The sequence below is a fragment of the Aethalodelphis obliquidens genome, unplaced genomic scaffold (genome assembly GCF_003676395.1).
Source record: "Aethalodelphis obliquidens isolate GAN/ISIS:26980383/991018 unplaced genomic scaffold, ASM367639v1 scaffold13, whole genome shotgun sequence".
NCBI classification, from domain to species: domain Eukaryota; kingdom Metazoa; phylum Chordata; class Mammalia; order Artiodactyla; family Delphinidae; genus Aethalodelphis; species Aethalodelphis obliquidens.
This window is the reverse complement of record NW_020837957.1, coordinates 37,680,728-37,752,816: the sequence shown is the minus strand read 5'-3', so window position 1 is coordinate 37,752,816 and position 72,089 is coordinate 37,680,728. Positions and strand designations below refer to the sequence as shown.

The 72,089-nt window shown below is 35.8% G+C and overlaps 1 long non-coding RNA gene and 1 pseudogene across 1 annotated transcript; both read right to left on the bottom strand.

Moving 5' to 3' along the window:
* Window positions 1–18,350: 18,350 nt before the first annotated feature.
* LOC113624564 (uncharacterized) lies at window positions 18,351–48,155 on the bottom strand. The gene is made up of 4 exons (XR_003434387.1): window positions 48,146–48,155; window positions 35,997–36,010; window positions 20,456–20,462; window positions 18,351–18,492 (listed from the first exon to the last, which is right to left on the bottom strand). It is a non-coding gene; the product is annotated as an uncharacterized LOC113624564 (long non-coding RNA).
* Window positions 48,156–65,454: 17,299 nt separating this feature from the next.
* LOC113624563 (hsc70-interacting protein pseudogene) lies at window positions 65,455–66,580 on the bottom strand (annotated as a pseudogene).
* Between the last annotated feature and the right edge of the window lie 5,509 nt (window positions 66,581–72,089).

Below are 72,089 nucleotides of genomic sequence, written 5' to 3'. Positions count from 1 at the left end.
ACTCTCACCCACCTTTTCAAGGCTGATAAATATTTTCTTATCTTTGAGACTCAGCTAAATGACATACATACCTTTGGAAAATGCATGTGCTAAACGATATCTCTACCAAAACATTTATGTCATTTTGGCATAATTACTGTCTATTGCCCTAATTAGAACATAGGTTCCTCAAAAATTAATTCCAATAAAAGGTTGCTGAATAAGAACATTTGGTCTGTAAATCTAAAACCTGATGTTTTGAATATGTATTGATATATTAAATAGACAAGACTTCTATTTGATCAAGTGTTTAAAAGTACATTTCAACTTTAATATCTCATGTATATATGATGGATCATTGGTCAATACATGTCAACCATTAATCTGAAATAGCAGAAGTCATGCCACCAGTTAATCTCTGCTAAACGTTTACATTATATTTGAAAAAGGAAAAGAAATTATTTTTCTTTTCCTTGAAGTTGATAATACTTGTAGAGCATTGTTTCTTGTTTTATTCTGCTGAGCTTTCCTTTTTGGATTTGTTACTTTTTTACCCAAATTTCTTTTATTCTTGTTTTTCTTTGGTAAAAATACATAATGCACATAGACCACTTTGCTTTTATTTATTTATTTTTTTTAATTTTATTTTTTAACATCTTTTTTGGAGTATAATTGCTTTACAATGGTGTGTTAGTTTCTGCTGTATAACAAAGTGAATCAGCTCTATGTATACATATATCCCCATATCCCCTACCTCTTGCATCTCCCTCCCACCCTCCCTATCCCACCCCTCTAGGTGGTCACAAAGAATGGAGCTGATCTCCCTGTGCTATGAGGCTACTTCCCACTAGCTATCGATTCTACACCTGGTAGGTTATATATGTCAATGCCACTCTCTCACGTCGTCCCAGCTTACCCTTCCCTATCCCCGTGTCCTCAAGTCCATTCCCTATGTCTGCGTCCTTATTCCTGTCCTGCCCCAAGGTTCGTTAGAACGATTTTTCATTTTTTTTAGATTCCATATATATGTGTAAGCATACCTTATTTGTTTTACTCTTTCTGATTTATTTCACTCTGTATGACAGACTCTAGGTCTATCCACCTCACTGCAAATAACTCAATTTCGTTTCTCTTTATGGCTGAGTAATATCCCATTGTATATATGTGCCACATCTTCTTTATCCATTCACCTGTCAACGGACACGTAGGTTGCTTCCATGTCCTGGCTATTGTAAATAGAGCTGCACTGAACATTTTGGTACATGACTCTTTTTGAATTATGGTTTTCTCAGGGTATATGCTCAGTAGTGGGATTTCTGGGTCACATGATAGTTCTATTTTTAAGGAAACCCATACTGTTCTCTATAATGGCTGTATCAATTTACATTCCCACAAACAGTACAAGAGAGTTTCCTTTTCTCCACACCCTCTCCAGCATTATTGTTTGTAGATTTTCTGAAGCTGGCCATTCTGACTGGTGTGAGGTGATACCTCATTGTAGTTTTCATTTGTATTTCTCTAATGATTAGTGATGTTGAACATCCTTTCATGTGTTTGTTGGCAATCTGTATATCTTATTTGCAGAAATATCTATTTAGGTCTTCTGCCCATTTTTGGATTGGGTTGTTTGTTTTTTTCATATTGAGCTGCATGAGCTACTTGTATATTTTGGAGATTAATCCTTTGTCAGTTGCTTTGTTTATAAATATTTTCTCCCATCCTGAGGGTTGTCATGTCGTCTTGTTTATGGTTTCCTTTGCTGTGCAAAAGCTTTTAAATTTCATTAGGTCCCATTTGTTTTTTTTTTATTATTATTTTGTTTCCATTTCTCTAGGAGGTGGGTCAAAAAGGATCTTGTGTGATTTATGTCATAGAGTGTTCTGCCTGTGTTTTCCTCTAAGAGTTTTATAGTGTCTGGCCTTACATTTAGGTCTTTAGTCTATTTTGAATTTATTTTTGTATATGGTGTTAGGGAGTTTTCTAATTTCATTCTTTTACATGTAGCTGTCCAGTTTTCCCATCACCACTTATGAACAGGCTGTCTTTTCTCCATTATATATTCTTGCCTCCTTTATCAAAGATAAAGTGACCATATATGTGTAGGTTTATCTCTGGGCTTTCTATCCTGTTCCATTGATCTATATGTCTGTTTTTGTGCCAGTACCATATGTCTTGATGACCGTAGCTTTGGAGTATAATCTGAAGTCAGGGAGTCTGATTTCTCCAGCTCTGTTTTTCTTTCTCAAGATTGCTCTGGTTATTTGGGGTCTTTTGTGTTTCCATACAAATTGTGAAATTATTTTGTTCTAGTTTTGTGAAAAATGCCATTGGTAGTTTGACAGGGATTTCACTGAATCTGTAGATTGCTTTGGGTAGTAGAGTCATTTTCACAATGTTGATTCATCCAATCCAAAAACATGGTATATCTCCCCATCTGTTTGTTTCATCTTTCTTTCATCAGTGTCTTATAGTTTTCTGCATACTGGTCTTTTGTCTCCTTAGGTAGGTTTATTCCTAGGTATTTTATTCTTTTCGTTGCAATGGTAAATTGAATTATTTCTTTAATTTCTCTTTCAGATTGTTCGTCGTTAGTGTATAGGAATGCGAGGGATTTCTGTGCAATAATTTTTTATCCTGCTACTTAACCAAATTCATTGATTAGCTCTAGTAGTCTTCTGGTAGCATCTTTAGGATTCTATATGTAGAGTATCATGTCGTCTGCAAACAGTGACAGTTTTACTTCTTCTGTTCCAATTTGGATTCCTTTTATTTCTTTTTCTTCTCTGATTGCTGTGGCTAAAACTTCCAAAACTGTGTTAAATAATAGTGGTGAGAGTGGGCAAACTTGTCTTGTCCCTGATCTTAGTGGAAATGGTTTCAGTTTTTCACCATTGAGAACGATGTTGGCTGTGGGTTTGTAATATATGGTCTTTATTATGTTGTGTAAGGTATGTTGTGTATTATGTTGTGTAATATATGTTGAGGTAAGTTCCCTCTATGCCTACTTTCTGGTAGGGTTTTATCATAAATGGGTGTTGAATTTTATCGAAAGCTTTTTCTTCATCTATTGAGATCATCATATGTTTTTTTCTCCTTCAATTTGTTAATATGGTTTATCACGTTGATTTGTATATATTGAAAGAATCTTTGCATTCCTTGAATAAACCCCACTTGATCATGGTATATGATCCTTTTAATGTGCTTTTGGATTCTGTTTGCTTGTATTTTGTTGAGGATTTTTGTATCTACGTTCATCAGTGATATTGGCCTGTAATTTTCTTTCTTTGTGACATCTTTGTCTGGTTTTGGTATCAGGGTGATGGTGACCTCGTAGAATGAGTTTGGGGGTGTTCCTCCATCTGCTATATTTTGGAAGAGTTTGAGAAGGATAGGTGTTAGCTCTTCTCTAAATGTTTGATAGAATTCGCCTGTGAAGCCATGTGGCCCTGGGCTTTTTTTGTTGGAAGATTTTTAATCACAGTCTCAATTTCAGTGCTTGTGATTGGTCTGTTTTTATTTTCTATTCCTTCCTGGTTCAGTCTCTGAAGGTTGTTCATTTCTAAGAATTTGTCCATTTCTCCCAGGTTGTCCATTTTATTGGCATATAGTTGCTTGTAGTAATTTCTCAAGATCTTTTGTATTTCTACAGCGTCAGTTGTTACTTGTCCTTTTTCATTTCTAATTCTGTTGATTTGAATCTTCTCCCTTTTTTTTCTTGATGAGTCTGGCTAATGTTTTATCAATTTTGTTCATCTTCTCAAAGAACTAAATTTTAGTTTTATTGATCTTTGCTATCATTTCCTTCATTACTTTTTCATTTATTTCTGATCTGATCTTTATGATTTCTTTCCTTCTGCTAACTTTGGAGTTTTTTTGTTGTTCTTCTTCTTCTTTCTCTAAATGCTTTAGGTGTAAGGTTAGGTTGTTTATTTGAGATTTTTCCTGTTTCTTGAGATCGGATTCTAATGCTATAAACTTCCCTCTTAGGACTGCTTTTGCTGCATCCAATAGTTTTTGGGTCATCGTGTTTTCAGTGTCATTTGTTTCTAGGTATTTTTTTATTTCCTCTTTTATTTTTTCAGTGACCTCTTGGTTATTTAGTAGTGTATTGTTTAGTCTCCATGTGTTTTTATTTTTTACTGTAATTGATATCTAGTTTTTTTTCCTGTAATTGATATCTAGTCTCATAGCACTGTGGTCAGAAAAGATACTTGATATGATTTCAGTTTTCTTAAATTTACCAAGCCTTGATTTGTGACCCAAGATATGATCTATCCTGGAGAATGTTCCATGAGCGCTTGAGAAGAAAGTGTATTCCATTGTTTTTCGAAGGAATGTCCTATAAATTAAAATTAAGTCCATCTTATTTAATGTATCATTTAAAGCTTGTGTTTCTTATTTATTTTCATTTTGGATGATCTGTCCATTGGTGAAAGTGTGGTGTTAAAGTCCCCTACTATGATTGTGTTACTGTCAATTTCCCCTTTTATGGCTGTTAACATTTGCCTTATGTATTGAGGTGCTCCTAAGTTGGGTGCATAAATATTTTCAATTGTTATATTGTCTTCTTGGATTGATCCCTTTATCATTATGTAGTGTCCTTCTTTGTCTCATGTAATAGTCTTTATTTTAAAGTCTATTTTCTCTCAAATGAGAATTGCTACTCCAGCTTTCTTCTGATTTCCATTTTCATGGAATGTCTTTTTCCATCCCCTCACTTTCAGTCTGTATGTGTCTCTAGGTCTGAAGTGGGTCTCTTGTAGACAGCATATATGCAGGTCTTGTTTTTGTATCCATTCAGCCAGTCTGTGTCTTTTGGTTGGAACATTTAATCCATTTACATTTAAGGTAATTATCGATACGTATGTTCTTATTATCATGTTTTTAATTGTTTTGGGTTTGTTATTTTAGGTATTTTCCTTCTCTTATGTTTCCTGACTAGAGAAGTTCCTATAGCGTTTGTTGTAAAGTTGGTTTGGTGGTGCTGAATTCTCTTAACTTTTGCTTGTCTGTAAAGGTTTTAATTTCTCCATTGAATCTGAATGAGACCCCTGCTGGGTAGAGGAATCTTAGTGTTAGGTTTTTCCTTTTCATCACTTTACATATGTCCTGCCTTACCCTTCTGGCTTGAAGAGTTTCTGCTGAAAGATCAGCAGTTAACCTTATGGGGATTCCCTTTTATGTTACTCGTTGTTTTTCCCTTGTTGCTTTTCATATTTTTTCTTTGTATTTAATTTTTGACAGTTTGATTAATATGTGTATTGGCATGTTTCTCCTTGGATTTATCCTGTAGGGGACTCTCTGCACTCCCTGGACTTGATTGAGTATTTCCTTTCCCATATTAGGGAATTTTTCAACTATAATCTCCTCAAATATTTTCTCAGTCTCTTTCGTTTTCTCTTCTTCTTCTGGGACCCCTATAATTCAAATGTTGGTGCATTTAATGTTGTCTCACAGGTCTCTGAGACTGTCCTCAATTCTTTTCCTTCTTTTTTCTTTATTCTGCTCTGTGGTAGTTATTTCCACTATTTTATATTCTAGGTTACTTATCCCTTCTTCTGCCTCAGTTATTCTGCTATTGATTCCTTCTAGAGAATTTTTAATTTCATTTATTGTGTTGTTCATCATTATTTGTTTGCTTTTTAGTTCTTTTAGGTCCTTGTTAAATGTTTCTTGTATTCTCTCCATTCTGTTTCCAAGATTTTGGATCATCCTTACTATCATTACTCTGAATTCTTTTTCAGGTAGACTGCCTATTTCTTCTTCATTTATTTGGTCTTGTGGGATTTTACCTTGCTCCTTCATCTGCTGTGTATTTCTCTTTCTTCTCATTTTGCTTAACTTACTGTGTTTGGGGTCTCCTTTTTGCAGGCTGCATGTTCGTACTTACCATTGTTTTTGGTGTCTTCCCCCAGTGGGTAAAGTTGGTTCTGTTCATTGTATAGCCCTCTTGGTGGAGGGGACTGGTGCCTGTTTTCCAGTGGATGAGGCTGGATCTTCCATGTGGGCAGGACTGTGTCCAGTGGTCTGTTTTGGGGTGTCTGTGAACTTATTATGATTTTAGGCAGCCTTTCTGCTAATGGGTGGGGTTTTGTTCCTGTCTTGCTAGTTGTTTGGCATGGGGTGTCCAGCACTGGAACTTGCTGGCCGTTGAGTGGAGCTGGGTCTTAACGTTGAGATGGAAATCTCTGGGAGAGCTCTCACAGATTGATGTTACCTGGGACCACAAGGTCTCTGGTGGTCCAATGTCCTGAACTCGGCTCTCCCACCTCAGAGACTGAGGCCTGACACCCAGCCAGAACACCAACACCCTGTCAGCCACACAGCTCCATTCTGCTTTTGCCCCTTAAATTCCCCCCCAAATTTCTTAATTTGTATCCAAACGTGATCAGATATTTCCATTTACCATCATTTGTTAGCACACATGCCCTACTCATCTTTAAATAGATATCTAATTACATTATTTAATATTTGGAAAATGTGAATGTTGTTATTGTTCTCAGAGTTCTACTTTCCTTCCTTGAATCCTAACAAATCTTTTACAATTTCTCAAAGACCGTTCTGTAGCCATAAGAGCTTATCTTTAAGGGTTTCTCTTTGACCTGTTGCTTTACTCTAAATATTTCTGAAAACTCATCTTCCTGACTTGACCTGAAGTTCTACAAGTCTAAACAATAAGGAAAGCAAATTCAGCGAAAAGCAACTCTGTTTGCACAAGAACATTGAGCTATTTAACATGCTAACCTATTGGGGCTGTGTACATGACACAGCAGTTGGCAATGCTTAATTAAAGCATTAATAGTAAATGGAAGCATTAAGATTTATTTATCATTTGAGGAAATTAGTAATTCAGTAATCCTTGAATAAAATTCATGAAGAACAGCTTAATTATATTTTCTTCAGCAACAAAACAGAATAGCTTATTTAAATTTTAAAATCCCCCTGAGATTTCATCAGGGAGTCTATGAAGCTGATGAATTTGTATTACCCTTCATACAAGAGGAGTTCATTCAAAGCAATTTTGCCAAGACATGTTGATAACAAAGCTAATGGATAAAACTCATTTGAAAGATAAAATTTAGAATATAAGTAACATTGAATAAATTATCTATTGTAAAAAAAATCACATCCTCCTTTTCTTTAAAGAACAAAAAAAGAGAGACAACTTTGAAAATATTAAATATACTTTATTTTTCTGGGCTTTTATCTGCAATATTGTTATGTATTCATCATACTAAGGAAAAAGTTTTAATTATTTTTTAATTAAATTATACTTGTCCATGGGACTTTAAACAATACAACCTTGTCCTGCTTCCTAGAATGTTTTTTTTTTCTTGTGTATGCCTTAAACACTTATTCTTTAAGAGTTATCTTGAAAATACTGCCTCTGAAAATGCGTTTTTTACTTCTTCAAAATAATTAAATATGCTCTTAATTTTTAAATTTAATTAAACCCAAAATATCATAAGCTTGGGATTGATTTATATTAAGTCTCATCTGAAAGGTAGAACAAAGGTAGAAGTGAAATAAGAACATTCATTATTATTTTTTAATAAGCTAGAATCTTTTAACACTTATTTGCTGTATAATTATGGCCAAGTTAACAAATACCTCTGAAATTCTCTTTCTTAATCTTGATTTAGAAAAAGATAATTGTAATTAGTCCCTAGAGTTCTTATGATGATTAAATGAGTTAATCCCATCTCTTGACCAGGAAAAAGTGATAAGTTTAACTCACTTAATCATCTGATCTGATCTGAGGCTGGTGAAATTTATGGTCTGTACTAGTGAGTGGAGTCCCATAAATCCCTCCCTCTTACCAATTAACTAGGCCTTACTATGGGGATACTCTGAACTCAGCTGCATTCTCAATTTAGTATTCAGAAGTTTCTATTACAAAGTCATCTCATCCCTCCCTATAGAGGGTCCATGATGGGCCAAATTCTTGTCAACTCAGATATCTCTGTGTTTTACAGTGTGGTTTATGGGGAATTCTGGATTGCTCCTATGTCATACACAATCAGTGAGGAACTAGGTTTTGGAAAGTTTCTTTTCTCACACCTACAAAAATTTCTAATTTTCCATTTGAAACACAATTTTTTAAATAGTTAAAATTGACTGGATATGTAGAAAAAATAGATTAAGATAAAAATTACGGGACTTAGCTTATTGAATCTACATTTAGCGTAGCATCCCTTTTGGGATTTGTTACTTCAGTAGTTATTATAGTCTCCAAAATATTATTAAAACACTAATAATTTTGAGAAATGTAACAATAAAATATTATTCTTGTCACTTTTCTCCATAACTATGAGATACTAAGAGCCTTTGTGACAATAAACATCTGTTAAATAGTAATACTTTTAATAAAAGTATTAATCTTATCAATATTTCTTGTTAATTGAACAATAAGATGAATTGTTCGATACTTTGGTTCAATACTTATTATTCAATGAAAATTAGATATCGCTGAGTCTTGTCCAACACTTATACAGTTTTATGAACTGAATGTTTTTGTCCCTCCAAAATTCATATTTTGAAATCCTAACCTGCAGTGTGACAATATTTGGATATAGGGCCTTTATGGAAGTAACTAAGGTTAAATGAGGTCATAAGGATGGGGCCCTGATCCAGCAGGAGTACTGCCTTTTAAGAAAATAATTACTGTCCTTTTAAGTGTACAGCAAATACCAAGAGGAAGTTCTCTCTCTCTCTCTCTCTCTCTCTCTCTCTCATACACACACACACACACACACACACACACACACACACACACACTTGCACAGAAAAGGGCATGTGAGGAAGCAGCAAGAAGGCTCTGTCTGCAAGCCAGAAAACGAGTTCTCATCAGGAACTGGATTGCTCAGGACCATGATCTGGGATTTCTAGCCTCCAGAACAGTGAGAATTAAATTTCTGTTTGCACCCAGTCTGTAGTATGTTATTATGGCAGCCCAGGTAGACTAAGACACATACTAATGACAATTATTTTTATTAAATTTGTAGCATTACTGATTATGTTATTATGTACCCTATTACTTACAATATTTTATTAGTCATATTGTAGAAAACTAAAAACAAACAAAAGAGTTTTCAAAATAATAAGCACATATTCTGGATTCCTATATGCCTATATACTATAATGTAAACAATATTTGGCTCACAGTAGTTTTTCCCTTAAAGAAAGTTGCAGCTGTGTTAGGTACAAAAGACATACAGAAGACAAAATTACAGACCAGTGTAAAAAACTAAAATTAACACTAGGAAAATTTTGATGTACGTGGTCTGCCATAGGTATATGTAAATCCATTTCTGTATTTTTATCCACTAGTTCAAAGTTTTTCCTCTCTATTCTTTATAGCTAAATATTCCCAGGCTAACAAATACCTTAAAATTGTGTGGTTCTTTAATTGCTCTTACTGTTATTGAAGAAAGTAATCTGATTAAACAGTGGCAGAAGGTTGTGAAAGATTTAACCTTTTGGATATTTGCATTTTAATTGAACTGACTGGAGGAAATGTTTATTCCAATGGAGAACATTTATATTGGCAAAATTTCATCACTGTGGCCAATCATTTGTGGCCGATAAGTAGCTCTTGCCTACCCCTTATATGTGTAAGTGCTAACCTGATGGGATATTTACAAATGGACAAATTCATCACCTTAATCACAAACCTTGACATGTTTAAGAAACAAAAATCCGAGTGGTCCAGGAGAGCTTCATGTAAGATATAAAATTTTCCCTAGTTTTTGAAGGTGCGGTAAAATATAGCTAATCAAAGAAAAAGTAAAGAAAGACAAAGGCACCGAAGGATGAATGATAAGACAAGCCTGAGGATAGTCTTCAAGGATAATTTTAATAAGAAGTATTCATTTTAACAATACCTTTTATTTGCCCTAGCTGCTTCCCCCGCGTCTCCACCCCCTGCCTCCAGTGGGCATTAGTTTTCAGATACAAAGGAGAATGTTGCTGGTAACTTTGTTAAGATGTACTCAACGCTCAAAGTAAGTCTGAATAGTTAAGCTTGAAAACTGTCGCTTTTGTTTCCAAATACAATTATTTGATTCATTGCAATAAAATTAAGAACTTGACTTGTCTTTTAAATATGGAAAACTCATTCCTAATCATGGTCCTAACTGAGTGAGTGTGTTATTGATGTGTGCCTGAAAACCTATAAGCTCAACAGGAAGAAAAAAACAATGCCAGATGCTCTGATCATCTTCCTTTAAAACGCATTCCCTATGTTTTTGGCTCAAATCAGTCCATTTTGCTTAGCTTCTGGGAATCCTTCACTAGTTCTTCTTCATTATAAACAATATTTATAATTTCATAACTAGAGTTATAGGCATAAAAGGTAAAAGCAGTATTTTAACATTTTCACTTCTAAGATTTCCATCTTGGTCCTATTTTTTTAATAGTTGCCTATTAGTATTCTATGGCTATCTTAGCATCTCAATTTAAATTAAAATTTTTAAGAATTCATTTTCCCCTCTATTCTTTATACAACCCCTTTATCCATCAGGGTTTAGGTGTTCATTCATCCTGGCCTTTTTAGTTCATGATTTTGATTTTGTAAATGGTCTCTTGATCCTTAGCTGATTATTCAAATTTATATATAAGGAATGATGTTGATCAGAATAGGAAGTTTTTGTGAGTTTCCAGTACAGCTGTGCATGTCTCTCACTATTTGCACACTGGCCTTCTTGCTGATCCTTGTACACATCGATTCCACTCTTGCTTCAGAGCTTTTGCACTAATAGTTTTCCTTTGACTAGAATGTTCTTCCTCTGCATGGCTCTCCCCTTCTATTCTTTTAGGTTTCTGTTCAAAATTACCTCCTCAGGAGACACTTCTTGGCCACACTCCCTATCAACACAGCACCATTTCATTGTTAGGCTCCCTCTTCTGCTTTAATCTTCTTTCTCTTGCTTAGTAGTATGTAATTAGAGTATATCAATTGAATTTATTTGTTTCATGCATGTTTCCCTGCTAAGAATGTAAAACTTAAGTTTCACGGGGGCAAGAACTTTGCATTATTCACTGTCATATTCCCATGTCTAGAACACTCTCTGACACATACTAAGCATTTAGTAAATATTTATTTATTGAATAAGTTACGAATACATGCCCTTCCCCCCCCCCCGCCCCCACCGCCAACACACACACTGAATGAGAAATCTGAACTCTGGGTTCTGTAAGTACATGGGTCTTGTCAAGAGGCAAGCTTTTCTTTCCAGGCCTTCGTTGGGGACAGGACAGACTGGCCCAGACTCTCATTTATTGTGAAAGTCAGGAGGGCATGGTTAGAGCTCTCCTATCCATTTCTTCCTTTCTGCTCCTTTTGTGGTAGTTCATAAATACCTCAAATCCCTATTCTCCTTAAATCTGCCCCTCTCCCACAAGTCAGGAAAATCTCTCCCTTTGTTTAGAAACCAATTCTCAAGGCTATGCTGGGAGCAGATGCTGCAAGAGCTTCCTAATACACATGAATAGGGAAAGAGGTTGTCCCATTTGTTTTATGAACAGTCCTTCATTTAATTACTGTAAATATGTGATCCAACCTTCCTTTCTTTTATCCATACCATCTAGCTCTGTGCAAGGCTCTCTGAGTCTCCACCAAGGAGATGCTCCCAGGTAGCCTTCTGGCAATGCTTTGAGAAATAATAAATAAAATGAACAATCCCATGATAATCGTTGTTTCAATGTAGATTTCTTAGCATTTTAAAGAGCTTTGGTGGGGAGAGGGAAATAGATATGCCCAGTCTACCATCTGGGTCTTGAAATAATATTATAATCAGGAGAGTTTTAAGAGCTTATGCTTTTACATAATTTCTCCCATGGCTACTCGGAAACTATCTCAGAGTACTAAATTAATAGAATTATTGAGGTTTCTCTACTTCCTGTATTAGCTTTCCAAATTCTTCTTGTATTTGATTAACAAGACACAGACTGCAAGAAAAATTCAGGTTAACCTCTAAAAAGAAATTGCAACTTCTATAAACAAACAAAAAAGGAAAAATTAAGACAGAAGAAAAATGAAAGAAAACAGTACTCAAACTCTTAAACATCCTCATAGTTCCGCCTTTCCCTCAAAATCCAAAAACCCAACACATACATTTCAGAGGCACAAAGACCTCCTAAAGCTCTTTATAGGCTCTATCCACAAAGCCTAGGAAACTTCTCTGTAGGCATAAATACAATCAAATTTATGAGCCATCCTAGCTAGCAAGGGGAGGGAAAAATACATTTTGTTTCATCCGCCCCAGGTTGAAATATGTTGTTTTTCTTTCTTTAATAATCGAATTAATCCTGTAAATTTAACAGTTCAACAATAAGTTCAGTGTGCTTAAATATTCAGTTTGCCTTTCTTCTTCTTCTTCTTCTTTTTTGGTAAAGCTTTCCTAGCTCTATTGTACTGCTGTAGTCATTGAAGAAGTCAGGGTAGCTAGTGTGGTAGATATGGTGCCACCAACACTCTTTAAATTCCAGTAATTGCCCTGGACAAAGAAATACCCACATGCTAGGGACAGTTGAAATTGTGCCACTTTTGAGGTCCACTCCCACACTGATCCACTCTCCTAGAGCTGGGCTATAAAGGGCCTGACCCTTGTAGGTGGGAGATGAGGAATGTGGCATTTACCTAATTTGGGGGCTTCTGCTCAAATGTAGGTATTGTTTAGTTGGTATGTTCTAAGATAGCCTCTCTTTTAAAAGTCTCTTTTCTGCCTCATACTTTTTCCCCCTGGGGAGAAAATAAAGCTGAAAAAACATGAAAATTTAAGAGGTCAGGAGCTAACAGCTGTGAAGACAGCCACACAATTCTTACAGAAATGAGCAATAAAATGTTTGCTTTCCGGTTTATTTTATTAGTTCAATACTATTTTCATAATTAAAAAGAAAAAAAGATTTAAAACGCCATAGAGAATTAAAGGTCCTAAAAATTAACATCTTTATCTTTATCGTATTTCTAGAACTTAAGAGCCCTCATGCCAAAATCAAGTCAGTCATAGGCTAGACCTGATAGATTACTAATAAACATTGGGTAATATAATATGATTAATCAATGTAGTAAAATATAAGGTAAATAGGATAGTTGGCTCCGATAACAAGATTTTTTTAACCTTAGAACCAAATGACCAAATCATTCAGACGTATCCCAAATTGTAGCTTTTGGAGTTCAAAAGAGCTGGTGTGATTCCCAAGTTGATCACTTGCTGAGTTGTGTCATCTCTGGGTATTAATTTTCTCATTAAAAAATGTAATTATAAAACTTACATCAGAGAGTATTATCAGAATTAAATGAGATAATATATGTACATCACACAACAGTAGCTAACGTGCCTATTTTACAGTGACAAAGGTCACAGATTAGTTTCAGAAGACCTGGGTTTGAGTATCAACTGAGCCACTTACTAACTTTGAATCTTTTAAAGTTTATTGACCCTGACCTATACCTTCATAAGGATTAAATTAATGAAGTTAATTCATTTATTTTAACAATTTTTATTTGGGATAAAACAGTGGACCCAAAACACACCTGTCCACATTAAACTGAGTCTAGTAATTTTACCAAAATTTTACATACAGCAGTAATTTAACATAAATGAAGATCAGTTCTATCTAAAGATAGAATTATAGCTCTTCTACTCTCTGAGTGTTATTAAAGAGCAGGGAAGGAATCACCAGAAGGATCCCCTTTCTAGTTACAAGTCTTGTCTTTAGCTAAAAAACAGGTTGACACACTTTAAGGAAGATTTTTTTAAAGAGGTGGTGGAAAGAGACAAAATAAATTATATAATTAAGAAAAAAGACATAGAGGAAATTTAACTCATTGGCACTATTTTGGTAGCTGTAGTGTGCCCAATGCTTTCAAAAGACATTACTTCTGGAAAATATGACTCCAAGTCCCAAAAGGATTAATTATTTTTATTTATTTTAGTGTTTTGCAGCAGGTTGGGGAAGTTTGTTTAAGATAGTGTTTCCTTATTTTACTCTTTTCTCAAAGTCTGGTTGCAGAGTCTGAGATTACTATAGAAAAAAGTATATAATTAGTCATATTTTAACACTTCTTTTTGTTCACTGATACAATAATAAAACGTTTTCAGTTGTTATCTTCTTACAATCAGATGAACATATCTTGACAATAGATATAATTATTCAAGTATGCATACTAATTAACAAACCAAATAAAAACTCCAAGGATTACAGTTGATTGAAGTTTGTTTTTCATATTTACAATCACAGTTTTAGAAATAACTGGCTTGCCAAGTTACTTTTATTTCTCACCTCATATTAAAATTCCATATGCACATTTTTTTGCATTAAGAAGAAATCCAAATTATTTTGAATTGGCTGTTGTGTTGTAGGTTGGTGAATGCACTATTTATTAGCAAAACCACAATATAAATAAGCCTAAAGGAAAGTATGAAAAATTCTATGGGACTTCAGCCAAAGAAATTTTATCAGGAGAAGAGGAATGAAGTGAGGTTAAGGATTCATGTTTTGCTTTAAGATTACATGTAGTTAAAATGAGTAGCAAGAAATTTGGGAAAAGGGATCTTAAAACTTATAGAAATTATTTTACCATCTTCACACTTTCCCTAAATAAATCATTGATCTGGAAATAAGGTGTATTACCTGTTAATGGATGGCTGAGCTTTTTTAGGAGAGGGATTTATTTTCATTTTTGTTCCCTAAATTAGTCATGTACTTACCTCCTATGTTTTCAGGGCTGCTGTGATAGATACAACTAGTATTTCATACATATTAATTCTGACAGCAAGATTGTTTTTCTCTCTTTCAATGTATAAAAACTGCCACTCTGAATTTAGCCTCATGTTATATATTTGGTAAAAAGAATTTACTTTCCCTAAGCTTAATTTCAATCATTGGGTTTCAACATTTCAGGCAAATAGTGTCTAATTTAGGTAGTCCTTCTCATTTCTATATTTTAAATTCTACCTTTATGCTTAGGTTCATTTCCTAGGCATTCAAACAGCTGAAGGAGATGTATTCTAAAAAATATCAGACACACATGCACACAGACACATACACACTTTGATGCCTTATAGTTCTCTTCTTCACAGCCGAACTTTTTAAGTGTAATTTACACTCTTTCCACTTCCTTACTTTTCACTCTTTCCCTGACCCAGGACAATCGGCTTCCCTTTCTATCCTATGAGTAAAATTGATCTTGTTATGGGAATGACTTTGTTACTAAAACCAGTGGATCCTTTACTTCCTTATTCTTATTCACTTTATAGCAGTATTTAATCTTTCTTGAAATATTTTTTTCTGCTTCAGTAAGCTTGTCTAATGTATTTCCTACCTCTATGGTTGCTCAGTTTCCTTTACATTTCCTTTGAGCTTGTTTTGGGGATCTCAGATTGTATGTTCAGCCCCCTTCTCCATCTCCTCTACGTCAGGGTCCTCAACCCATGGGCCACAGACCGGTCAGTACTGGTCCATGGCCTGTTAGGAACCAGGCCACAAAGCAGGAGGTGAGCAGCGGGCAAGCGAGTGAAGCTTCATCTGTATTTACAGCTGCTTCCCATTGCTCACATTACCACCTGAGCTCCGCCTCCTGTCAGATCAGAGGAGGCATTAGATTCTCTAGGAAAGATTCTCATAAGGGCACGAACCCTACTGTGAACTGTGCATGCGAGGGATCTAGGTTGCGTGCTCCTTATGAGAATCTAATGCCTGATGATCTCAGGGAGATCTGAGGTGGTGATCTCAGGGAGATCTGGTGATCTCAGGTCATGATCTGAAGGAGAGCTGCTCCTCTGCTGGGGAGCAGCTGCAAAGACAGATTATCATTAGCAGAGAGGTTTGACTGCACAGAGACCATAATAAATCAACTGCTTGCAGACTTATATCAAAACCCTATCAGTGAGTAGTAAATGACAATTAAGCTGAATCTGGTGGCAGGTTTTATAGTAGCAAGTGAGTTGATGTTATTCAATTGTACAGCTGCATCTGGTGGCAGGCTTTAAGTCAGAATCCGACACTTATTTTAGTCCGCACGTGGCCCACCCATTATTTTATTTACCACTTCCGTCCGCACCTCTTTCCTACACTGTGTACTTGCTCAGTCACAGTTTTGGTAATCCCACAGGCTAACCCTAGCCAAAATGAGTAAAACCAAATATAGCTGGAGAGCTTCTTTGAAAAGGGGAAAGACCCAATGATGAGAAAGCAGAAGACTCTAAGACTGCCAGCAAAAAGAAAGCTGCATTTAAAGGAAAATACCAAGAATTCTACTTAAAAAATGGGTTCATTGCAACATGTGATTCATATTCTCCAAGCTCGCTTTGTATAACAAGTGGTGACCAGCTAACCAGTGAAGCCATGAAACCTTCAAAACTGCTTCTCCACATGGAGACCAAGCACCCTGCATTAAAAGACAAGGCTTTGGAGTTTTTCAAAAGAAAAAACTGTGAACATGAAGAACAGGAGCAATTTTTGAAGGCCACCACTTCATCAAATGTGTCTGCACTGAGAGCATGATTCTTAGTGGCTAACCGCCTTGCTAAAGCTAAGAAGCCCTATTGGTGAAGAACTGATCCTGCCTGCTGCTAAGGACATTTGTCTTGAACTTTTAGGAGAAGCTGCAGTTCAAAAGGTGGCACATGTTCCTCTTTCAGCTAGCACCATAACTAGACAAAGAGTATTAATGAATCACCATGGTACGCAATCCAGGTTGGCGAGTCTACCGATGTTGACAAGGCAACAATGCTTGTTTTTGTGCGATATATTTTTCAGCAGGATATGCATGAAGATATGTTTTGTGCACTTTTTTTGCCAACCAACACCACAGCTGCAGAACTATTCAAATCTTTGAATGATTACATATCAGGAAAACTGAACTGGTCATTTTGTGTTGGTATATGCACAGACGGAGCAGCTGCCATGACTGGACAGCTTTCTGGTTTCACTACTCAGGTCAAAGAGGTGGCTTCTGAATGTGAGTCTATGCACTGTGTCATCCATAGAGAACGCTGGTTAGCTGAAAACTGTCACCTGAATTTAACAGCGTTTTGCAGTATGTGATTAAAATTATCAACCACATTAAAGTACATGCCCTTAACTCACGTCTGATCGTGCAGCTCTGTGAGGAGATGGATGCAGAGCACACACGTCTTCTCTTATACACAGAAGTGAGATTGCGGCGAGCCGCCTCCGACCAGCAGAATAACGAGTCGCCACACGCAAGATTCTTCTCGTATCACACTTTATTGGAGCACAGCTTGGTTGAAGAAAGATGGAAGGAAGACCCCGCAATTCTATAGCAGTCTGCTTATATAGGGATTAAGAACATGTGTCGCTCTGTGATTGGCTTTCGCCGATGGTGCGATTTGTGAGCCAGCATCGGATAGGTCGCTACTTTAAAACCTCATTAGTATACTTAGCGCAAGCGCAGTGGCCACAGGAAGGATGACTCAGCTTATTTCAGCTTCCTGCCGCGTAGCAGTTAGCTGACCGCGCCCTACATCTCCCCCTTTTTTATTTATTAGAACACCAAGCAGAACATAGCCCGTACGAGGGCAGTTTTCTGTTGGCATGTCTGAGGCACCCTCCTGCGTGCAATGCCAACAAGGGCCGCAGGGTGCAAGGGCTGCCTCAGAATAATGGCTGATTCCCTATAGAGGTGCGATGGCGACAAGGCCTCTCTGTGCAAGGGCAATCAGGACAATGGATGACTCCCTATAGAGGTGCAATGGCAACAAGGCCTCTCTGTGCAAGGGCAATCAGGACAATGGATGACTCCCTATAGAGGTGCAATGGCAACAAGGCCTCTCTGTGCAAGGGCAATCATTTCGAATTATTCAGGGCGGAGAGCCAGGCTGCGGGAGAATCTCCTTCATTAATAGCCAGAAGTGCCTGAGTGAGCAGGACCCTATCTCGATGTGCCCTGATGCGCACACGACAGACCAACCAGAGACACAGCATAATCCCAAATACACAGCAGACTCCAAAGATTCCTACCCCCACCCACTCCCCAAAGAAGGAAAAGGCAGAAGAGAGCCAAGAGGCAAAATCTCCAAAGGCAACGGGCTCCAGCCCGGCAGCACTCAGTTGCACAATCTGAATAATCCTTTGTGGAATTCCAACCAATACAAAGACCTCGATTAAGAATCATCAGGAACATCCAGCCCAGCATCCTCTCTGAAGTTCTCTTCAACAACTCCCGCCAGTCCTGATGGCACCCAGATCGGATCTCGATCCTGTGGGGAGACACAAAGAGATCCCCTGGATCGAGTAATAACACGATCCGGGCCCTTCCATTGATTGGACAACACATCTTTCCACATCACTTTGCCATAATTTTTATGGTTTGTTGCCACATGGCGTTCAGCAGAGGTTTCTTTATCATCACCACAGAACCATCCTGCCCCGCCACCTTCAAATTAATATGATCGTTGTTCTCAGTCTTGACTCCTTCCTTGGGCTTTTCGTCGGCCATGGCCTTGTGGATTATAGGGCAAGCCTGTAATATGACACATCTCCCTTCTGTATTCCCTCGGGAGCAAGAAACAATCCCCCATTCCCTAAATATTTAATCAAAACGCCTAAGGCCTGTTCAAGCAACTCCATACAAGGGGCTTTATCTCGACTATTCAAAGGAATAGAAAAGAAACAATCTTTGGCTAGCGAGTGGCGGCATGTACCAATGCCCATACCGCTCTTGTTCATATGCCGCGGCCGCTCCTTCTAAATCTTCCTCCTCTCTAGGATTTAATTCATCTTGAAACAAATATAATTCCTTAAACTCATCTAGGATTGGATATAATCCTGGCACCGTTTCTTGCTTTTCCTTTTGTTTTCTTTTTTCTCTTTTCATAATTTCAGGCCTATCTACCGTAGTCCCTGTTTGTTCATTCTCTGATGCGCTATCTTGAAAACATACCTGACTGGACTACTCACCGACGGTTCACTCCGTGTGTCGAGTTCTGAATCGGTCCTCCATGCAGGGCGCGAAGTTCCCGGGTTTCGGCACCAAATGCGGCGAGCCGCCTCCGACCAGCAGAATGACGAGTCGCCACACGCAAGATTCTTCTCGTATCACACTTTATTGGAGCACAGCTTGGTTAAAGAAAAGATGGAAGGAAAACACCGCAATCCTATAGCAGTCTGCTTATATAGGGATTAAGAACATGTGTCGCTCTGTGATTGGCTTTCGCCGATGGTGCGATTTGTGAGCCAGCATCGGATAGGTCGCTACTTTAAAACCTCATTAGTATACTTAGCGCAAGCGCAGTGGCCACAGGAAGGATGACTCAGCTTATTTCAGCTTCCTGCCGCGTAGCAGTTAGCTGACCGCGCCCTACATGAGATGGCTTTCTAAAGGCAGATCACTGGCCAGAGTTTTTGAGCTATGAGAGCCGCTCCAGAGATTTCTTTTAGAAAAGAAGTCACCACTGGCAGCACATTTCAGTGACACACAGTGGGTTGCAAAACTTGCTTACTTGTGTGACATATTCAACCTGCTCAATGAACTCAATCCGTCACTTCATGAGAGAATGACAATTGTGTTCAAGTCGGGGGATAAAGTGGCTGCATTCAAAGCCAAACTAGAATTATGGGGGTGATGAGTGAACATTGGGATTTTTGACATGCTTCAAACGTTAGCAGAGATTTTGCAAGAGACTGAGCCAGGGCCTTCTTTCTCCCAATTGGTTCATGATCACCTATCTCAGCTTTCAAAAGAGTTTGAGCATTAGTTCCCAACCACAAAAAAACCCCAAACTGGGAAGGAATGGATCCGCGACCCATTTGTGAATAAGCCAGGTGAATCAACTTTTTCCGTGCTAGAAGAGGATCAACTGCTTGAGATCGCAAATGACAGTGACATTAAAAGTATGTTTGAGACAACTTCAAATCTCCATACGTTCTGGATTAAAGTCAAGGCGGTATTCTGAGATTGCCACAAAAACACTGAAAAGCCTGCTTCCATTTCCAACATCCCATCTTTGTGAAGCAGGGTTTTCTGTAGTGACAGCAACCAAAACGAGATTATGGAGTAGACTGAACATGAGCAACACGCTTCGGGTGCCGCTGTCTCCCATCACCCCCAGATGGGACCATCTAGTTGCAGCAAGCTCAGGACTCCCACTGATTCTGCATTATGGTGAGTTGTATAATTATTTCATTATATATTGCAATGTAATAATAATAGAAATAATGTGCACAATAAATGTAATGCACTTGAATCATCCCCAAACCATTTCCCACCCCCATCCATGGAAAAATTGTCTTCCACGAAAGTGGTCCCTGGTGCCAAAAAGGTTGGGGACCACTGCTCTACATAATTCCCTGGAGGACTGAATCCATTTACACAGTTTAAAAAACCATCTGATCTCATGGTGCCTCCATATCCATGCTCTAACCCAGATGCATATATCAGAATACCTTCTTGACATTTCTGCTTGAATGTCTTACAAGGCACCTCAGCTTAACATGTTCCAAACTGAACTTTTCACCTTCTCTTCACTCTTCCACCTACCAAATGACTCTTCTATTTACTTTATCTCTGCAAATAACATTAACATCTGGCATTTACAAAGCCAGAAATAAAGATATAATTTTGATTGCTCATTTTCTTTCATTCTCAAATCCAAATAATTAACAAGTCTTGCCATTCTCGTTCTTCATTTTCATTGCTACTAGTTAGTCTCAACCACCATCACCTCTCCCCTGGACATTCGAACAATTTCCTAACTAGTCTCATTAACTCCTGTCTTGTTTTCACCAGCTAATTTTTGCAGCACAGTTGCACCACTCCTTAAAAACAAAAATCTGATTATGTCATTTTTCTAAAAATATTAAAACCTGTTCATCAACTCTTATTGTACTTATAGCCAAATCCAAACATAAGAGCATGATTTGCAAGGTCCTTCATTATCTAGGCCCTGATTACATTACTGGCCTCACGTCTTGCCCCTTCCTATTCACACATATATGGTCAGGCCCTCATATACATAAACAGACATATACATTCGGTACTAGCCATATTAAATTGATTTTAGGTTCCTAAAGCACCTTACTGATACCTTCATTTCCATTTTCACCTATTACCTGCTATTTGTTAGACTTTCAATTAAGTGGCTTTTACTTCCTAGAAATATTCCCTAATTCCTTCTGTTTGAGTAGAGTTTTGTTTTATGTTTCTGGACATCCTACTTTATGTCACCTTTCAGACTAAATTATAGTTGCTTGCTTTAATTGCCCATATTTTCCCACTCGAATGTAAGCTCTATAACTGTGACTGTCTTATTCACTACTCCATCCATGAACCAAGCATAAAACCCGGAATTCAGCATTTCTCAATAAATATTGATTGAGTGGATACGTAATATATACTTAATCAATCAAATGGACTTTGATTACTACTGCACACAAATGAACTGTAAATGATCTTTTTAAAATATTTTATTTTATTTCAAAGGCATTAAGTGTTCATTGTGGAAAATGTGATAAATCTAAATATAATGCTTATATTTATCCCTAATTACATCACATAGTAGCCATAGTGGTTTTTGAAATTCCGTCATCTACTTTATTTTTACACAATTCGGAAAATTATATATTGTCTTCTGAACTGTTTTTTTAATATTTATATTATTGAGTTCAAAGTTACTTACAATATGCATAAATATGATTTAGTTTATTTTAGTAACAACAATACTCATGTTTACTTTTTCTGATATAGGCTTACAAGTAATAAACAAATTCAGTGAGGCACTGTTTTAAAATGTGTATAATATGTTCAAAATATATTTTAGATATTCTTAAAAAGAGAAAGAAGTTGGCTTTTCTAAAAATAGTTTCTACAAAAATAGATATTAATAAATGCTAAGAGATGTCCAGTTGGTAGCAACAGGGTATCATTGTTGTATACTTAAAACACATTGGACAGGACAGTTAGGAGTGATTTCTGCGGTAACATGAAAATACAGTGTTCAAGTAACATTATAAGAATCTCTCTAGTCTCATTGATTTTCTCTTTCAAATAGCCTGCCCTAGCACAGAAAATATGTTCAAATAAGCATGTGGGGCAGATAAAGCAGGAGTCTCTAAGGTCAATAAGTCCCAAATTTAGAGTCTATAAGAATCAGCTGGATCAACTATTAAAAATACAGATCTCTGCACCCCATTCTCAGAGATTCTAAACTGATAGGTTTGTGGTCAGGCCAGTAATGTTCATTACAGCAAGGACTTTGGTCTTGTGATTCTGGTGTAAGAGGCATCTGGGCCACACTTTAAGAAACACTACCTTGGAATTTAGGCCTAAGCCACCTAGACTTTTCATGAGCTTTTTACAATTTTTAACCTTGGAACAATAATATATCATCCACTTTTTAAAAAATAACATAACTATGAGATTTAAAAATGCAAATGAACATTTAATTTGTATTGAAAATGCATTTTTAAAATTGAAAATGAATTTTACCTTTAGAAATATTCTTATATGATAAAAATTTTATTTTTTTTTCAATTTATTTATTTTTGGCTGCATTGGGTCTTTGTTGCTGCGCGCAGGCTTTCTCTAGTTGTGGCGAGCAGGGGCTACTCTTTGCTGTGGTGATCTGGTTTCTCATTGCGGTGGCTTCTCTTATTGTGGAGCATGGGCTCTAGGTGCACGGGCTTCAGTAGTTGTGGTTCGCGGGCTCTAGCATGCAGGCTCAGTAGTTGTGGCCCACAGACTTAGCTGCTCCACGGCATGTGGGATCTTCTGGGACCAAGGCTCGAACCCGTGTCCCCCTGAATTGGCAGACGGATTTTTTTTTTTTTTTTTTTTTGCGGTACGCAGGTCTCTCACTGTTGTGGCCTCTCCCGCTGCGGAGCGCAGGCTCTGGACGCACAGGCCCAGCGGCCACGGCTCACGGGCCAGCCGCTCCGCGGCATGTGGGATCTTCCCGGACCGGGGCATGAACCCATGTGCCCTGCATTGGCAGGCGGACTCTCAACCACAGCGCCACCAGGGAAGCCCGGCAGACGGATTCTTAACCACTGCACCACCAGGGAAACCCTTTAATGTTTCTTTTACTTGAAAAAAGCTTAGTTTTTGAACCCACACTGCTTTTGTACCCTGAGGCCTTCCTATAATGAATCCTTTTTTTTTTTTTTTTGTCTGTTGTAGAACTTCTGTTGGGATTAGAGAGCCATGTAAAGTGGAGTGAGATTTTGGCATATTAAAAAATTGTAGCTAGTATCTGTATCTGTCATTTTATTTCCATGTGTTATTTTACTACGTATAGGGAGTTTCAACTGAACTATGTCATTAGGTAAATTCAGATATCTTATTCATAAAGACATTTATTTAGAACAACTCTGATTTTCTAGTACTATAATATAAAAATTGCTTAAACTTTGCCCTAATATTGCACTTTAATCCATTATGGATTGTAATTATAGATTATTATTAGTCTTCAAAATTAGGGAAAAGTGGTAAAGTGGGAAGCACACGTTTGAAAACATAAGCTTAATTTCTGGCTTCACCCCTCATGTGACTTTAAGTTCTCCTTCTCCCAGACTCCTTTACTTCTCATCAGTATACCAAAAATTTATTGAGCACTTTCTTACTGCCAAGAACAGTGGATTTAAAGATGAAAACACAGACTCCTTACTTTGCCTTGCCTTCCTCTCAGTGTTTACATGAAGATCAAATGAAGGAGCTGTATAAACTCTAGTCCCACATCAATATGAAATTTTATTTTTATTTGCATTGATTAAGTGCACAAAATGGTTTTCTTAAAGTTGGTTTTATAAACTTCCTAAAGAAGATCACATAATGAACAAATGTGCTGTAGATAATTATTTTCTAAGCTTCTTAAATTTCCCTGTAATAAAAACCCTCTCTGTCACTGGTCTACCTACTGTTGTTCATTTTGTTAAAAGTGGTGCTCAAAACTAAACTTTCCTCAAGTTCAAACTAGAATCTTTTATCTTGCCAATGTATCTAACTCTCTTCTGAGAATATGTCATTGTTAATAATGGCTTTATTCTCATTAAAATATCCTGTAATTTCCATTTCATAATGCACAGATCATTTTCCTTCAGTACTCACTCCTTATTGGTTTCTTATCATTATATCACATCTCCTGAAAGTGGTGAATAAATTTTAAAGCCTATTCACACTATTCAGGCATCTGTGCGTGTGTGTATGTGTATTTGAGCAGATTTATGCATTTAAGCAGTAGCTAATGTATAGAAATCTCATTTTCAAATGTATAAATGTAATTAAGTGTTCCTCTACTTACATAACACTAGGTATCTGCTATCTCTTGCCTCTTGTACCTGAAATTGCCCTTACCATATGCCTCTGCTGATGGAATGTCTACAGATTGTTCTGTTGGCATATGTGGCCACACTCTGAACCATGCTATGATAAGCCTGGTCTTAGCTGTTTAGAACAGGAAAGCCACATGACATAATAGAATCTAATTTGCATTAGTACATCGGGATACATGATCCTAAGTCAGCAGTCAAGCAAAAACTATGGTGATCACTCAATTTAGGGAATTCAAAATGGAGACCCAGGGTTGGGTGGGGGAAGACTCATCAAACTGATCATGAGAGCAGAATGAAAACATACATTTTAAAAAGTCAGAAAGAGGGAGGGAGAGTTGGTTCAGCAAAATGGAGGAATATCACAACAGTTATAAAACCAACTCCTATTTTGAAGGTTTCAAGAGGTTGTGCTCACTAAGGCTGAAATGAATCTTGAACATGAACCACTTCCTATTTTCCTTTTTGGTGGGCCTGACTACCTAGTTACTATATATGGTTGCTATACTATACTTTACTCAAGAGGCATAATTGTTGAGCTTTTCCTGGGTTCTGCGAAGCCTCAACCCATAGCTGAAATACTTGTTTTCTTATTTCAATGTATACCTTTACAATAAAACTCCCATTAATTGGGTTACCCAAGGTGCTCCAATTTTCCGTGGAACCAGAAGAACCTCGCTGACACAGATTCCTAGCTCTAATGAGAAAAGAAGTGGGGTCAAATCTTTTCTCTGTTGAAAACTATTTCTCTTGCTTTTCAGATTCAGGAAAAAAAGAATCTCAAAACAAAAATGTCATGTAAAATAAAAGATTTATTATTGTGTGAATTCTACTTACTCCTACTCAGCAGTGATGTCCCATCAGCATTACTCATGGCTCTGGAAATTTGGTTTTGAATAATAATACATGGTTCTCTAAATACAAACTGGCTTGGATGACCTGCCTATATTAAGAAGGATATTTTAGTAGATGGATTATAACCCACTTTTACACACATGCACATACTCACTCATTATTATATTTGTGGCCAAATAGTAGCTTTTTTTTCAGCACAATCTAACTTTATTGGCTAAAGACCAAAATAAACCTTGGTTTATGATTTATCATTCTGCAGCTGATTATTGGATACTATGGATGCTATGATACTTTTCCTAGACTCCTTCCTCAAGACCATCCCCCAGCTACAGGTAATAGCTCTTGACCACATACAGCTCAGTGCCTCAATAAGAATTGTCCTCAGCTATAAGGAACTGCCTTGCCAAATGGGACTAGGATCAGCCCATGACCAATATCTGGCTGATGAAAGGATAAAAAGGCACAGCTACCTTGCCTCAAGTTGGGACAACTTTAAAGGCCCATCTCAACTTTAGAGCTCCCCATTGGATTGGCTGAAGCCTGAGATGCAACTGGACTGCATTTCAGCTTCTCCTTCTGCCCAGTCCTCAGTCATCACTAATTGATATGTGTATATCCTAATAGAGCACCAGGTAGCTTTCTACATGAAATGCTCTTTTACATTATAGGGAACTCAAGTAATACAGAGAAAATTCAAGTCCTGCAGTTTGCAACAATATAAACTAAAGAGATTTTTCTCCTTGTTTTTCTTTTTTTTTTAATTTTTAAGCAATTTATTGGGTTGGCCTAAAAGTTCATTTGTGTTTTTCCTTAACATCCTACGGAAAGACCCGAATGAACTTTTTGGCCAACCCAATATTTCATTGACGTATAGGTGACTTACAATGTGTTGATTTCTGCTGTACAGCCAAGTGATTCAGATATATATATCTATATATGTATATACATTTTTTCATATTCTTTTCGAATATGGTTTATCACAGGATATTGAATATAGTTCCCTGTGCTATACAGTAGGACCTTGTTGTTTATCCATTCTATATATAATAGTTTGCAGCTGCTAATCCCAAACACCCAATCTATCCTCCCCAACCCCCCTTGGCAACTACAAGTCTGTTCTCTATGTCTGTGGGTCTGTTTTGTAGATAAGTTCATTTGTGTCATATTTTAGATTCCACAAATAAATGATATCATATGGTATTTGTCTTTCTCTTTCTGACTTACTTGACTAAGAATGATAATTTCTAGGTCCGTCCATGTTGCTGCAAATGGCATTATTTCACTCTGTTTTATGGCTGAGTAATATTCCATTGTGTATATATACCATGTCTTTATCCATTCATCTTTTGATGGACACTTGTTTCCATGTCTTGGCTATTGTGAATAGTGCTGCTATGAACACAGGGTGCATGTATCTTTTTGAATTACAGTTTTGTCTTGGTATATGCCTGGGAGAGGGCTTGCTGTGTCATATGGCAATTCTATTTTTAGTTTTTAGAGGAACTTTCATACTGTTTTCCATAGTGGCTGCACCAATTTACATTCCCACCAACAGTGTAGGAGAATTCCTTTTTCTCCACACCCTCTCCAGCATTTGTTATTTATAGACTTTTTAATGATGGCCATTCTGACCAGTGTGAGGTGGTACCTTATTGTAGTTTTGATTTGCATTTCTCTAATAATTAGCAATGTTGAGAATTTTTTCATGTGCCTGTTGGCCATCTGTATGTCTTTTCTGGAGAAATGTCTATTAGGTCTTCTGCCCATTTTTCAAGTGGGTTTTTTTTTTTTTTAATTGAGTTGTATGAGCTGTTTGTATATTTTGGAAATTAAGCCATTGTCAGTCGTATCATTTGCAAATATTTTCTCCCACTCTGTAGGTTGTCTTTTTGTTTTGTTTATGGTTGCCTTTGCTGTACAAAAGCTTGTAAGTTTCATTAGGTCCCAATTATTTATTTTTGCTTTTATTTCTATTGCCTTGGGAGACTGACCTAAGAAAACATCGGTACGCTTTATGTCAGCAAGCGTTTTCCTATGTTCTCTTCTCCACAGCCAATATAATACTCAAAGGTGAAAAGCTGAAAGTGTTCCCACTAAAATCTGGAACAAGACAAGGATACCCACTCTCACCACTTCTATTCAACATGGTATTGGAAGTCCTAGCCACAGCAATCAGACCAAAAATAAATAAATAAAAGGTATACAAATTGGAACGGAAGAGGTAAAATTGTCATTCTATGCAGATGACATGATACTATATATAGAAAACCCTAAAGACTCCACACAAAAACTACTAGAACTGATAAACAAATTCAGCAAGGTAGCAACATACAAGATTAACACACAGAAACAGGCTGCGTTTCTTTACACTAACAATGAAATATCAGAAAGGGAATGTAAAAAAACCCAATCCCTTTTAAAATCACATAAAAGAAAATACTTAGGAATAATCCTGAGCAAGGAGGTGAATGACTTATATGCTGAGAACTATAAAACATTAATAAAGGAAGTTGAAGATGATTAAAGAAATTGAAAGGTATTCCATGTTCTTGGATTGGAAAAATTATTATTGTAAAAATGGCCCTACTACCTAACTCAATCTACAGATTTAATGTGATCCCTATCAAATTACCCATGACACTGTTTACCAAGCTAGAACAAATAATCCTAAAATTTATATGGAACCATAAAAGACCCAGAATTGCCAAAGAAATCCTGAGGAAAAAGAACAAAGCAGGAGGCATAATCCCAGACTTCAGACAATACTACAAAGCTACATTAATCAAAACAGTGTGGTATTGGCACAAAAACAGACATATGGATCAATGCAACAGAATAGAGACCACAGAAATAAACCCACACACCTAGAGTCAATTAATCTTTGACTAAGGAGGCAAGAATATACAATGGAGAAAAGACAGTCTCTTCAGCAAGTGGTGTTTGGAAAGTTGGACAACCACATGTAAATCAGAGAAGTTAGAACACACCCTCACACCATATGCAAAAATAAAGTCAAAATGGCTTAAAGACTTACATATAAGACATGACACCATAAAACTCCTTGAGTTTTGGAAGAGATGGTCTGAAAGAGCTCAAGAGCACAACCAAGTATAATTTCATCAAGTTTATGAAAACTCATCATTCCAATAAAGTAAGAATTACAAGATGGAAGTGGCATTATCCTCACAATATCCAAGATAGAGATTTACTTTGGACTTTTCCAGATGGAGTTGGCTGGAATTGCAAGTAATTGATAAATACCAAATCTGGGAAGAAGTTTAATCTTTAAGCCTTTTAAAGTCAGAACTGTATATAATTCTTACATAAAACAGGAGGTATATATTTTGTATTTTTTGTATTGTAGAAGTAGAAACACACATCATGGAGAGATGTCCATGATGTATTGGTAAGTAAGAACAAGTGGCATATATATGTATAATTTGATTATTTTATAAGCTGTTTATATATTTTATTTTATTATTTTTTAAATTAATTTTTATCGGAGTATAGTTGCTTTACAATATTGTGTTAGTTTCTGTTGTACAGCAAAATGAATCAGCTATACATATACATATATCCCCTCTTTTTTAGATTTCCTTCCCATTTACATCACCACAGTGCAAGTAGAGTTCCTGTGCAATATGGTACATTCTCTTTGTTATTGTATAATATAATTTTTATAAATGGAAATGGTATCAAAATCCTTTACGTGTGTATGTATTTGTTTGTATATATTTGAGGGTGAAGAAGGATATACAACAGGTATTAACATTAATTATTATAGGGTGAGACTAGTAGAAAGGAAAATTTAGCAGGAGTGTAAATATAGTGGGTTTAAAAGAACCATTATTCTTCTTTATTATTCTAGTGGGTTTTGTTTGTTTGTTTGTTTGTTTTTCCAGGTTGAGGTTAAGAGATATAAAGTTTGTAATTTTGGAGGGAGCACTTAAGATTTAAAGTGAAATACAAAAATGTCTTTAACCTAAAAATCAGGCTACAGAAAACTATTCTAAATAAAAATTTTGTTTGTTGTAATGTGATACCAGTTAATGTTTATATTACTGAAAGGATGACTCCAAGCTTGCAATGGAATCTACTGTAAACCAATACAATGGTTTCAAAGAACTACAGTGAGAATAAACAAGACCAAATTACAATTGGTGAAAGAATTTTTTGAATTTTCTTTTCTCAAAAATGCCTATATTACCAATGACTAGAAAGCTGTTTTTCTTATTTCTCTACTCAAAACTGTTTTAAAGAAGTAGCATAAATAGAGTATATGTCATGTTTAAAAACCCTCAAAATTCCCCATAAACTTTCAAGAGAAAATTCAAGCTTGTTTAAATGGAGTGTAGGTCTCATATACCCTTTCTAATTCCCTCTTTAACTTCATCTTCCCCGTCTCTCCCCTTATGTGCTTTACTTCAGTCTTCATATTGTGGCAGACCTTCAAAGTCATCTGCCTCTGTGTCTTTGTACAGTTTGCTTCCTTATGCTAGTAATTTCTCCCCACCAAGTTCCACTTTCCCAGATAAGTTTTATTTCTCCTTCACTGTTAAATCAAGACGTCTTCTCTAGGTAGTATTTTTGTGCCCCCAAGCATCAACCTGGATTAGACATTTTCCCAGCACATCCCCAAATATCTCAGGGTTTTCTTTCTCATGGCATTCATTCCTGTTTGAATTCATTTTTTAACTTTATTGAAGTTTAATTGATATACAATAAATGTGTATATCATTTTATATCAATCATTTTCTATCAATATATGTGTATTTCATTTTAAAGTGTATAATTTAATGAACTTTGACATATGTATACAGCCATGAAACCATCACTTCAAATCAAGATAATGAACTTTTTCCATCACCCACAAAAATGTCTTCATGTTTCTTTGTATTTCCTCCTCTCCCTTTCTACCCTCCCTGATACCTAGGCTACCACTGATGTGTTTTCTATCATGATAGATTAGTTTGGATTGTCTAGAATTTTATATAAATGGAAACTTACAAAATGTAGTCTTTTATTTTTGGCTTTTTTCACTCAGCATAATTATTTTTAAGATTTGTCAATGTTGCATGTATTAATAGTTCATTCATTTTTACTTTTGAGTAGTATTCCATTGTATGGTTATACCATCATTTGTTTATCCATTCACCTGTTGATAGACATTTGTGTTGTTTCCAGTTTGGGGCTATTACAAATAATGCTGCTGTGCACATTTGTATACGAGTCTTTGTGTGGACATATGCTTTAATTTCTCCTATGTAAATACCTAGGAGTAATGTATTAGTTTCTAGGGCTGCTATAACAAAGTACCACAAACTGGGTGGCTTAAAACAACTGAAACTGATTCTCCTGGTTTTAGAGGCTATAAGTTCAAAATCAAGGTGTTGGCAGAGTCATGCTCTCTCCAAAGGCTGTAAGGAAAACTCCTTCTTTTCCTCTTCTACATTCTGGCATTTCTTGGCATTCCTTGACATTTCTGATATTCCTTGGCTTGTAGGTGAATGACTCTATTCTCTGCCTGTGTCTTCATATGGCCTTGTGTCCTGTGTGTTTGTGTCTCTGTGTCCAAATTTCCCTCTTCTTATATGAACACCAGTAATATTAGATTTAGGCCAACTTTAATCAAGTATGATCTCCACTTAGCTAGATTATATCTGCAAAAACCCTATTTCCAAACATGGTAACACTTACAGGTTTTGAGTGGATGTCAATTTGGTGCAGGGGACACTACTAACCCAGTACAGGGCCTAACATTTTGGGGGAACAAGATTAATCTTTTATTGTACAGACATATTTTGCAAATATATTCTCCTAGGAAGGGCTTGCCTTTTCATATTCACGTCAGTGTCTTTTGAAGAGCAAAATTTTCAGTTTTTATAAAGTCCAAATTAGTGATTTATTTCTTTTACAGTTTTTCCTTTTTGCATTGTGTTTAAGAAATATATGTCAAACTTAACATCATTGAGATTTTTGCCCTATGATTTCTTCTAGAAGTTTTCCAGACTTTGTTCCTCAAACCATTTCAAGTTAGTTTTTATATATAATGTGAGGTAAGAATAGAGGCTCATTTTTGTTTATTTTATATATGATTATTCAATTGTTCTAGCACCATTTGTTGAAAATATTTTGCTTTTCCCATTAAATTGTCTTGGCGATGTAATCAAAAATAAATCGAATATATGTATCAGTCTAATTCTAAACTCTATTCTGTTCTGTATGCCAAAACCACACTGCCTTGATTATTCTAATTTTATAATGAATCTTAAAATTAGAAAGTAAATCTTCTAACTTTGTTCTTTATAAAAATTGTTTTGTTAATTCTAAGCCCCTTGCAACTCTATATAAAGTTTAGAATTTACTTGTCAATTTCTACAAAAATATTTTCTGGGATTTTTCAGTGCACTTTATTTTTAAAGAGCTTTAAAGTGCACTGAAAAATGTTAAGAGGGTAAATCTCATGTTAAGGTGTTATGTGTTTTATCACAATAAAAATTGAAATTAATTAATTAAAGTAAAATATAGGGATCATGTTTAATATCCAACATATATTTATATACTCAGTAGACACTTACACTATTGGAATGTTCAGTAAATGCCAGCTGATTGACTAAGTGTACTTCTTTACAACTGTGTTTGTTAAAGTTCCATGGAAAAGACCCTCCCATATTACCTTCAGTGACTGAAATTTATTGCAATACACATGTAACTTTGGTTTCCAGTGTGTACCATGTTGAATAATGTCCCCTCCAAATTCATGTCCACCTGGAATCCAGAATGTGACCTTATTTGGAAATAGGGTCTTTGCAGATATTCTCAGGTTAATTAGGTATGCGTTAATCCAATGACTGTTGTCTTTTTAAGAAGAAGGAAGGCAGAATGCCATATGAAGATGGAGACAGAGGTTGGAGTGATAAGTCTAAAAGCCAAGGAATGGCAAGAAACACCATGGAATGCCAGCAAACATGAGAAGCAAAGAGAGAGGAATGGAACAGATTCTTCCTCAAAGCCTCCAGAGTTAATTTCAGACTTCTAGCTTCCAGAACTATGAGAAAATACATTTCTGGTGTTTCAAGCCATCTGGTTTGTGGTACTATGTTACCATAGGCCTAGGAAACTAATGCAGGATGTTACAGTTTCAAGTTGTTAGCTTTATTTCCTGCCTTCAGTTTTTCTATTAAGTAACTCTCACTCTCTCACCCACAAACTTGTGAATTAAACTAATAGGAGTGAGTTTCTGTTATTTGGCCAAAAGAGCTTTAATCAAAGAAAGTTGATGTACAAACTAGAAAAATCCATTTGCAGCTGCTTTTGACAGAATGTAACAATGGCCTTGAGTTAAATGGATACCTCATCAGCACATGAACATATTAGTCCAGAAACACTGAACACACTGCATATGTGTGTCAGGGTCCATTCAGGAAACAGAAAAACAAAGACATCATTCAAAGTTCTAAAAATAGAGGGAATTTAATGCAGGGTATTGGTTTCATGGCTAATGGAAGAGGCTGAGAAGCTAACCAGGGAAAAGTGAGGGAACCTAGAGATTAGGAGCAGCAGGAAGCTGCTTTTACCTATAGTCTGAGGGGACAAAAGGAGAAGGTAGGGTTGTTACAGCCAGGACTAAGTCCCCAGGCAGAAGCTGGCATGTTTGCGACCTGTCCAAGGATGCTGGAACCACAGAAGATAAGCAGCTCCTGTTGGTGATACCAGTGAAAAAGGGAAGATTTTCAGCCTTCTGTTGGATTACCCCAATTAGAAGTCCAGTGAACAAAGGAGCCTGGGAAATGGAGCCTCTAAGGGTCAGTCCCCTGCTTTATAGAGCTGAGCGAGGGAGCTAAAAGGAGTGGAGGTGGAGACAAGTAGATACTTCACATCCATTACTTTCTATTTATCTCTTCCATTATCACCCAGGTCAGTCCCTAATCATCATTCATCTTGTGTGTTGTAAACTTCTAACAATTTTTTCTGACTCTAGTTGGAGCCTCCTTTTCTTAGCCATTGTGGACATAGTAAGGACATTTGTTTAACTCAGCTGAAGAAGTTTCCTTATTTGCTAGAGGATAAAGGCTAAACGTATTAAACTGATGATTTAGGTCCCAAACCAGGTTCAAAATATCTTTTAAATTGTCTTTCATTATTTACCTACTTAATTGTTTTGCTCTTGCTAGATAGTGCTAGAATGGTGTTGTTGGAGAGGAAAAAAAGAACCCATGCAAAATTGCTGAATGAGTATGATTAGTTTTAAAGCTGCATGATAAACTAAGTCCTTTAGAACATTGAGATCAATGAGGACTGGAGCAGTCTCTGAATCTCACTACCTGCCTGTGTTTTATTCAGTATTGTATCTCACTTAGATCAGTGCATGGCCATAGTTGATACTCAATAAATACTTACTGAAGGATGAGTTCATGAATGATGGGCCAATTAGCTGAGGTCTAAAGTCTTTGGTGAAAGGTATTATTAGCCAGATATCAAATTTATTTTTTTCATATACTATCAAAAATATGGAAATATTTTGAGGTTTTAACAGAAATTTTTCATTCAAGGGTACACATTGCATTCTCTAGTTTATTACACAGGGTCAATAGACACTGTTTTCCTAAATTGTATAAAGATAATAATGAGAATTTAAAATATACAGTACACCTTAAAGATACAGTTATAAATAGTTACATGTATACACATAGATAAGTTGAAACAAAGAAGAAAATGTGTTTTCCATTATAGAAAATGTGTTTTCTATTGTTCAAATTTAGTTATTTTCAGTGCTCTAAAGAACTATTTATAGCTATATCATTGTCTGTATCTACCTCAAGTGGGCATGGGACACTAAATTATTTTTTTCAGATTTGGGGCTGATGTGTAAAAGTTAGTAATAATGTGCTTTGTTCAAATGTTCATGTTATCACCTTTGAAACAGATTTCCCCTTCCCCTTTAGTTATGTAGAAAGATGTGAGGAAACTATATATCTATACTTTTCTGAAAGGAGTATATTGTAATATTTCAGCATGTCAAGAGCCATTTTGGTGCTATGTTGATTTTTGGCAGTATTCCTATGGAAGCCAAAATTTTACATAAGAGCCAAAGAGACTTCCAATTATAAGGGAAGTGGAACTGTACTCTTTTATCTTTGAGACTGAGAATTATTAAAATATCTTAAATTTCAGGGTGGTATCCATTAAGGTTTGATGTAAAGGAAGTTCTCATGTGCAAAAGACAATCTCCGGTATGGAGGAAACATTCCGGACCGATGACTTGAACTTGATATTGACTTAGGGAAGGTTGGATTTGAGCACAGTGTATAGTTTATGCTGGAATCTACTCATACGTACAACTAGGTATGTACTTTAAAAAAAATGCAAGCAAACTGAAAAATGTGTTCTTAACAGATGTCATAGTAAACTGATCTCTGACAAAGGATCAAAGGCAATGCAATGGAGCAAAGATGGTCTTTTCCACAAATGGTGCTGGAACAACTGGACACCCACATACAAAAAAGTGAATCTAGACATAGACCTTACACCCTTCAAAAAATTAACTCAAAATAGATCAAGACCTGTAATGGAGCAGGACCCTATGGGACATTTCTGAGGCAGACCCTTCCCCCATATCCTCTGCTATAGCTCCTCTCTGAAGTAGCCAGATAATATTGCCTTGGCCAAAAAGTTTGTTCAGGTTTTTCCGTAACCTCTTACGAACGAACATATCTCATGAATTTAACCTGAGTTTCTCAGCTGCTAAAAACCTCCTCCAAATGGAAGAAATTATTTACTTGATGATCAAGAGTGCATAGCCCCCAGACCTTCTGGTGCCTAAGGATTGATAATGTTGACCTCCCTGTTACCTCACCAAAAACCAATCGGAGAATTGTGCAGGAGCTGATCACATACCCTGTGACTGCACCTCCCTCTCCTTGCTTTTTGTAAATGCTTTGCTGAAACCCTTTGGGAGTTTGGGGTTTTTGGGGCCAGAGCCACCTGTTCTCCTTGTATGGTCCTCCAGTAAACCTTTCTCTACTCCAAACTTTGACGTTTCCGTACTGTTTGGTCTCACTGTGTGTCGGGCACAAAAACTTGTGTTCGGTAACAGACCTAAATGTAAAATGCAAAACTGTAAAACTCTTGGAAGAAAATCCAAAAGCACACCTAGATGACCTTGGATATGGCAATGACTTTTTAGACAAAACATCAAAGGCATGATCTATGGAAAAATAATTAATAAGCTGGATTTCTGCAAAAACAATATCAACAGTATGAGAAGACAAACCACATGCTGGGAGAAAATATTTGCAAAAGACACATCTGATAAAGGACTGTTGTCCCAAATATACAAAGAACACTTAGAAATCAATAATAGGAAAGCAAACAACCCCATTAAAAAATGGGCCAAAACCTTACCAGACACCTTGCCAGAGAAGATATACAGATGGCAAATAAATGTATGAAAAAATGTTCCACATCATGTGTCATCAGAGGAATGTAAATTAAAACAACAGTGAGCTACTACTCCATATCTATTAGAATGGTCAAAATCCAGAACATTGACCACACCAAATGCTGGTGAAGCTATGAAGCAACTGGGACTCTATTGCTGGAGGAACCGCAAATGGTACAGCCCCTTTGGAAGACAATTTGGCAGTTTCTTACAAAACTAAACACACTCTTACCATGTGAGCCAGCAATCACATTCCTTGGTATTTACCCAAAGGAGGTGAAAATTTATGTCCACACAAAAACCTACACATGGATGTTTATTGCAGCCTTATTCATAGTTACCAAAACTTGGAAGCAACCAAGATATGTTTCAGTAGGTGAATGGATAAATAAACTGTGATACATCCAGACAATGGAATATTATTCAGCACTAAAAAGAAATGCACTATCAAGTCATGTAAAGACAAAGAAGCCAATCTGAAAAGTCCACATCTTATATGATTCCAACTATTCGACACTCTAGAAAAGGTAAAACTATGAAGACAGTAAAAAAAAATCACTGGTTGCCAGGGGTTGGGGGTGAGGGAAATAAATGGGCAGAGCACAGAGGATTTGTAGGACAGTGAAAATAGTCTGTATAATACAATAATGATGGATACATGACATTACACATTTATCCAAACCCAAAGAATATGCAACATCAAGAATGAACCCTAAGGTAAACTATGGAGTTTGGGTATAATGATATGTCAATGTAGGTTCATTGAATATAACAATTGTACTACTGTGGTGAGTGGTGTTGATAATGGGAGAGGCCATGATTGCTGGGTGATGGACGGGATATATGGTAAATCTGTGTAATTTCCACTTAATTTTACTGCAAATCTTAAATTGCTCTAAAAAAGAAATGCTATAAAATAAATAAGCTGTCATAGTTAAGGCTCAAGGTAATTAATTTTACTGTAGGACCTCCTTAATAGACCTAACCCTGGGAGGAATCCTTCCCCAAAGGATGAGCAACTGCACTGAAAAAGCCCTTACCTCAGAGCCAAAGTGACTTCTGGGCTTCTTTCATTTCTGCCTAACATGGAGCCTCAGCTTTGTGGCAAATTTCTATTGCTTATGGCCTTGCACCAGATAGCTGAACTGCTCTGAACTTTAGCCAGGAGAGCCATTTGGTACTGGAGAACTTTTAACCACAAAGGGAGGCTGTTGAGAAGGCCAACCCTTACAGAAATTTGGCTTAATGAGGTACACTTGAGTTCTCAGTCTCTGGCCATGTTAGCCAGGCCAGCAGAAAGGAGGAAGAATTCAACAAACCAGGGCAAGCAAGTGTGGGGTCCTTAGAAATAGTTTAGGATATTGGGGAAACCTAGATTTCCTGTTCACGAGGGGGAGATGAGAATCCAGAGTTGTCATAATATGAAAAATATTTTAATTATAACATTATTTTGTACTTAGAACAAGAAAAGTAATATCCATATTTCAAATATGTGTATAGAATTTCTGATTTTGTTATTCAATTTAAACCCCATACCCTCGAAGTTTGAAGATAAGTTTCTTCCAACAAATACAACAGTCCTTATTTGATAACTTGCCTTTAAAATTGTTTCTTGTACAGCCAATGTATATGTTAGCAAATATTTACCTAATTTGAACAGAAACAACAAAAAATTGACCACATAAATAATTCTCGGGTGGACCACTTGTATACTGCACACATTTATCATTATCATCATTATTATTATTTTCTGAGCTTTTGAAAAGCTGGACTCAGATAAACAAGCCAAATATTCAGACTGTTATGAGAAAACAAAACAAAACAAAACCTCTTAGGCATCATGAGCTTTGGGTTAGTTCTGCCACTAACTAGCTGTGTGGGACCTTGGATAAATCACGTAGGTTCATTTCAGTGGACCTTTGATTTTTCCTTTTTAAAATGAAGGAATTGTACTCGATGATTCCCAAAGACTTTTGCAGCACTAAAAGCTCTAAAATTTCTAGCATGTGAATTTGTTACAAATATTTCATATACATAGCAATATTCTCAAAAGGCTGCCCAAGCAGGATATGCCATATCTACTAGGAATTAAGTCAATCAGGTAGTAAAAACAACTATTTCATTCAGAATAAAGAAATGTCAAAAACAATTGCACATTCTTAATGTATTAAGATACTGATTTCAAAAATTTTGACAACTTAATAATGTAAAACATCCCGATTTTACCATTTTTCCCTTATGAAAAAGAATAGGCTGTTTGTACACCATTAAAAATAAGTGCTTCTTTGCAAACTCTTCAAGAAATCATATATTTTTTTTCACTCATCAGGAGGATGTGACTGTCAAGTGAAAAGTTGAATTAAATCATGGCTTCAACATGATATGGGCCATTTTTCAGTGAATACATACATTTCCCTTTTCAATACTAGTCTGATAAAATTCTTCTGACTTCTTTCCATGGTAATTTTCATGCCTCAGAAAACTTTATCTGCTATTTAATTCTTTCCTATCATAAGTCTTTACCTCTAAATTTTATCTCATAAATGTATATTCAATAAATATTTTCTATTTCCAAATTATTTCATCAAGATACATATTGAAGGTTGTACCATCATAAAATATCATCACGGGTAGGCTGTTAAAGTACATCATTCACAGTAGTTACCCTTGACTTTTTAGAATCTTTGCTAGTCAAAATGTGGACCATGGGCCATCAGCCTTAGTATCACCTGGGACCTTATGCAGAATCTTAGCCATCCCAGGCCAAGGTTAAATAATAAACACGTTCAAGTTTGAGAAGCATTGCTCGAAAGGAGATACTGATGCTTCTGGTCTGAGGACCATGCTTTAAGTAGCAAGCATACTTTAAGTAGATAGCCTGGGGAGGCCCTAGTGTTTTTTTCCCCCATTTACATTTCTCCTGGAATACTATTGAGATGGTGGTTAATGCTCATAGCTTTCTTCAAAAGCAGTGCTCAAAGCTGGCACTTATGAGAGGACTTAGTTATAGAGAAGATTTTCGTGTTGACTTTGGAGAAAAATGTTCTCAGATTTAGTGTAAATCACCTAGATATACATTGAATATATTTTCATTCCATTTTGAAAGTAAAATTATAATTGGCTGTTTACATCTGAAGTAAAAATTGTTTATTTCCATGGAATTGCAAAAGGTTTTAATTGTAAATCAATTGTTTCAAAGTATTTTATGCTTGGATACCAATCATTAAGCATTTATGGAGATTGAATGACTACATCTAAGGGACAGATGTTGGCTCAAATTGTGCTGAATAAAAACCTTACCGAGTATAATATATAATTTTCCTACATCTATTTTCACTTCTGGTTGCCTCCCTCTTCCAAAGTTATTTATGCTTTGGATAGAAAATCCTGTGATGTCATTTAAGGGAAAATTACGGTGTGAGTTTTGTTTATAACAATGTAGTGGTCAGAGGAACCCACTCTACCTTGGCACTTGATTACAGTTCAGAAAATGTTCATGTCCATTTGTAATGTGTCTGAAGGACAGTGAAAGAGAGAGATTTGAAGTTGGAAAAAGTTCATACAAATCCAAGTGAATGTTTCTTAAAATAAAATATAATATAATATGATGATATGATATGACTTAATACAATATAATAAAGCTCTTATAGAAAAAGTCTGAATCTAAAAGATAAAATTAAGAAAATAATGAAGGTAGCAAATAGAAGTTTACTGTTCCTCACCTTGCTATTAATACTCTTCTGAATAAGGGATGTGAAGTTACAAAGTGGTAATAGACAAGGCTCATTCACCTTATGGAGAAACGGTCAGTGCCTGCCTGTCTGCACAACACTCTGTTAGACGCTGCACTGATGCCTCAAAAAAGGGAAGAAAGGAACATTATAAAATTCTAATTGAACAGCAGGAGTTGTAGAGTAAGGACAATGTAAGGAAAATTATGTAAAAGTTGTAATGTAAATTATAAATCAATTTTAAAAGTTCAAAATGGAGAAACAAGAAGAGTGAAAATATAGAGATTAAAGAATATAACAAGAGAAAGATAAGAATGGAAGATTAAAGCATGTAGAGAAGCCATTGAAATGAAGAAAGAGAAAGAGATATGTAGATAAGTGACCAATATTTACTGGTTCCATAGGAAACATAGGGATAGGGGAACCTGAAATTTGCAGGGAGAGGTAGAAGGATTGTTAAGAGTCCTTTAAAATGAGGTGCCAACTTCAGGTCTATTCTGATCAGTCCAGAGAATAAAGATTAATAACAACAAAATAGCTAATATTTATTTATTGCTTATATAACTAGGTACTGTTTCCTAGCACTTCACATACATTAACTCATTCAATATTCATACAAACTTTATGGATGAGAAAACTAAGGCAGAGAATGGTTAAATATTGAATTTAAAATGTTTTAAATAGTATATGGTCAAATATTGGACCGGTCCAGAGATTCACAGTTAGTTAGTGGTAGATTTAGAGTTTAACTTGAAACGTCTGACTCCAGAATTTTTGTTATTAACCACTATGCTGTTAAGAATCCTAGGGTACAACAGTCATCCCCCTTCTAAATATTATATTTCTAAAATGAAACATAATGTTTTTGTTTTTTATGAAGGGGTTTGATTCTCACTGCAAAGTGTTAGCTAGTTTTGAAAGGCAGAGTAAAAAGGCTAAAAGGCCAGGGTTTTATACTAAAACAGACCAAGATTCAAATCCTACTCTACCACTTATTACTTTTCACATCCTTGGCAAATAATTAAATCTTTATTGACCTCATTGTCTCATTTGTAAATATCTGTCTCCAATATTTGATGTGAGATCAATAAGATTAAAATTATGGTACCGTGTTTGACAGGGTAGACACTCAAAAATGGTAATTATTATTATTATACTTTCTGAAATTACTGTTATTTGTACTGTTATTCTCAAGTACTGTTGACTAATTGTTGTTAGTCAGTCTCTTATGTTTTCCCACTAAAATACAAACTCTATAAGAGTATGAAATCTGAGGTGTCTCCAGCCTAATGTGGTGTCTGGCACAGAATAGCTATTCAATAAGTATATTTAAATAAATAAATAAATAAATAGACAAATAAGAACACCACTGCTATTGACAATTAGTTAACTTAGTATTTTCAAAGAAATGAATTTTATATTTGTACTTATTTAAAATGACTTCAGAACATGGACTTAAACTTAAAAATGAAGGATAATTTGGGGGATTAAAAATTTCTAACTTTTAATGCAAAGAAATTTTTTTCCTATGATTTATTTTTAAAGTGCTAAAGCAGTGATTTCACAGTAATGAAAATTCCATTTATTGTAGCACTTGTACCTTGGCTCTAGATTTACAATTGACCCTTCCCACCACACACCAAATATAGTACATAATAAAATGGAGTTTCCAGACAGAACTTAGTTTTTTTACTGCTTGATGTATATCAGAGAAACTTTCTCCTCTTTGCATTCATTGGTAATTATGTAGTATTGCTGCAAAATATATCTGCATTTGAGTTTTTATTTTTATATTTCCCTTTAAGCTGTTTGTAGATAAAGTTGCTTGATAGTGTAGTGCTTTATTTCTTTCTTTTTCTTGTGGCACAGTCAGCATAAAAACTTTACAATATGGTAAAAAGGAAAAGTATGCAATGAATGGATCTAATAAGCTTCTGAAAAGTAGGAGTTTGAATATATTATACAATTTAGAGTTTCTTAGGAGTTTGAATATGTTATAAAATCAGAGCTTTCATGTAATGAAAGAATAGAATAATATGGTCATGAAAATCAAATCTAAGAAAGTCTATACCCCTTTTCCCAATTTATCTAAATTTCTCTTTTATTTGTTGCCCATTAATGAGCTCAGTGGAGGTTCTATGATTTGATACTTACTATGTTTAGGGCGCTGCACTGGTGGCCATGAACTCCTAGGCATATATTTTTCCTTTAGGGCCTCTCCTTCAGATAGTTTAGGGTCCAACTGCCATGAGATGGGCTCATGACAGGGCCTTGTAGGAAACAAATAGTAACAGATTTCATCCTGTTTCTATCATAAGTAATTGTGTTGCTTTGGACAAGGTCACTTATTCTCATTCATTTATTCAATACATATTTAATAAAGGTTTTCTATTTTCCTGTCACTGTTCTAGGTTCTAGGAATACAGTAGTGAGCACAGTAGATGAAGAATGTGCCTTTACTCAGTAACTTACATTTCAGTGGGATTGCCTTACAGTCACTGGGTCTATTTCCGCCTCTCTGAATGTGTTAAACTATGGATCTCTTAGGGTGTGTGAAGAGTGAACTGGATAGCAGATATGAGGCCCTAAAGTAGTAAATGCATGATGGAACATAAAGGTTCAAGAAATGTTAATTTGCATCCCACCAAGTTCTATTCCTAAGGAACACATAAAATATTTAGGTAAGATAAGTTAAAAACCAATGTAAAGCCTTTATAGTCATAGAATCTTATGTATTTGTTGTATCATAATAAATATTTTGAGACTTTGTTGTAGATAATATGAAAAATAATTCCAAAGTATTGTTGAAAAGATTAATAACTTCACTCTATGAAAAATCTTTTTAATGTTCATGCCAAAAATATTTTACCTTTAAATTCTTTGGGTGTATACTATAATATTAAGATTCCATTAGAAGCTTCAAAGTGGATTTCCTCCAGTAATAATCAGAATGATATTTAAGATAGCCTACTGTGGATTAGGCATTTTCTTGAATTTAAAAATCTTTGAACAGTATATAAGGTTGTCAATATATAATGTTGCAGTTCTAAATTTAATTTTAAAAATTTTAAATAAACTTTATAATTTTAGATTTGTATAAAAGTGGCAAAGATAGTATAGAGAGTTCCCATATACCCCATATGTAGTTTCCTCTATAATTAACATTTTACTGTAGTAGGATACATGTCACAATTAATCAATATTTATACGTTATTATTAACTAAAGTCCATACTTACTGATATTTCCCTAAGTTTTACCTAACATCTTTCTTCTTTTCCAGGATCCCATTAGGATAGCACATAACATTTAGTTGTTATGTCTTCTTAAGCTCCTCTTCGCTATGAAAGCTTCTCAGACTTTCCTCCTATTTCCTTTGATAGTTTTGAGGAGTCAGATATTTTGTAGAATGTTAATCAGGATTTATTTGATTGTTTTCTTCTGAGACTGGAATTATGGGCTTTGGGGGACAAAGACTACGGAAATTACGTGTTATTCTCATCAAATCATATCAAGCTGGCAATCAGCTGACAACACTGCTGATGTTAACTTTGGCATCTGGCTGAGATAGCGTTTGCCAGGTTTCTTCACTATAAACTTATTTTGTACTCTTTTTCCATACAGTGCTCTTTGGAAAGAAGACAGTAAGAGTAGCTCCCACTTAAAGGTGAGAGCTATACTCTGCCTCCTTGAGGACAGGGTATCTACATAAAATATTTGAAATTCTTCTGCAGGAGAGATTTGTCTATTCTCTCTTATTTGTTTATTTTATTCTTTATGTCAGTACAGATTCATAGATATTTATTTTATACTTTGGGTTATAATCCAAAACTATTTCATTTATTTTGTTGTTCAAATTATTCCAACTTTGGCCATTTGGTACTTTTTTATTTGGCTCATATGCTGCTTTCACATACCTCATTATTGTTGTTGTTGTTTTACTTTTTGCACTACAGAATGCTCCAGGATCACCTTGTCCTCAGTCCTGGAATTAGCCATTTCCTCATGAAGTCCAGATTTTTTTTATTGGAGAATGATATTAGAAACTAAGACCTGGGGACCAGGTGTGCTTATTGCTACTGAGGTGTCATTGCTTCTGTAATCTCTTAGATAACAGAACCAGGAAATAAATGTATGTATACTAACCAGAGAATATACATGTATCCATAGATACTTTTGTATATATATCTGTGTCTATATTACTGAATTTGATTTTAGGCATGTTATTCATTTAGCAAAATCATTTAATGGGAGATGAGTTTGCACATCGCTAAACACAAGGTATTTCATAAATTACATATGATAATTTAGTAAACTTTTGATGCTGCCACATTCTAGCTGAGGCTTGTCAGTAGTTGGAAGGTGTCCTACTTTGTACTCTAAAAGTGAGATACCTAAAAATGACTCTTACATAATGCTATGGTTTTGAGTTTGTTAAGGACTGGTTTTGGTGGACCTGTTTAGTGGGAATTGGGTAAGAGTTGATGGGTTTACTACAGTAGGAACTTTATTCTAGAAGCAGAACCAGAGGTGAAGATCCAGGTGTACATGATTTACTGAGGAGGTATTCATAGGGAAAAATGCAAATGGAAGGAGTGAAGCAGGGTTGAAAGGAAAAAGGGATGAACAAGGATGTGGTCTTAGGAAGAGTCTTACCCTGTTTACTCTGGCCTGAGCCACAGGGGCAAGGCTCTGGAGCATAAACTGCACCTTAGAATGATTTCCTCTTGAGGACAAAGAAATAACCTTTTATACTTATTCCCTATTAGTCATTAGTTATAAACTATGGTCCATTTCCAGGGGTATGGCTTCCTTACCAAAGTGGTTCCCATCAGGTGAGGGCAGTTTTCTGGAGACATTGGGCAGCTGTGAGCTCCTAGCATCTAACACAACAGACCCAGTAATGGCAGCTGGCCAGGGCGCCATAGTACCCTCTACAAGCCATGAGAAATAGAAAGATTAGGTAAGGATTACCTAGCTTCAGAATTATAACATTGTATCAATGAGTAGAATTATGCTGAATACAGATCAACCAGATTAAAGACCACCATTAGCAGAGAGGAGATTTGTGGAACAATCATGTTTCAGAACAATATATAAATATTAGAGATTAAACAAACTCTCAAATGATGAGAATTCGCAGATTGGCACTAGCTCCCAATCACATAGAACCTCAAAGTGATAGTTGAATTGAAGACCAGAAGAAAGAGGAATTTTGGCAATTATAAATAACAATAATCCATTCATGGAAAAATATTCATTGGAGTACATATTTTGTGCCAAGTACTATTCTGGATGAAACAGTGAAGGAAACCAAGTCCCTTCTCTCTTGAAGCTTACATTCTAGTGAGAAGAGACAAAAAATAAACAAGTATAACATACTATAGTTCAGTGGGTAATAAATATTAAAATGAAAAATAAAGCACTGCATGTAATAGTATAAAAAAGGATGTTTTGGATTGGATGATTAGAGAATAATTAGTCTTCAAAGGTGAAGGAAAGGAGCTATTCAAAGATTGGGAGAAAGTGTGTTCTAGGCAAAGGACACAGCTTGTGCAAAGGCACTGAGGTGAGAATGTGCTTCTTGTTTGCAAGTAAGTGCAAGGATGTCAGAGTACAGAGAGGTCCATGAATAGAGGGAGTGTGGTAGAGTGAATGAAATCTGTGAAGGAGAATGTAGATCTTACAGAGCAGGTGTTGCAGCCCAAGTTTGACCCACTAGCTATTTCTATATGGGTTATGAACGATTATAAATGGTTATTACAATTTAAAATGTTTGGAATAAAATATGAAAAATAAAACAATATTTTATGACACTTATAATTTATATGAGATTCAAATTTTATTGTCCATAAAGTTTCATTGGAATGAAGCCACACTCTTTTGTTTCTGCATTATTTATGACTGTTTTCTTGCTACAATGGCCAAGTTTGGTAGCTGCTACAGAAAATATTTAATGTCTAGGCTTTTATGGGAAAAGTTTGCCTGCTCCTGATATAGAACCTTATAGGCAATGGTAAGAATTTTAGATTTTATACTGAGGGGTGATAGGAAGCTGCTGTGGCTTTTATAAGAGAGGATTTACTTGATCTGACTTGTTTTCAAATATCTAATAAGTTTATGAAATCAATAATTTTCAGGTGTGATATTGGTATTTATAATAAGTAATATATATTTGCTCTTTGCCCCATTTCTGGGATGGAGCTCCTAAAACCCTTGGAATTTCCTAAGTGAAGAGAACAACAAAGGTATTCATTTGCCCCCAGTGCAGCAAACCAAGACTTAATAGCAGTTTCAACCTCTCCCAGGAATTGACCTTTAAAACAGTCAATCTGAAATTTCCTGATCTACACTAGTGAGGTAATCTGCATGATAAAGACCCTTTCTGTTTCCTTCCCCACACCCCGTCCCCCCAAAGAAGATGGCCTGGCCTGAATCAATCCCTTCTTTCATTTTTCTTTTTCTTTTGCTTTGTTGCTCTTGTTAGCTAGCACCTTCATCCCCACCCTCCTTCCGCCTATAAAAACCTTCCATTTTGTACAACCCCTCAGAGAGCCATTCTATTTACTAGATAGGATGCTGCCTGATTCATGAATCACCTAATAATTAGATCTCCAAATTTACTTGGTTGAATTCTGCTTTTCAACATTAGTGAGGTGACTTTTGGACTGCACCTAAGGATGGGGGCTTGTTGCCAGGGGAACTTACCATGAATAAAGGGTTGGAACTTTCAGTCCCACCCCCTGATTTCCTGGGAGTGGGGAGGGGCTGGAGGTTGAATCAATAGCCAGTGGCCAATGATTTAATCAATCATGCCTATGTAACAAAGCCTCCAAATGAATGGGATTTGGAGAGCTTCTGGGTTGGTGATCATGTGGAGGTTCAGGAATAGTCACATTTTAGGCAGAGCATGGAAGCTCTGCACCCTTTCCTCATACTTTGTCCTATGCCTCTCTTGTATCTAGCTGTTCCTGAGTTATACCCTTTTATAATAGACCAATAATCCAGTAAGTAAAATGTTTCTGTGGGTTCTGTGAGCCACTCTAGCAAATTATTGAATCTCTGGAGGGAGTCATTGGAACCTGCAATTTGCAGCCTGTTGGTGAGGAGCACAGGTGACAATCTGGACTTGCTATCCTCTGAAGTAGAGAGGAGGACAGCCATATAAGACTGAGCCCTTAACCTATGGAATCTGATGCTATCTCTGGGTAGATAGGTCAGAATTGATTTGAATTGTAGGACAGCCAGGGTCTAAGAATTTCTTAGTGGCATAGGGAAACCCCCTGCCGCTCTGCAACACATCAGAATTGGTAACCAGAAAAATAGCAGGTAAGACTTTTGTCCACAAATGGCCTTATATCATTTAGGATCTGGTGTTTCAGAGTTGTCCCTCCAGGTTATATATTTTCTACTATATATTTCTATAAATATGTTCCTATATATATGCTATAAAATTTAAGATGTATAAAATATTAATACAAAAATTCCTTAAAGAAACCTAAATAAAATAATGTAATAGTTGTGCTGTGATTGAAAAAAGAAAACAAAAGAACCATGAGAATCCAATCCATTTATTTATAAAATTATAACCTCTAGTTTTGAGGTTACAGAACTACAGGATCTTTGTGGGAGTTTCTAAAGGGGCTGCAGAAGGCTTCAGGTTTGGGAACAATGGAGAGAGAATAATTAGAACATTGCTGAACTGAGAAAGGAAGGTAGGGCCCAAGTATTCACTTTGCACACCTAGAGACAACAGGGAGGGGACCTTCCAGGAGTGCAGAAAAGATGACTTTAGAATCCAGGCAAACAATCCTCGATTCATTCTCAGCTCACCAATCAAAATAGATTTTATTGTTATGTGCTGCTTTTTGCTGGACTCAACATGAAAAGGTTAGTGTTGTAAAATAACATTTTCTATGACTCATACGCCTTCCAAGCTTTCAGCACCAGACAGCTCAGTTGGCCTAGGCACCTCAGTTCCTTCTTCATTACACCTTAGGCCTGAGATTTGTGCAAAAACTTGAGGCCTTGATAGAAAGGCTAGCGAAAAAGTAGAGCTGAGGTCTCGGGATATGGAGAAATCGTGCTGCAATTAAGAGACAGCTCTTTCAAAATGTGCATTCAGGTGTCCTTCTGAGAAGTTTTTCTCAGGTCTCTCTCTGAGATAATATTTTACTGTTACTTCTCTCAGCCTGCATCAAATTTTCTTGTTCTTAATATATACCTTAATATATACCTTAAGGACTGATAAAAAGAGATCTTAGGATATAAGTTAGAATTTAAGAGTATATTAAATATAGAAAAATAACCAACTTGGAAAATAGCTACAGTTGATTTCTTATATAGGTAAGAGATTCCTGTAGTGTTACATTTATCGAATAGAACCAAATGTTTAGATGGAATTCATGTGATTTTTCAAGTTCTACCTTCAGTAGTAAAATAGGAAGTCAGTTAAAATGAATGCTACAAAATAATTCTGAGTACATGTTTATTTAGTCACTTATCAGTATTCTGTAGAAATTGGTATAATTTTGAAATACAAATTCTGAGCGTGATACCTGCACTAAATTACAGTAATCAGAGGTAAGAAAATATAAACATAAAACATAATACTCTAAGGATTCTAATGGTTGTTGTTGGGGAAAGAAAGGAGGGTTTCAGTTGGAAGAAATCAAATGGCAGTAAAATGCTGCAATACCAGAAGCCATACAGGAAATAAAATATAAAATAAATATGAGAACCATCAGAAAACTTCAGGATAAGAATAAATGGAGTTCAGAAAATTTTGAAGGTATTTCTGTAGAAACTTCTGAGAAATTTGATATGTAGTTGTTCAAATGAATCTTTTACTTTGGAATGCAGGCTTAAGTGGAGGCTAAATACTTTTAAAAAGGCTGAGGTAGGTGCTGGTTAGAATACATGTACTCTGCTATATTCATTTCATCTGGAAGCTAATGAGCTTAAGTGTGGATTCTGAAAAGACTGAAAAATTTTAATCTTGTTTACCAACATCATAATATCAAGTACTGTTCATTATGAGTTTTTTAAAGATGTATTCTGAATGATTTTATGCAGTTTAGAAAAATAGATGAATAGAGAGATATAGATGATAAAGAGGTATTTTACTGGTGTGTCCTTTAAAAAATTTATACAATGGGAAGTCAATTAAACTGAGAGTTAGAGAAAGTGCTAGTGAAAATTATAGGCTGTACAATTTGATGAGTAATTTTTGCAATACTTTTTTGGAAGACTAACATAAAATGGGTCTCTAGGTTGCAATCAAGGAAAATCGTGTTTGCTTGATTTATATAGTTTCTTTATTCATATTGTAGAACAAAAACAAAAAAAACTCTAGTTTTATAGAAAAATCCAATAGTCTATAAACTGAAGTAATCAAAATTATTTTCTCCAATAAAGAGGTTGCAGAATCCTACAGATAAATACAAAACTATCAAAGTCCATACCAAGTAAGCCCTGTGATAAAGAGTTAAGAGGAGTGGGGAGAGATAGGTTCCAGTCCTAACTTTCTATGATGCCTTCAGCAAACCACTTCTTTTTTGTAGTTCTCTATCTACTCATCTACAAATTGATTGGATACTTATCTACAAGTTGACTGGATACTTTCCAAATGTTTTCTAGTTCTAAAATTAAAGCATCCTTTTTAAAGCTTTATTTTCAATTGGAAATGAAAATGTTCTGTGGAGTATGGGAAAGTCTGAAAAGGGCATAAACTAAGACAGGTCTTATTTTAAATTAATAACTGTAAAAGTAGATAGCTTCAAAAAGGAATGAAGTACTGATACATGCTACAATATGTATGAACCTTGAAAACATTAAATCAAAGAAGCCACATATTGTATTATTTCATTCATAGGAAATATCCAGAATTGGCAAATGTATCTAGATGTAAACTGTATTATCAATTGCCTTAAGCTAAGCTTCAGGGGAAGCTGAAGCTTCCCCTGGATGGGGAGGAAAGGGGAGTGTCTTCTAATGGGTATTATGTTTCTTTGGAGGGGGGGTGATGAAAATGTTCTAAAATTAGATTGTGCTGATGGTTGCACAAGTCTGTAAATATACTGAAAACTATTGAATTGCCCATTTTATATGGGTGAATTGTATACATATGAAATATATCAAAATAAAGCTTAAAAAACCCCACAACACAGATAGCTTTAGCCTTGTATAAAACAGACCTAAAATAAGACAAGTTCAACAGAATGTAAGCACCATGAATGCAGGGATTTGTGTCTCTTTTGTTTACTGCTGAATACTCACATCTAAAGATTGTGCCTAGCACAAGTTATACACTCAACAAATATTTGTTGACTGAAGTCTTGCATTAAATTAAGAACAGAAAACCAGTTACCTTCATGCTTGAAGTCATTTTCAGACTTTTATATTTTTACTAACCTCTTTCTTCTCCATCTGTTGGCAATGCAAAAGAAATTATCTTTATTCCCAGTCTTGTTATACCAGAGTTTTTGGTTTCCTGTAGAAAGCAATCAAAACCTGTGGCTGTAATTGGCATCCAAGGTAGAGAGGTGCTATTTGAAAGAAGGCAGGGCCCTAAGGCACCAGAAGCAATTCTGTACTAGCTGGTTTATGAGAATGTGCACAGCCCCTGGTCTGAGAAGCCTAACTGGAGTAGTGTCTTAGAGGTTTATACTAAGTCTGGAGAGCAAGCTGTGCATGTCTATTTCTTCTTTTCAGTTCTGTTTTTTTGTTTTACCAGATATGAACACTATACTTGTTTCCTGTCTGAGGCGTATGCCTCTAATTCTACCATGAGGGCTTTCTCTCATTGGTTTACCAGGCATGAGAGGTGAACCTTGTCTCAAAAGAGCTTAATCCTATAGAGAGTGTTTTAAGAAATTCGTTCATCAAAAAATTCCATTCCTATTATTGCAGATGCTAATTTGCTAGTAGGTTTTGATTATTTTAGTTGGACACAGGGTCTTTATTTCGTTTTTTTTTCCTTGATTCTCCTTTGGTTTGTTTTATTTTTTTTGCTTTTCTCTTATGTTTACTTTTAGACTATGTTACCTGGAATTTCCAAATACAGGTTCCTATTTGGCTCAGCAGTGGATCTTCATGTTCTTCCTGTCTCAGAAGGCTTCCCAATTCCAGTAAAATGGATTATTTGCTAATTTATTTCCCCTACACAAAATTAGCATGGCTATCCAAAGTTGACTCAGACATGTAGCTGACCAATTATTAGTTTTTATCAATAGTCAAGATCTGGGTTTGTTCAGCAATTAGGTATAGGTAATTTATGGACCAAGTCTGATATTTAGCAAAATTTTGAAAATAGATTCAGAAAATAAAAAATTATGTTTGTAGAAGAGCAATGATGAATTAATCCATTAACACTTCAACAATCCAAAGTTGTGCACTGCTAGCATTATGGAACACTATAGATTAATTGAAATTTAAAGGTATTAAAGTAATTAAGTAGGTAAATGTTGGTTATTGCTTTTGAAAAGGAAGGGAGATATTATGGTTTGACAATATCTTTTTGCAATAACGAATGTACTCTGTTTTTAACTGAATAAAATATTAGTAATTTTGCTTCTATAAATGGATGTTGTTAAATTATATGTGAATAAAGAAATATATAAGATAGTTTAGAGAAAAAATAAAATGTATAGGACTTAACCTATTAACAAATGATAAAAATAGACCCATGCATCATGTAGTACATATGTTTTATTTTTAGGCCAGTTTCTTCAAATCAATTCTGGTCAATAAGTTATTTGTTTTATGGGATCATTTAAAATATCTCAAAGCATTCAGTGCATTAGAATATTTTTTCTTTATTTTAGTCTTTTACCCTAAATAGTATACTCTTCTAAAAGGGAAGCACATTTTTCTGATTTGTATTAAATACAATGAAAACTTTTCCAAATATAGATTTTTTTTCCTTGTAAACCCAAGTGAATGAGAAATCTGCTAGTGAGATTTACTATTCCAACTATGGAATAAAATTTCAATGGCTAACTTGATGATGACAGAAACTTATAAAGAAATTTCTGGGATGTTCCTTCTATGATTACTTTTCATTAATTTTTTAAAGTCTGGTTGAAGGCATTTCATGTGTATATTCATCATATCCTGTGTTCTATTGCCCCAATTGCAGTTTTGCAGCAGAATTTGCACTGTCATCAGAGTATTGAGCCATCAATGACTAGGTCTCATGGTTTTGGTTAACTGCATCACAATGATCACATTGACTGAAAATTTAAAACATAACCCTGCTTGTTTAAATATTCTGGTAGGGGTTGAATATGTTATAGCAGACAAGAAAATCAGCATGTTCAGGCAGTGACTAATGACAATGAATTAATAGGGAAATACTAGTTTTACATATCGAAAGTGGAGAAATATTTTAAGAAGCTCATGTTCTAAGGTCCCTTTTAAACATCAGAATTTGAATGCCTGAGTTGAGAATCTAATCTTCATTGTATGGAGATGTGGTAAAGTGAAATATGTATCAGTTTTAGGTTAAGAAAAACCTGGGTTTGAATTCTGACACTGCTACATTTTGGATTAGTTTTCTGACTATAAGATAAAAATCTAAGTATCCACCTAATTTTATTGAGAGAGCTCAACAAAACAATATACGTAAGAAAATGTAACATATGTTCTCAACACACAATGTCAAGCATCATTATATGGATGTTTATTATGGGTATTTGATATGACAAGATCTATAAACCACTGTTATTAAGATCAAAATAAGCCCTGTAGGTTATTGATTCCAAAACCTATTTTCCTAAATCCTAAATGCCTCCATACCTCCCGTTGTGTTTTAAAATGAGTAGAATAAATGACTCTACATCTCTAAATTTGAGAATTCCCTTATATTTTTGTAATACTGAAATGTTTACTAAATACTTGGATACCTGCTGAAATTGCCATTCATTTTGTAACAAATTCTCCACTAAGACTATTACCATTCAGAAGCACAGAAAATTTTAGCCCATTTTCAATTATCTCTGTATGTTGACTAGGATCTCAGGTGAAATATGAATGTTCACAAACTCATCAACAGAAAATGTACTTCCTGAACCAAAGTGAGAGTGAAATGCAAGTTTTAGTTTATCCCATTCACAAATCACTGAAATTTGAAATCCTTCAGAAAATTGCATATAACTAAAGCACACCTCCCAGTTTAGTAACTTTTCCACCTGATCGAAGGGATGCAACATAAACTAAAAAGGGCTTCAGTGTCTTTGGGCCTTAGCTTTAAGGGGGAGTGGGAGGGAAGTGGGGGCAGGGACAGAGAGATTTTGTGTTGAAGAAGTTTCCGTAAAAAAGCCATGCCCTCTCATTTCACAGGTTTATAGAGAAAAAAAAAATGTGCTGTAGAAATAAATTATTAATAAAATTGATCTTTTATATGGCAAAATAAATCTATGATGTGGTCCACTTTGGTTCCCCCGAACAATTGTTTTAAGCTAGCTCTGCTTAACATCCTGGGTGGGGACTGGGGAGAGGGGAAAAGAGGCAGAATTATCACCTCTCCTAGGAGTACTGGAAAAATACTCCATCTACCATTGTTCATAAACAACACATGGGTGACATGTCTGTGAATGTCAATGCTGCCTTTGATGTATAGCCATATAACCTAATATGCCAGATATCTAGAAGAAAATAATACATCACTATTAGTTGAAATAAATTTAAGTTAAAAATTCAATCACACCATTTACTATGTAGGAAAAGCACTTATTTAACAAACTGTATTATTTTTCACCCAATATTCTTGTGTATCATATAGGATTATAAGCAGTGTGGCCCACGGACTAGCAGCAGTATCTGGGAGTCTTAGAAAGGCAGAATCTCGAGTTCTACCTCAGAGCAACTCAGTTGGAGTCTATGACTTAGCATGATCCCCAGTGTACTGCTTGCTCCTTCAAATTCAAGAAGTACTAAGATAAAGAATCTCAAAGCTACTGTGAGTGTAAGAATCTAGTCAATAGCATCCACCCAATCCAGACTGTAATGAACCTGAAATGGTCCACTCACTATTTTATTTTTTTAACACCCTTGTATGTTGAGGTGTTACATATAAACTACAAAGTGGACAAATTCTAGTTGCACAACTTTATAAATATCTACACATACATAACTATGGTTCTTTCTCCTCCGCATTTACTTTATTTAGCTTCTACTCTTCATCCTCTATGGCTGGGGGAAGGTACATAGTCTTGAAGACTGCTACTTTCTTTAGAATTCTGGATTTCAACCTCACTTGGACCTTCAGTATTGCATGGAAATTCTTGCCTTCATCTTTATTCAGTTTAATCCTCTATTTTCTCAACAGGTATTTCAAACTTTAGTAACCATCTTCAGGGCTTTTTCATGTCTATTTTCTTTTTTCCTTTTAGTGGATGACCATTTCCCTTACTGAACCAAGAAGAGTGGGGCAATCTGATGGGAACTTTCTTATCTCTTGCTTGACCCATTACTAGCCCCCCAAATTTAGAAACAATATCCACATCCACACTTCTCTACTCATATCTCTCCTGGTGTCTTCTCAGTGATAAGTGATTTGGCTTCATCAGTTTATTCCCTTTCCCCCTTTAACTACTACATTGATTTATTCTCCTATATATCATATACATATATATATATATATATATATATATATATATATATAAAAAATTGGGCCCCCCAATTAGAAAGAAATTGCAAAATTTTCCCTTAACTGTGTCACCCTCTAGTTTCTACACTACCTTTCTCCTTCATTTCATTCTCAAGTTTCTTGAGCCTCTTGACTCATCTCATGGTTTCCATTTCTGCATCTGTTATTCGCTCTTCAGCTGTGAGTGTACTTTTCCCCCACTCCTCCACTGAAACAATTCTTGCCAATATCATCAGTGACTTTTTTTTTTTTTTTTTTTCTGCGGTATGCTGGCCTCTCACCGCTGTGGCCTCTCCCGCCGCGGAGCACAGGCTCCGGACGTGCAGGCTCAGCGGCCATGGCTCACGGGCCCAGCCGCTCCGCGGCATGTGGGATCCTCCCAAACTGGGGCACGAACCCGCATCCCCTGCATTGGCAGGCGGACTCTCAACCACTGCGCCACCAGGGAAGCCCTCATCAGTGACTTTTGTCAAATCCAGTGGATACCTTTTTTTGGCTTCGTCACTCAATTTCTAATTGAAGTTTTCTAAACAATTTCTTCTCTTGTCAAGAGTTATAATTTGCTTCTCATACCTCAAAATTAAGTTATGCTTTTACCATCTGTAAAAAATAAGGTGATAAATGCTAGTGCATATCACATTGGTGTTATTGCATTTGTGTATAGTTCTCTTTGTTTTTAGTGTATAGCAATCACACAAAATAATATTTTTCAAACATAGTAGTTCCTTTCTGCCTTAACCCCATAAACCTGGTTTGGTTCATTAATTTTTAACTTATGAAGGCAGTGAAATGATTATTTGTAAATGACTACACTAACAAACAGTATGGAATAGAATCTATATGTAGCCTGCTATGCCGAAAACAGTTGCATAATTATGGATATTCTATACATAGTAAGGTTCTAATACAGACCTCCTATTTTCCATCTTCCCATCTAAGAAATTGCTCAAAATTTTTACCATATATTGCAATGAAATTGCCTCTCTTCTTGTATTGCTTGACGTTTTCTTCAGATTCTCTTCTATGTTTCCATACGTCCTTATGATGATTCAAAATGATGAAAAGAACAATCTAGATATATATGTACCTAATTATAGCTTTACCATATATAAAAAATAGAACTAAAAGGAGAAATAGAGAAATCTACAATTTAGGTTAGAAATTTTAAAACATCTTTATGTGAGTCACATAGGCACAAAATCAATAAAGATATTGAATATTAACAGTGTTTCCGTATATTGAAGATTACATATTCTTTTTGAGTATAAATGGGATATATGCATATATTAAATTTGATGATATTCTGTACCATAAAGTAAGTAGCAATAAATGTCAAAGCACTAAAATCACACAGAGTATATTCTTTATCAGTTAAGCTCAGATTAATACTTTTTTTTTTTTTTTTTTGCAGTACGCGGGCCTCTCACCGCTGCGGCGCACAGGCTCTGGACGCTCAGGCTCAGCGGCCATGGCTCACGGGCCCAGCCGCTCCGCGGCATGTGGGATCTTCCCGGACCGGGGCACGAACCCGTGTCCCCTGCATTGGCAGGCGGACTCTCAACCACTGCGCCACCAGGGAAGCCCCAGATTAATACATTTTGTAAACCCAGACAAAGGCCTATATAATCAATATAATGAATAAAAAAGTGGTATCATTGCAAATTTTATTAGCATTACATAGATAATAATAGAATGTTATAAATGTCTTTAAGCCACAGATTTTGCAAATTTATGTAAACTTGACAAATATCTAGAAAATATAAGATTTATCATAACTGACATGAAAAAAGTAGAGTATCAACTCCATTGAAGCACTCAAATCCTTAATTTAAAAACTTCCCAACAAAAACTCCAAGCCACTGGTGAAATACTTCAAACACTAAATAATATATAAATACAATTTACCCAAAATATCCTAGAAAGTAAGATGAAGAAGAAGAAAAATAAAGACTTCCCAACTTATTTTACTAAATCAGATTTCCTTGGCATCAAAATTTGAAAGATTATAAATATGGATAATTTATCTCTCTCACAAACATAGATATAAAAATTCTAAGCAAAATGTTAGCAAACTAAATCCAGCACTATATAAAAGGAGAATACATTACAGAAATGTAAAATTTATTCTAATAAAGCATAATTGGTTTAACATTGTAAAAAAATCAATTAATTTACCACATTAGTGAATAAGCAAAAGTATATGATTATCCTAATAGAAGCAGAAAAATAACTTGCGGTAATTCAATACTTTTTCATAATAAAAGCTTTTAGAGGGCTTCCCTGGTGGCGCAGTGGTTGGGAGTCCGCCTGCCGATGCAGGGGGACGCGGATTCGTGCCCCGGTCCGGGAGGATCCCACATGCCGCGGAGCAGCTGGGCCTGTGGGCCATGGCCGCTGGGCCTGCGCGTCCGGAGCCTGTGCTCTGCAACGGGAGAGGCCACAGCAGTGAGAGGCCCACATACCGCAAAAAACAACAACAACAACAAAATCTTTTAGCAATCTAGGAACTAGAAGGGAATGTTCTTAGTCTGAAAAAGGGCATAGTCAGGGAGGAAGAAAATTTTCTCTCCCCTTCTGTGTTCTTCTGGCCAACATAAGACAGATTAAAAGAAGAAAAATCAAATAATTTAATAACATGTATACTTGAAAGACACAGAAAAACGGAGTAACTTGTCAAAATGGCCAAAGCGCTCAACTGAAATGTCATCTTCAACTAAAGACAAAAGAGGATGTCAGGAGTAGTGGTTTGTGACTTCAAAATGGAGGAAGACAATTGACATGGAGATGGAAAAGCAAATGTTTGGTAAATAAATGTTTGCTGGACCATGCAGAGACAATGGGACACAGAGAGGAATTTTAACAGACTTTGCTAGGTTCCTACTTGTCTACACACGCAGTTCATACTACATACTATTGTTATCTATGATGATAGCTCCCTTCCTGGAACAGGTCCTCTATTTACATTCTTTTAGATGTTAGGGGGAAGGTCAAAGTTTCTTCCTGAGTCTTCCTTGATTGATTTCAGCTTGAAGTACTCCACATACCAAAGATGCATTTTTTGGTTGGCAAGTTTTGCTCCCCTATTGTATCTACAAAAATGCTACACAAATATCATATTTCATGTTTAGATATTGTATCATATCTCTGAAATCAGAAACTAGATAGAAATACTGGTCACCACCACTTTTATTCAGCTTTGTATTGAAGATCCTAACTAGTACAATTAGACAAGAAAAATAACTGTGTAAGAATAGGAAAAATAATTAAGCTTCTAATTTTTGTTTTTAGAAGATGACCTGATTGTATTTATAGAAAAGTCCAAAAAAAATCTAAGGATAAACTATTAGAGTTAATATCTGAGTCTTAGAATATTACTGGCTTGCATAACTCTACCAGAAAAATCAATTGTATTCCTCTACATTGAGAGCAACCATTTAGAAAACATTTTAAAAATATGTTTAATTCACAATGGCCTGAGAAAATAACAAATACACTATAATAACGCTAACAAAAGATGTGAGATTTTTATTTAGAAAATTATATAATACTACTGAGATAAATTAAAAAGACTCAAATCAATCAAAATTTAACATGCTAATTATTGGAAGACTCAATATTATGAAGATGTTTGTGTAAGGCCAACTGGCCCGAGGCAGGGGAACACAATCAGATTCACAGGTTGCATCAGACCGAAATTCTCCAGACCACCCAGTTCCAGAAACTGCCCTGGAGACATTCCGGACCACCCAGTTCCAGGAACTGACCTGGGGACTTTGAACCCGGCCCAGCCTTCCCGCCTTTCGAGGGGCGGGACTAACTGTTCCCCAGGATACCCGAAAAGACCACCAAATAAGGAATACTCTGCGCCCTCCCAGATTCACCACACCCCTTTCCCTTCTTCCCCTATAAAATCTTGCCCAACCCTCGCCCGGGTGCGACTTCTCTGGCCCCTTTCTCTCGGACCAGTGAACCTCGCCCGGGAGCGCTCCCTAATAAAGCTCACTTGAAGCTTTCCTCTGTTTCGCGGTGCCGTTTGTTAAGATACGACCTTACAGTTTGTTCTACCAAAATTGATCTACAGATTCAAAACAATCCCCATTAAAATTCATAAGGTGGTTTTGTCAGTAGTTGAGGTGATTCTAAAATGTATATACAAATGCAAAGACAATCTTATAGAAAAAATTGGAGTACTTACAGTAACAGATAAAAGGCTTATTACAACACTCCAAAAATTAGGACATTGTGGTATTGGTACAAATATAGTAATAGAAAAGAACAAAAAGGGCATTAAACAATACTTGATTTAACATAAAAACAGCACTGAAGAACAGTATAGATATGTCAGTTTTATTCAAAAAGTGGTCCTGGGTCAATGGGATATATGTGTGAAATAAAATGAATCTTTACTTCTCCATTATGGCCTACCCAAAACCAGTTGGCAGATTGTGAGAGAATATATTCAAGATTTCAGGGGTAGACAAAGATTTCTTAAATACTAACATAAAAACTTCTGAGCTTAAAATCTGTGTCAAACAATTTACTAAAATAAAATAAAAAATTTTGTTGATCACAAGTCATAAAACAGTGGAAATTTTACATAGTACATATAATCAACAGAAAATGTGTATCCAATATACATAAAGAGCTCCCACCAAATCAATAAAAGATACTGATAGCCCAGTGAAAAATAGGCAAAAGAAATGAATAAGCACTTTACAAATGAAGTTATCCAAAAGAACATAAACATATTAAGGGTCCTCAAGCTCATCAGGGAAATGCAAATTATAATCACAGTGAGCCACTACTACTTATCAGAATGGCTAAAATGAAAAAGATTGACAAGTTGATAAAGATGTGGTATGCCTGGGTTATCATAGACTGCCTGGGATGTAAATTGGTACAACTATTTAGGAAAGCTTTTTCATAAAGATACAGTATGACCCAGCAATTCCATTCGTAAGCAAATATCCACAATACATTCTTATATATTTTCACCAAAAGATAAGAACCAAAAATGTGTTTCTCAAAAAAGGATGAAACTTGAATCTATGGTTTCTGAATCACAATCTATATCCAAATACCTTCAATTAGAGATTACATTTGCTTCAATCTGAAAAGTCACACTGAAGGAAAAAAGTAAGAGGGAAGAGATATGGGAACATATGTATATGTATAACTGATCCACTTTGTTATAAAGCAGAAACTAACACACCATTGTAAAGCAATTATACCCCAATAAAGACGTTAAAAAAAAAAAAAAAGAGTAGCAAAAGACTTCAGCTAGACATCAAATGTAATTAAAAATCAGAAAGTGCATACTGGCAACTGTAGTTCCCCTTTGCCCAATATTTTTCATTCTCACCTCTGAATACTATTAAACAAGCCTAATTCTAGACCTTTAATAATGTTCACCAGCTAGCACCACATGTGCCAAAAAGACATGCTAATGGCTCTTTAAATACAAGCCTATTTAAGGCACTATTTAATGGACTAGTCAAATTGATTTCTCGGCAGTTCCCGGAGTGTTATTACCAAAGTTTTGCCTGTGAAAACAGTCTGTGTTGTATCCTCTCAGAAGAACACATCCTTTACCCAGGCCTCAAATTATTCCCACAAAGATTCAAGGAATGTGAGCTCCTAGCTAAAAAATAAATCACAAAACTTTCTGCACAGGGAGCTTGGCCTTGTAGAAATTGCCACCACAGTCATGAGAAAGAGAGAGAGACACACATAGTCCAAATTCAAGTCTAGATCACGTGGTTTGTGGAGCTGAGTCACAGGACCATACCCTAGCTGGGAAAGTCAGAATGTTCAGCTTTTCCGAGGAGAGATGATCTTGACTCCCACCAAGGCTTTCAAGGTAAATGATTACCAAAATATTGCAAATGTCTAATAAAAAATGTGATATCCCTCCTGAATCTCAATTCTACCTCTGGTTTACTGCTTTACCACATACATGGGCCCTGACAAATTATTGCCAAGCCTCTTTTCAATACATGGATTAATTTTACTTGTCCATAAAGATCTTGGAACTGTGGCACACTCTTGTTTCTCTTTTTATCTCTCTCTATTTCTTTGTTAAAAAATCTTCTCCAATCCACCATTTACCCAGTGGGTATGAGAATGAGGCATAATATTTTAGCCTATTGATTAGTAGCTATGTAACTTTGAAAACGTCAATGGCATGAATCTTATATATTTGATTGACTGCTATGTAATTGGTGAAAATAAATCTGAAGAAAATGAGCTGGCTAAATTAAACACACACAAAAATGAAACCAACCAGGAGAAGTTTTTAAGCAATGTGCATAAGGAAATTTTCATCCCTTATAACCCAAAATTGAAAATTGTTTTAAGGACTGATTTAAAACACTTCGAATGTGTTTATTCAGTTTGGCTACAGCTAATGTGCTGTATCTGTATGAGTAAGTTTGAAATTTCAAAAGCTATGAAGAGCGTGGACTAAAATTGCAAATGTGTTCAATGTAAGTGTCCTTCTCAACTGACCATTCATGGACAACTTGAAGTTCGTGTCACATTAGCCCTACAAATTTCCGGTGAAATTCAGGCTTATTGGAGTTTTTTGTTTGTTTTTGGTTTAGTTTTGTTTTCTAGTAAATAACTTGTGCTTTGCTAGGCTTGGTTTAAAGAATCAGATTGCAAGAGTCTGTAATATTGTTGAGGTGACCTTTGGCACATTTGTCTTCTATATTTGGTTTAATGTGTCAAAAATGTAAAATCATTCCCTTCATAACTTACTTTTTATTGTTTCAAAACACCACAAACAATCATAGTTTCTATATAATTTCTCCCTTCGTATGGAAGAAAAATGCATAGGAAGTTCTTGAAATATCAGACAGCATAAATTGTACTGCTCCAAAATGAGATGTCATGTCCATATCAACAGCCAGCTTTTACCTGATATTTCTGACCTCCTCTCTCTGTACCCAGTTAGCTGCCATAGGTGCTACAAACAGCATAATTTGACAACAACCTTTTGTATTGAATAAGGAAAATAAGTACAATTATACACAATAAATGTGTGAGTTAATTTCTTCTACAGTGATTAACTACATGGAAAATATTCAATCAGTTTTGGTAAACACAGGCAAATGCAAACACTGTCTTACGTTTTTCTTTAAATGAGGCTGTCGTTACCTATCTTAACTAGCTTTTCATGAGACAGTTATTAAGATGTTTGTGTGGAATCTGCTTGTAGGTAATGCAAGATTAACAACATTTCCAAAAGTATAGAAGAAATTTTCATTCGTATATTATTGTTTCAAGAGTAGCAGATGTTACAAAATTTCAGAACTTGCAATTCAGCTGATCACTTACTACTTCCTCATTCAAAAATTAATTAATTAGTAGTTTTAATATTTTAGACCAGCAAGTATTGCTGTAGTCTGAAAAGACTTTACATGATGTCACCTTTAAAAAATCTGATTGCTGTTATCTGATTATACCAGGCAAAAATTGGGGAACCTTTGAATTTTTTCCCTCTCTGAGAACAGAATTAATGTTTTTATTATGATAAAGTAGAGATAAGGAAACAAGTTTCATGAGTTTTCAAGGCTCATCTTTTATTTAATCTGTCAAAACACCTCTTAGTTGGAACAGAAATCAAGTAGTAACTATTGTAAAAAGCATTGCATCAGGATGGAGAAACCATGCTGTTCTGCTGCTCCTTTGGCTAAGGATTATTTTTTGATCCAGTTGGAGGCTCTGGAGAGAGTGAGCTATGGTAGACTCATTAAAGAAGATTATAGCAGTCCAACTTGGAAAATGAAGTAGAGCTTTATTGCCAGCTGGAGATGAAAGATATTTCTAGTTCTTACGGCAATCAAAATTCAGAAACAGTAAAACAAAAAATGTAGAACTGGTAGACTATTTTACCATTGGAAACTAGTAGAAAAATTTCCTTTTACTGGAGAGGCTGCATTTTCTTGATAATTTAGCAAATGATTTTCCCCTAACAATTGTCAACACATCACTGTAGCCCACGAAAATCTTGATCCAGCTGAAGTCCATCCATATTTCTACACCCTCTTGGCCTGTGTCATAGTAAGGACTTCCATCACTAAAATGGCACATATTCAGCTTAAATGCTCCCATCTCTAGTTTTACACAGTCCACCCTGGGCATTGTTTTTATGTTTATTATAGAACTTTTTTTTTCAAGCTTACATGTATTCTGTGTACATATTTGCTTTCTCGTCTTACCTGTATTCTTTGCCCCAACATACGGCCCCCAGTATATAAACTTCTTGAATATGAAGTGATCCTATTCATAACTTTTTTTTTAAATCACTGAACATGTTGCTTTTACACAGCAATACTTAGTAAAAGTGTATTGAATAAAAGGAGATATGCATACATACATAAATAAATGAATAGGTGAATCTAATCATATGTGTCCTTTTTGTGTTAAGAGAGATCAAATAGACTGCAAATATAGACATCAGTATGTTCGTCATGGTAGCATTTGATTACTACTTAAATGTATTTATTCTTAGTACGTTTGGTTTATTAAATAAATTTATTAACAGGAATGTTCCAGGAGAGTCACTGTTTAGGATCCTCACATAAGTTACCAGGAAAAATAAATTTACATGAAGTCATAAGATTTCATAAGTTAACATTGGTAAAGCGCTTAAAAAGTGCCTGACACATAGCAAGTACTAGACAAGAGCTTATTAAATGAAATAGATCACTAAGGGATCTCTGTGCTCACTGAAGAAGTAGTCTGGGCTTCCCTGGTGGCGCAGTGGTTGAGATTCCGCCTGCCAATGCAGGCGACGCGGGTTTGTGCCCCTTTCTGGGAAGATCCCACATGCGCGGAGCAGCTAGGCCCGTGAGCCATGGCCGCTGAGCCTGCGTGTCCGGAACCTGTGCTCCGCAACGGGAGAGGCCACAAGAGTGAGAGGCCCGCGTACCGCAAAAAAAAAAAAAAAAGAAAAAAAAAAAGAAATAGTCTGCATATACTCTTGTGTACACAATCAAGAATGATAAAAGAAAAACACAAATAACACAGAGTAGATTCCCTATCATGCAAAAATAACAAACATAATTTTACTTTATGTTCAATAAATGTATGTTGCACTGAAATAATTTTGCAAAATTTGTTTGTTTGTTTGTTTGTTTTTTTAGCCACACCATGAGGCATGTGGGATTTCAGTTCCCAACCAGAGATCAAACCCATGCCCCCTGCAGTGGAAGCGCGGAGTGTTAACCACTGGACTGCCAGGGAAGTCCCAGAAATTTGTTTTTTTAATTGAGGTATAGTTGATGTACAATATTATGTAAGTTTCAGGTGTACTACATAGTGATTCACAATTTTTAAATGTTATACTTCATTTATAGTTATTATAAAATATTGGTTATAGTCCTATATTGTACAATAGATCCTTGTAGCTTATTTATTTTATATGTAGTATTTTGTATCTCTTAATCCCCTACCCCTATCTTGCCCCCCTCCCATCCTTTTCCCCACTGGTAACCACTAATTTTTCTCTATATCTGTGAGTCTGATTCTTTTTTGTTATATTTATTAGTTTGTTTTCTTTCTTTCTTTTTTTTTGTTTGAAGACATACATTGTATTAACTTAAAAGTCTAAAAAGCACAGGATACATTTTCAGACCAATTTTACTTTTACCTATTTATGGTAATATGTGCAATGTTAGAAGGTACTTAGGTAATGTGTAAATCAAATGAAAAATCCAGAAGCAGCTGGTCCTGAATTACAGCACACACTGGAAACTTTGAGGAGAACACATATTAACAAAAAGAACACCAGCAAGCTCAAACTCATGTTTTAATGTTGAGTATTTTTAAAGGGTTTTAAAAAGCATACTCAATCAGCATACAGCTTTTTCTCACTTAACAGATGCATTTCTATTTGCTTGTGTACAGCAAAGCGTAAAAACTTGAATCAACTTACTTATGATTTCAGAAATGTATTCCATGGAATTTACTTCACTGCTCCTACCATTGATTCTTCAAATAAGCAAAGTACAGAGGCTCTCATCCCTTGAAATTGCTTTTAAACTAGCACTTTTTACATTGAAAGATAATAAGTAGAAACCTAGCAATTCCTGGTACAGTGCCTGGACTTAGCCTCATTTAATATAAGAATTGTATGTACAACAGAAAACTTATCATTTTCTTTATCCTTGGAGGAGAGGGAAGGAATAAGGAGAGGTGGGGACATGGCTGCAGTATTTAAGAGCTGAATAGAACAATGCATCTTTCATAATGCTGACAACTCCACAATGAAGAAACACCATGAATCTCATCAATTTTTTTAGTTCATGCTGGATTAGGAATTTAGGTTCCCCTCTTTGTGTATCAATTAATTCAAACTTCTCCAAAAATTAATACTACAAGATAAACTCTAACTGCCGTAGGTATTTCCTAAGTAGGAGACCAAACACCAAAGGGAATCCTTTCTTCCAACATCTTTTGGTATGTTAAGATTTCACCAAAGAGGAAATCTAACAATTAAATATGAAATCTCTTGGCCAAGTAAGAAACTACAGCTATTATGGGTATTACCCTACGTAGCCACTATTTGTATTACATATTAAATTAAACCCAGCATTAATTATGCTGTGAATGATGATAGCAGTGATGATCCTAGTGAAAAAGCATCATCTTTAGCCCAAGAAGAGTAAGAGGAAAAAAAATGTGAAAATAAGTAGAAAGCAGAAAAAGAGTTGGGCAACTTCTGATCTGAAAAGAACATTTTAAACATAGAAATACAAAAAGAAAAGTATTCCCGTATTTCCCATATGTGGTAATATGAAACATTTATTTTAGATATCAGATAAGAACAGAGCTAAGTAATCTGATTTTACTGCAGCAGTGTAAAAGTCATCCCTTCACCACAGTGTAAGATTTAAATTCATCTGCACAAGGGTACACATTATATAAAATGCAGTAAGATTACTGCTGCCCTGCCAAGTACTTCCAGTCCCTACCCAGGTCCTACTGAAATACTGGTGGTCCCAATAGTTTCATGGAAGCAAATCATTAAAAATAATAATAATAAAGCGATTAAAAAGATAAATCAAAATGCTTCAGTAACCATATATCCAGCTCAAACTTTATCTATTTAAATGTTACATTTGCCTCCCACTAATAAATCTTATTTCACTCAAACTTGAACAATAAATCTTCCATACTGAAGTATCTTCCTTGCCTAATTAATTCAAAGGAAAAAAACAAAATGATTAGTAAAGAAAAATGTAGGGATTAACACACCCTTTTAATTTGTTTTAAATATTTTTAAGGTTTAAATTTTGTAATTTCTAGTAAGAATACATTATCTGAATGAATACCCTAATGGAAAACCACTGTAAAATGTTTCAGCTGCCTTTGGGGCAGAGGGGTAGAGATTATCTTCAAAGCACCCCAGCTTTCTTCATGAGAAGGTCAGAGGTACACTGGTTTGTGTTATTATGACATCCATGAGGTGATCTAAGTTGCTTTTCCTTCAGCAGGGGCTTTATTTGTCAGCAGGGCATTATGCTTGACTTCCAAATTTGGCCGACAATTTACTGATGAGATTCATAACTTTTGGATTGCTCTGATATTTTGACATATTTGCCAGGTTCTGAGCCACATCCTGGAAGGCCACCATAACTTCTGGATCCTGCATGCCTGCAAGAACCTCCGGATCACTAAGAATTTCATTGAGCCCAGGCATTCCTGCCATTCCAGGCATGCCCCCTCCCATTCTAGGCATTCCTCCAGGAAAATTACCAGGCATTCTGCCAGGAAAGCCACCTGGAAAAGAGCCATACTGAGCTCCTGACTGTTGTCTGGCTTCTTCCTCCCTCTGGGCTCTCTCATGTTCTTCCCAAGCATTCTTGACCCTTTCTATTCTTTCTTTGATCTCTTGCTCTTCACGTTTTCGCTCATACTTTCTCTGATGTTCAGCAATTTTCTGGGCCCTTGGTTGAACTTCTTTCAGCATTGCACTAGCATCTTCATCATAATCCAGTTTACAGGCATAGGGCAAGATCATAGGCAGCTTCTTCCCAATGGCTCAAAAGTCTGTGTGCTTTCCCTCGCCACTTGTATGGCTGAGCAGAATCAGGATTTATTTCAATAGCTCTGTCACAGTCTCGGATGGCAGCATTTGGCTTCTGTAATTTGATGAAGACACTTGCTCTCTTCGCATACAGAATGGCCAAACAAGGATTTAGCTTGATGGCATCTGTGAACAAGTCAATGGCTTTCTGTAGTTCACCAACATTTAGGGCATCAATGGCAGCCACGTTTTTATCATTTGCCTGATCCATCATCTCCTCAGTTATCTCTACATTTTCATCTCCCATTTCTTGAGGGGCATCAGTGCCTGGTTCAAGCACACCTTCATTGTCAATTTCTAGATCACTTTCCTCACTTGATGGTTCATCTGTCTTTATGTTTTCCTCCACCTTCTTACTATCTGTTTTTTCTTCCTTGGTATTTTCTTCCAATTTAGTTTTATGAGTAGCAGGTGGTATTTTACCCCCCATACTCTCCACCCACTCCCTCAGGAAGTGCATTTCCTCGGTGTGCAGAACACTCGTGTCCTGCTTGCACATTTTCACGAAGGCTTGAAGCTTGCTCACTTTGCTGGTGACCATGGTCCGGAAGCAGCAGGAGACAGCAGGAGGCGGTAAGTGTGTGGACGCTGCGGCCCCATCCCAGGCCCAGGCGCTAGCTCAGCATGACCGCGTAAAGGGCAGTTTGTTTTCTTTTTTAGATTCCACATATAAGTGATATCATACTGAACTAATTCTGTAAAATTAGTTTTAAAAGATCCAAAACCAGACCTGGAAAAGTCTAGTCTAGAAGCTTCTGCTTTGATCTGTAGTTTTACTTCCTTATTAAACTTTCTTTTCTTCATGGCAGCTATGCATTACAGTGGTTATTCAGTAAATGTTCAAAGGAAGTAACAATTAGATCCTCCACTTATATATATTCTTATAGAAGACCACTTATCTTTTGACATCTCTCAACTTCCTGTCCAACTTTACGTACCACTTGAATCCTTCACCTTCTAGACGTTTTGCTGCATCAGAGCAGGTAATTCCTGACCCTTAATAAACCACGTGAATTACTTTTTCTTTTTTATCTTTTGTTGCCAGACCCAGTGTTCATGCATTAGAAGAGCTAGCTAAGCAGATTGCCTTACCCTGGGCTGAGCTCCTGAGAACACTTAGAATCACATGGGGTGGGAAAGGGAACAGAACAAGATGCCCGTCAAGAACAGAATTGCACTCAAGGGTAATTGCAAAGGGTCAGTAAAGAAGAATTCCTGTAATGGTCAAGCTGAAGAGATAATTGTAAGCCACAAACAAGAAACAAATGAGATGTAAAGAGCAGGATAGTTAATGGAGGACCATGTGAGGAAAATGTAAGACTGAATAAGGGAAGAAGTTTCATTAATTTGCTTTTAACAAATTGGTATTGCTAGAGTTGAAATGGATGCTTCAAATTCGTCAAAGCTACTGGGTTAGTGTAGACTCTTCTAAAATACACAGTAAGTCCAGAAAATAAAAGACATTTATTTATTTATTTTTAATTTAGTTTCCTCATTTTCTTTTTTAAAATTTAATTTTTTATACAGCAGGTTATCTATTTTATACATATTAATGTATGTAAGTCAATCCCAATCTCTGAGTTCACCCCCACCCCCACTTTTCCCCCTTCCCATACTTTTGTTCTATACATCTGTGTCTCTATTTCTGCCTTGCAAACTGGTTCATCTGTACCATTTTTCTAGATTCCACATATATGTGTTAATACATGATGCTTGTTTTTCTCTTTCTGACTTACTTTACTCTGTATGACAGTCTCTAGGTCCATCCACATCTCTACAAAGGACCCAATTTCATTCCTCTTTATGGCTGAGTAATACTCCATTGTATATATGTGCCACATCTTCTTTATCCATTCATCTGTCTATGGACACTTAGGTTGCTTCCATGTCCTGGCTATCGTAAATAGTGCTGCAATGAACATTGGGGTGCATGTGCCTTTTTGAATTATGGTTTTGTCTGGGTATATGCCCAGTAGTGTGATTGCTGGGTCATATAGTAATTCTATTTGTAGCTTTTTAAGGAACCTCCATACTTTTCTCCATAGTGGCTGTATCAATTTACATTCCCACCAACAGTGCAAGAGGGTTCCCTTTTCTCCACAACCTTTCCAGCATTTATTGTTTGTAGAGTTTTTGATGATGGCCATTCTGACTTGTGTGAGGTGATATCTCATTGTAGTTTTGATTTGCATTTCTCTAATGATTAGTGATGTTGAACATCCTTTCATGTGTTTGTGGCCAATCTGTATATCTTCTTTGGAGACATGTCTGTTTAGGTCTTCTGCCCATTTTTGGATTGGGTTGTTTGTTTTTTTGATATTGAGCTGCTTGTAAATTTTGGAGATTAATCCTTTGTCAGTTGCTTCATTTGCAGACACTTTCTCCCATTCTGAGGGTTGTCTTTTCATCTTGTTTATGGTTTCCTTTGCTGTGCAAAAGCTTTTAAGTTTAATTAGGGTCCCATTTGTTTATTTTTTGTTTTTATTTCCATTAATCTAGGAGGTGGGTCAAAAAGGATCTTGTTGTGATTTATGTCAAAGTGTTCTTCCTATATTTCCCTCTAAGAGCTTTATAGTGTCCAGTCTTACATTTAGGTCTTTAATCCATTTTGAGTTTATTTTTGTGTATGGTGTTATGGAGTGTTCTAACTTCATTCTTTTACATGTAGCTGTCATGTATTCTTTTACATGAATACATGTAAAAGATGTAAAAGAATACATGTAAAAGAATATGTAAAATACATATTTTGTAAATATGTAAAATACATACATAATATGTATATATGTATACATAATATGTAAAAGAATATGTACATACATATATACATACATAATATGTATATATGTATACATAATATGTAAAAGAATATGTAAAATATGTAAAATACAATACATGTAAAAGAATACATGAATACATTCTTTTACATGTAGTTTTCCCAGGACCACTTATTGACGAGACTGTCTTTTCTCCATTGTATATCCTTGCCTCCTCTGTCATAGATTAGTTGACCATAGGTGCATGGGTTTATCTCTGGGCTTTCTATCCTGTTCCATTGATCTTTATTTCTGTTTTTGTGCCAGAACAAAATTGTCTTGATTACTGTAGCTTTCTAGTATAGTCTGAAGTTGGGGAGTCTGATTCCTCCAGCTCCGTTTTCTTTCTCAGAGTTACTCTGGCTATTCGGGGTCTTTTGTGTTTCCATATGAATTGTAAAATATTTTGTTCTAATTCTGTGAAGAATGCCATTGGTAATTTCATAGGAATTACATTGAATCTGTAGATTGCTTGGGGTAGTATAGACATTTTCACAATGTTGACTCTTCTAATCCAAGAACATGGTATATCTCTCCATCTGTTTGTGTCATCTTTGATTTCTTTCATCAGTGTCTTACAGTTTTCTGAGTACAGGTCTTTTTATCTCCTTAGGTTGGTTTATTCCTAGGTATTTTATTCTTTCTGCTGCAATGGTGAATGGGATTATTTCCTTAAATTCTTTTTCTGATCTTTCATTGTTAGTGTATAGGAATGCAAGAGATATATGTGCATTAATTTTGTATCCTAAAATTTTACCAAATTCATTGATTAGCTCTAGCAGCTTTCTGGTAGCATTTTTAGGATTATCTATGTACAGTGTCATGTTATCTGCAAACAGTGACAGTTTTAGTTCTTCTTTTCCAATTTGTATTCCTTTTATTTCCTTGTCTTCTCTGATTGCCATGGCTAGGACTTCCAAAATTATGTTGAATAATAGTGGTGAGAGTCGACATCCTTGTCTTGTTCCTGATCTTAGAGGAAATGCTTTCAGTTTTTTACCATTGAGAATGATGTTTGCTATGGGTTTGTTGTATATGGCCTTTGTTTTGTTAAGGTAGTTTCCCTCTATGCCCACATTCTGGAGAGTTTTTATCATAAATGGGTGTTGAATTTTGTCAAAAGCTTTTTCTGCATCTACTGAGATGATCATATGGCTTTTATTCTTCAATTTGTTAATATGGTATATCACATTGATTGATTTGCGTATATTGAAGAATCTTTGCATCCCTGGAATAAATCCCACTTGAGCATGGTGTATGATCCTTTTAATGTGCTGTTGGATTCTGTTTGCTAGTATTTTATTGAGGATTTTTGAATCTATATTCATCAGTGATGTTTGTCTGTAATTTTTTTTTTTCTGTAGTGTCTTTGTCTGGTTTTGGTATCAGGGTGATGGTGGCCTCACAGAATGAGTATGGGAGTGTTCCTTCCTCTGAAATTTTTTGCAAGAGTTTGAGAAGGATGGTTGTTAGCTCATCTCTAAATGTTTGATAGAATTCACCTGTGAAGACATCTGGTCCTGGACTTTTGTTCATTGGAAAAATTTTAATCACAGTTTCAATTTCATTACTTGTGATTGGTCTGTTCATATTTTCTGTTTCTTTCTGGTTCAGTCTTGGAAGGTTATACCTGTCTAAGAAATTGTCCATTTCTTCCAGGTTGTACATTTTATTGGCATAGAGTTGCTTGTACTAGTCTCTTATGGTGCTTTGTATTTCTGCAGTGCCCGTTGTAACTTCTCCTTTTTCATTTCTAATTTTATTGATTTGAGTCCTCTCCCCCTTTTTCTTGATGAGTCTGGATAAAGGTTTATCAATTTTGTTTATCTTCTCAAAGAACCAGCTTTTAGTTTTGTTGATCTTTGCTATTGTTTTCTTTGTTTCTATTTCATTTATTTCTGCTGTGATCTTTATGGTTTCTTTCCTTCTACTAACTTTGGGTTTTGTTTGTTCTTCTTTCTATAATTACTTTAGGTGTAAGGTTAGATTGTTTACTTGAGATTTTTCTTGTTTCTTGAGGTAGGATTGTATTGCTATAAACTTCCCTCTTAGAACTGCTTTTGCTGCATCCCATAGGTTTTGGATCATCGTGTTTTTGTTGTCATTTGTCTCTAGGTATTTTCTTATTTCCTCTTTGATTTCTTCAGTTATCTCTTGGTTATTTAGTGACATATTATTTAGCCTCCATGTGTTTGCTTGTTTTGCGTTTTTTTCCCCTGTAATTGATTTCTAATCTCATAGCTTTGTGGTCGGAAAAGATGCTTGATATGATTTCAAGTTTCTTAAATTTACCAAGGCTTGATTTGTGACCCAAGATGTGATCTATCCTGGAGAATGTTCCATATGCACTTGAGAAGTTTAATCTGCTGGTTTTGGATGGAATGTCCTATAAATATCAATTAAATCTCTCTGGTCTGTTGTGTCATTTAAAGCTTGTGTTTCCTTATTAATTTTCTGTCTGGATGATCTGTCCATTGGTGTAAGTGAGGTGTTAAAGTCCCCCACTATTATTGTGGTACTGTTGGTTTCCTCTTTTATAGCTGTTAGCATTTGCCTTATGTATTGAGCTGATCTTATATATTTATAATTGTTATATCTTCTTGGATTGATCCCTTGATCATTATGCAGTGTCCTTCCTTGTCTCTTGTAACATTCTTTATTTTAAAGTCTATTTTATCTGATATGAGTATTGCTGCTCCAGCTTTCTTTTGATTTCCATTTGCATGGAATATCTTTTTCCATCCTCTCACTTTCAGTCAGTGTGTGTCCCTAGGTCTGAAGTGGGTCTCTTTTAGACAGCATATATATAGGTCTTTATTTTGTATCCATTCAATGAGCCTATGTCCTTTGGTTGGAGCATTTAATACATTTACTTTGAAGATAATTATCTATATGTATATTCTTATTACCATTTTCTTAATTGTTTTGGGTTTGATTTTGTAGGTCCTTTTCTCCTCTTGTGTTTTCCACTTAGAGAAGTTCTGTTAGCATTTTTTGTTGAGCTGGTTTGGTGTGTTAAATCCTCTTAGCTTTTGCTTATCTGTAAAGCTTTTGATTTCTCTGCCAAATCTGAATGAGATCTTTGCAGGGTAGAGTAATTTTGCTTGTAGGTTCTTCCCTTTCATTAGTTTAAATATATCATGCCATTCACCTCTGGCTTATAGAGTTTCTGCTGAGAAATCAACTGTTAACCTTATGGGAGTTCCCTTGTATGTTATTTGTCATTTTTCCCTTGTG